The following is a 72,089-nucleotide window of genomic DNA, read 5'->3' as shown; positions in this document are numbered from 1 at the left end:
AGAGGATTTACCTGTTCTGAGCCAAATATAGTGATGTAGACATGCTATGGTTTCTTTCAGCATCAAAGGGATTGATTAATTTCAAGAAAGGTATCCAAATAGGTCAAAGAAGTAATTCTGTGGACTTTATTTTGCTGTGACTATCTTAAAAAAACAAACATTATATCTTTGGTTCCTACTAATGTCAAACAGAGTCTAAATTTTTCTCATGAAACCTGAAAATAGATTAGCCAATTTTTTTCGTTTTTTTGAGTACCAAAGTAACTTTGGAAGTTCCAAAAACATGCAAAACAATTTAATTGGAAAAAAAAAATTAAAGTACATTTTCCTTATAGTTAGGACTAGTGACCAAGTTCTCCAGTATTCTAACACTGTCTTTGCTTGCAAATCACATGTTCAGGAGGAACTGTATATAAACTGAAGGAAACTTGCTTACATTTCCAAAAATATAACTGCTAATTTAAAGAACATGACAGAAGTTCACCCTCAGGCAGTTCCACCCTTTATTGTTTTCCGTAGTGTACAGTGAGGTTTACATAGTGGAATTAGGGAAAATGTTATGTCAAGTTGCCTCTTTATGTCGCAGTTAGCTGCTTCAGGTATTTAGGGTTTGATTTGATTTAATTCAGACACTCAGATTTAGGTGTCTGTAAGTGATACAGGTGCTTGAGCTCCCATAATAGTCACAATGTACACACGCAGTCCATATCTTCCTCTCTGTCAAGACTAAAGAGCTACTCACCTAATTTTAAGGCAAACCATGTGTCTGTTCCGTCACATGAATACGAGTACCTTTTGCAATCCCCCATCTGTCTGAGGCATTGTCAAGAACGGTTTGGATATAAGGGACCTGTAGTATTTTGGAAAGGCAGCTAGATGCTTGGCAGGATACTTCAGAGCATTCTGACTATCTGTAGATGTTCATGTGCAGTTGAACAAACTAAGTCTGTACCTTTGATCTAGTAAAGTTACCAGAAAATTTAAAAAAAGATGAAGAAAACAAACCAACAAAAAATAACCCCTCAACTAGTTCAAAGAATACATACTTCTAGAATAAATTGTTGCTACTTTTTAAGATATAAAATTCTTCATGCCTGAAGGCAGAAAACAAAACTTCTTTTTTTCCCATAGAAACTTATCTAAATAAGAGGAATGACTGCATTCTCATTTTTGTTCACACACATATTCCCACCCACACAGACTCACTTTTTTACTTCTATATAACAAGAGGAATCTTGCATTTCACCTTCTCATGTATAATGAATCAGTTACAGAAAATATGGTTATTTTTCTTACCTGCAAAGATATCTCTATAACCTAATATTAAAACTAAAAGCTGGACATACAAACAGGAGACTGCTTTTTTTGTACACTGTTCCCTGTACAGCTTCCAAAGCAGAAAACAATAGAATATGTTTTAGTCTATTATTTTTCCCCCAATTCAACATTATTTTAGAAGATAAGTGCACCGCATTGTTAATCCTTTAATCCAACAACTAAAAACGAAGAAGTTCTTGAGTGTAGCTATTAAGAAAAATGGGATTTAAGGATTACTAATATCTATAAAAACATATACATATATATTCATGTACATAGTGTCTTCAATTGCATATAAACAATCTAATATTCTAAGTTTATAAGCTAATTCACTTTCCAAGTAACAGGATAGTGATCAGCCTATAAAACTCTGGAAAAATCACAATAATGAAGTGAAACAAAAAGTCCTCACAATTTTTTCTGTAACACATGAGACCAGAATCAAAATTTTATTTTTATAGTCAAAAATTATGTAAAAATATATTTATAATCACTATGTCTGCTTTATCACATCTTGCAGATTTGTGGATCAAGATACTTGTATATATAGCATTTTCAGATAAATGAAATATCCATACTTTCAGAACAGAGAATGATACATATTGAAAATAAATGTGTTCTTGTCTCTAAGACAGCTCCACCAACATGATCATTCCTAAATAAGCTCAATGAACAATGAGATGTAAGATACTTTTTCCTTTAAATAAAACAAGTAAATTCCTTAGTGAGTAAAAATGATACATCATTGCACAACAGTTTAAACTGATTATGGATACTGCTCTGTGGGAAAAAATTCCTCCTTTAAATTTAGAAAGATGACAAAAACTCATGAAACAAAGAAACTGTATCAACAAGGAAGGATTTATTCAGTGCTCTGGGTCTTATCTCACACCGAACTCCTGGGAAGAAAAGACCTCTTGAGTTTAAATTTCATGCATTTTGTAGTTCTACAAAATCCCACCCCTTTTCAGATCAGTTTAATATATTCATTTTTGCCTAAAAAGGTTTATTTTCTCTGAAAAGGGGCTTTCCCCTCCTTCTGATTGGCTGAGAGGCATCCTCTGTCAAAATGGTGGATCTTCCTTTGCTCTTAACCCAAAGAAAAAACCCCTGTGTTCAAAATTGGCCAAACAGCCCAAAAAGATTTCAATTTTTAGGAACTTTATATTTGCCTTATCCTGGCCACAAAAGAGCCCTGGCATCTGGTCCAGTTGGGAACTGGATATCTCACAACTTCATGATGCACCTATAATTTTGTTTGTAATAAAAACCGTATTTCTATTTCTCATAGGCATTTCTTAATGACAAAAAAAAAAAGCAGAAATAAAATAATAGTTATTACATATTATATTATTGTACAGACTTTCGTTGTTGTTGTTAGTGATATTTATGTTGAATTGCATTTGTTAAGATTAGAAGCTCTTTTTTTACATATAAAGAAATACATAAAGATTTAGACTATCAGAATTTTCTTACCTTTTAACACATGCAAAATGGAGTTCTGGTAGAATTTATATCCTCCTATCTGATGCAGCAGAAACAGCAGTCCACCAGCACTCAGTTTTGGAAGCCTGCAATCAATAAATCCCTTTTCCAGGTAATCTAAAAGTTTCCTTGGTATACAAACTTAGCTATTCAGTCTAAATTGTTGAGTTCAAGTATTTGGGAGAAAAGCTGCAACAAAATGTCAGTGTTAACTGGAGTTCAAGAAGAAAATACCTAAGTCACAGAAAGATGTGTTTTAACAAACATGATGATAGCATGCTTAACACTACACTGACAAGGTACAAAAGCATTTCTTCTGGAAGTGCCAAGTTAATTACAGCTGCAGCATACACCCACACTGACAAACTACAGTAATGGCATTTCTACCAACCTTTTTGAACAGTAGGTTTAAAGCACTTACACACAGAGTAGGAGACATGGATTCTCATCTGCTTGTAACTGAAAGGAATAGAAGCTGTAGTTCCCATCTCCCAAATGAGTGCACTAGTCACTGAACTAACAGTAGGAATGAATAGAAGGAGAAATGTTCAGTGTCCAGTTCACCAGCTGAAGTGGGGTCATTATGAAAGAGAAAAAAGGTACCAGACACTGCAAGGCTGATGACTAGACTTTTTCTCAAGCAATGCAAATACCGCCCACTCTATATTGCTGATGAGGAGACAGTGGTGGCAAAAAAAAAGTAATTTACTGGGCACTACAGAATGCACCAAAATCAGAACATAGGTTTATAGACACATGTTTGAGTAAACTTTTGGAATTACAGTCAATAAAGGAAAAAAAATCAAATACAGTGTATTTGCAGTCTAAATGTCTGCTAAACATCTGAAATGATGAACAGGTATCAAATTTTTTTGTACTGTTGGGTGTTTTTTATTTTGCTTTATTTGAATACATTAATTGTCATTAAGAAGTACATGATACTTTTAATATTTTAATTGAAATACATTTGGAAACTAGCTCTTAAACCCCAAAATTATAAACTATGAGTCACATTCTCAATTGATTATAGAATCATAGAATCACAGCATCAACCGGGTTGGAAAGGACCTCCGAGAGCATCAAGTCCAACCCTTGATCCCCTACCACCGTGGTTACTAGACCGTGGCACTAAGTACCACATCCGGTCTCATCTTAAAAACCTCCAGGGATGGAGAATCCACCACTTCCCTGGGGAGCCCATTCCAATGCCTGATTACCCTCTTTCTAAAGAATTTTTTCCTAATATCCCCTGGCAGAGCTTAAGACCATGCCCTCTTGTCTTACTGATAGTTGCCTGGAAGAACAGACCAAGCCCCACCTGGCTACAACCTCCTTTCACGTAGTTGTGGAGAGTGATGAGGTCTCCCCTGAGCCTCCTCTTCTCCAGGCTGAACAACTCCAGTTCCCTCAGCCTCTCCTCATAGGACTTGTGCTCCAGTCCCTTCACCAGCCTTGTTGCTCTTCTCTGGACCTGCTCCAGCACCTCAATATCCTTCCTGAACTGAGGGGCCCAGAACTGGACACCAGCACTCCAGTGTTGGCCCTTCACCAGTGGACACAGCACTCCAGGTGTGGCCTCACCAGTGCTGAGTACAGGGAAGAATCACTTCCCTGGTCCTGCTGGCCACACTGTTCCTGATCCAGGCCAGGATGCCATTGGCCTTCTTGGCCACCTGGGCACACTGCTGGCTCGTGTTCAGCTTCTGGTCAATCCAAACTCTCAGGTCCCTCTCTGCCTGGCTGCTCTCCAGTCACTCTGTCCCCAGCCTACAGCTCTGCAGGGAGTTGTTGTGGCCAAAGTGGAGAACCCGGCACTTGACCCTGTTGAACCTCATCCCGTTGGAATCGGCCCAACTCTCCAGTCTGTCCAGGTCCCTCTGCAGAGCCCTCCTGCCTTCCAGCTGATCGACACTCCCCCCAACTTGATGTCATCTTCAAATTTGCAAATGGTACACTCAATCTCCTCATCTAAATCATTGATAAAGATATTAAACAACACTGATCCCTGGGGGACACCACTAGGGACCAGTCGCCAACTGGATGCAGCACCTTTCACCATCACTCTCTGGGCCCGGCCCTCCAACCAGTTTTTAACTCAGCACAGTGTCCCTGTCCTGAGTTTCATCCTTATGATTCTGTTTTATGCTTAAAAAATCTGGTAATTTTCCAGGCTGACATTTCTAGGTTTGTTTTTTTTTAAGATATCTGACCTATTCAAACCCATTTTATGAATGAGAGCAATTTAATCTTGTAGGAGCCTTCCTTCTGGTAATTTAAAACCATTAGTTAAAACATTTCTAGATTAGAAAAGACAGATATAGATAAACATTGAAGAAAATATGTTCATTACCACTTCCAGTCCATTTTACTTCCTGGAAAACAGGGCTTTTCACAAGTTAATGTATTAAATTGTTATGCTAATTATTTTGGAAAAAATAGATTATGTTCAAGCAATACAAGATAGATTATTTTATGTCAGTCAGAGCCTATTCTACTATTCTACTATAGTTAACCTTCCCTATGTATTTGTCAAGATACCTCCTTAGAGCACTGTTCTTTATTTATTAGTAACTGGTAACTATATTTATATTCATTTACTGTAATGTAGATTAACAACTTTTTTTTCTGATCTGAACTAATTTCCAAATTATATTTTTCTGAAAGTTACAGAAATAACATAAAAATTAAAACTATCTCCACTGCAAACAAAGTTGGCAAGTACCATTTCTGAAAGACACCAGGGAACTTGAATGTTTCTTTAAAGAAAAAGCAAATGGGTAGTTGAGATAACAGGTTTTTATAAAAAGACCCCAGATTTTCCTTTTTTCAGATGACCCAAAACACCTTTCTTGAAATACTTTAAGGACAATACCAGCCTCAAGTGACATGTTCTATGGTAAGAGCTGATGCTAATAACAAGTAGAATCTGTAGACAAGTTTACATCTCTTCACAGTTTATTTTGTACTCACGACTTAGTAAAAAATCACTGTGGAATACAAGTCGGAGCTGCAAAGAATGGAAGGTAGGTTGTTTTAACGCAGTATCCCTTTAGGTTTCAAGTGAACTTCAGGAAAATATTTATTTTCTGTTGTTTGCTTACTCTAAAAAGACTGTCAATTTTATTACTTACAGAGAAAACAAATACTTATGGAGTTATACCGCTCTGCAATTTCTAATTCAGACTAAGCTTTCTGTATCGTACTATTTCTTAAATACTTGTTTGCTATGAAGTCTGTACTTGTCATTGACATGTCTTTTTCATTGAACTTGTTTTAATCCTTGCCTTTGTGAAGATTCATCTAGGGTTTTATTACTTCATTTTCATTTCTTTTAACATTGACTGAACTACTACAGAAAGAAAATGAGTCATATTCGCATAAGACAAAACTGTCTTAATTATACGGCTCCTTTGACTAGTCAACCTATTTCAATGGAGAGCAACGCTTTTCCATTTAGGAGACATATGCACCTGACTCCTCCTATGATGCTTAGTATAAAACACTTGTGGCTGGTCAGCCTTGACAGGATGACACTAACATCACTTTGGCCTTGATAATGAAATGACACAATAAGATTGCAGACTGACTGTCAGCCTTTGTCCCCGTATATCTTCACCTGCAATGTGGAAACCTTAAATGGAAACAGAGCTCATGAAAGAGTTTGAAATATATTTTTTTTTTCAAAAACAATTTTATTGATGACCACAGTTGTCTCAGGTCAATTGGACTGGTTTTGGCTGGGATAGAGTTAATTTTCTTCACCATGGCTAGTATGTGGCATTGTTTTGGGTTTGTGCAGATAACAGGATTGATAATATAGGGATTTTTCATTACCGTATGGTATCACGTTCAGTGTATAAAGATGCAGGAAGAAGGTGGAAGGGGGGATGTTCAGTGTAACTGCATTTGTCTTCTCAAGTCACTGTTAGATGCGGTGGAGCTCTGTTTTCCTGGAAATGGCTGAACACCTGTCTGCCTATAGGAAGCAGTGAATCAATTCCTTGTTTTGCTTTGCTTGTGTGTGCAGACTTTGCTTTACCTATTAGACTGTCTTTACCTCAACTTATGAGTTTTCTTCATTTTTACCCTTCTGATTCTCTACCCCATCCCAGTGGGGGTGGAATGAGCAAGCACCTGTGTGGGGCTGAATTGCCAGCTGGGGTTAAACTGCAACATCAATATTTACTTGTAGAATTCGTTGACTTCAATGGTATTGGAGTGATTACCCCAGCATTTTTATTCTTCTTTTTCACTAATCACAATCCTAGTCCATTTTTTTTCACCACAATAGTGTCAAAAAAACCCTAGCAAATTCATGTGGAATTATGCAGATAGAATAATAGCAATGCATTTTGAAAAAAAAGTCTAATGTTTATTAGATATAATAAAAAATTTTTACAAATCATCTCTTTTGCTTTTTCATATTCAGGCAAGAAAATCCATGATTTAATTAAGCTGAAGGACTCCAAATATTTTTTTTTTTCTTTTTAAAGTGTTCTTAGAAGATCCAGCAGTTTTTGTAACAAAGGATGATTCAAAATAAGCTTTCTTAAGCATCTTTGGTAACCAGAAAAATAACAGAGGAATAACAAAGTGCAGGTTAGAAAACCTCAGCATATTCTATGATTCTATGATTTAAACCTGTGACAGAAGACAGAGAAAAGGGAATTTGTGTGTTAGAATCATAGAAATATAAAGTCATAGAACTTTATGGTTGGTTTTCCTGCCAGAAATGAACAAGAATAACAAGGAAAGTAGTGTGGAATTTAAAGCTTTTAGATGTACAACCTTGAAAAATGTGTATTTCATGTGCATGCACTCTGTTAGAAGACATAAACACAAAGGACAGGAAAAAGTGTGACACCTTGCAATTACCTGCAGTCACTTTTGAACATGTGAAGTTTTAATTACAGTATAAGAACAGTATTTTAATTTTATATGCTAGAAACATATACACATATATGACTGGTCAACAACTGCACCAGAAAATCTTGTAAAACTACTGAATTGCAGAAATATTAGGAAACAACTAGGAAATTCTATGAAAGAAGTACATGCTTATAAGACTATAACTCATTAAGACAGCCTAATTCTAATGAAATGAAAATTAGAACCATTTGATATGTATCTAAATCCAGGTCTTATAAATAAAAAGTGCATTAATCAGCATGTAATTGAAATTAGCTTACTTAGGGAGACGGTGGTCCTTCATCCTTGAGAGGTGTCCTGCCCAGCGCAGCTGTGTTCTGAGCAACATGGTCTCAAAACTTGTGACTGCTGCTTGTTCTAGAACAGATGTATTGGTCACATAATCTGACCAGTGGATGTTTAGAATTGTACGGAGACAGAGTTGATGGAAGTGTTCTAAGAGTCACAGGTGGTGGCGGTAGATGACCCATGATTCGGACCCATATAAAAGAGTAGACAGCACTATGGCTCTGTAAACACTGATCTTTGTACTTCTCTTCAGGGTTTATTTCATCAGACTCTTTATGGAGTTTTCCAAAAGCACTATAATCCTTTGCTAACCTGTTGTCTATCTCTCTGTCAATCTTACCATCCGAGGAGATGAGGCTACCTAGGTAATTGAACTGCTGGACTGATTTGAGCTCTGATTGGCCAATGGTGATACGGGGATGATGGAAGACTTCCTGAGGTGCAGGTTGATAGAAGACTTCTGTCTTCTTTAAGCTGACGTCCAGCCCAAAAAGCTCAGCAGCCTCTGCAAAGAGGGATGTTAAACGGTGCAGAGTTGCTTCTCTGTGGGCAACGAGAGCGGTGTCATCAGCATAGAGCAGCTCCCGGACAAGATGATTTGAGGTCTTAGTATGAGCCTTCGGTCACCTTAGGTTGAAAAGGTTTCCATCAGTACGGTATCGAATGTAGATACCATCTTCTTCATCAAGGTTTACCATGGCCCTTTGGAGTATCATGCTGAAAAAGATTGTGAATAGGGTTGGAGCAACAATACAGCCTTGTTTAACATATTAACCACTATAGTATTACCTATTGTGCCTAATGAGGCTTGAGACAAAGCTTAGTGAAGTCAATAGCAAATTTTCTATTAAGTAAGCACAATGATGTAGAGTATAAACTAGAATTGAAGCGAATATTTATTTTAATTTTAAATAAACATTTAGTATTCAACTGACTTCTAATAATAGCAATAAGTCAAACAATTATTAATGTCATTATTTGGGAAAATGGAATATTTTTGTGTATGTGATTAGTGGTTTTGAGCTGTATTCTTTCCAGAGTAGGAACATTAAATCTTACTTTTACATCTAAGCATAATTTTTTTAGAAATAACATGTAAACTCTAATACCTTTAAAAGACAAACAAAATTTCCTCTGCAAAAAGTCGAGCTGCTTGAATTGATTTCTTTCTACGCATCTTTGTGAAAACTGGAAAAAAATGAAACAACATTAGTATGAATAACAAGAGAAAAGACTTAAGATAGTCTTTACTCCTTAAATAATTGACTGCAATGCTTCTATCCATAAATGAAAGAAATATCCATGTTTTGGAGCAAGATCCAAATGGAGCTTTTTGTTTTGTTTTGTTTTGTTTCTTTGCTTATTTGTTTGTTTTGCCAATTAACTACTTCTTATTTCCTGTTCAAACTAATTAATATGCTTAATATTATAAGTAATCCTGAAACCTAGTGGAGTAAAATATATTTAATGAAGATTTGATATTTCCATATGTGCTGTATGTCTCAAAATGGACAAAATCACAACTAAAATAAAAATTAAAATAGGAAATATTCTAGTAAGGGAAGATTAATAGAGGTGTAATGAGCTTCTCCTCTATAGATAAGACCAAATTTGTATTTATACAGATGGCAATATTTTTTAATTTTAGATATGAGATTACAGTGGCTTAAGTAACTATTTTACAAACCAAAGTTTGAGTCTTGCTTTGTTACTTTAATATTAACTTGGGAAATATCAGTCATAATTTAATGTGATATTTAAAAATACCCTCATATAAGAAGTATGAAGAAATATAAGAAATAAGAAAATTCTGAAGCTCTATCACTATTTTTGTATAGCTAGTGTCAGGGAGGTGAAGTAGGTTACATAAAGACCAGTAAGAGTAAGCACATTATTTAGATCTTTCTCTCATGAACATATATTGATGAGTTTTCACTATATACATATCTACATGTCATTTGGATGTAGTGAGCTCTCGTAAAGTCTATAAATATAATTTCTACAGTACCAGTCAATCCTAACAAACTATAATTAATCACCTAATTACAAATAATAGTTAATATTACTTCTTTTCTATGGTTGTATGGTTGGAAGAAAATCTGGTGTGATATCTCAAAATGTGCATATGTGAATTTGGATGGCTGATTTACCATCTGCACTGAAATGAGAGTAAAAGATGTTCAGAATGTTTAAAAAAACTTATGCCATCTAAACATGAGGAGAAAACAACATTGAATATTTTTCATCCCTTTATAACTGTGAAAGCATCATGGACTTTGTTTTGTACAGAATAATTTTGTATATATTTCCATAGAGATAAGCTGATACATTTGTCATTTTCTACTCCGTATATTATACTGTGTATAATATTTTGATTATGTTTTGTAAGTGTGAAAACTTTTTGTAGTAAATCTGGGTATAAAATACTGAGAATGTTTAGACATTATTTTGAAATAGGTTTATGTAAAACAATATTTGGTGGTGACAACTTGTGATCTTAAATATTAACATATGTGCTTTGAAATGATAATTTAATAACTATTCCCTATTTGAAAATTGTTTAGTAACAGTGTTTAAATGGAGATGTGAAGGAAGAGTGCTGATCTTCTTTAAGTTTTTTTCTCACAGTGGTGTTTGTTTACTCCACTATGCCTTTTCGTTTCTCAAATTATCTCAGGAGATATTACAAATGAGGGGCATAGAAGAACTCCACATTAACATCCTCTGTAAAATACTCACCTGGATCAGATTCTTCAAAGCTTAAGAATACTGCATAAAATAAATTGTACTTTTCTGTTTTTTAGTTGTTCAAATTCTATAAATGCATTTCATTACATGAAAATTCTATTGCCAGAGTTCTTGATGATTTCTTTCTGTAACATCTATAAACATTCGATTGCTATCCTCATTGACCTGCCTGTCTGCCTTCATTACAGGTGACAGTGGTATGCATGGAACTCTTTTCTGACCATGGTTTCATTATTATGTATCTTCCTAAATTTCTGCTTATTTTAGCAAACACTTGAGAATTATAGACTCATAGAATGATCTGGGCTGGAAGGGACCTTTAAAGATTATCCAGTCCAGGCCCCCTGCCATGAGCAGGCACATGTTCAATTAGATTATGTTGTTCAAAGCACGTTCCCATACTTTCAGCTTCCTTGGGAAACCCATTCCCAAATGATTCCCAAATTTGGCTGCTCTCCAGCCTCTCATTCCCTAGTCTATACACACAACCAGAGATGCCCGATCCCAGGTGCAGAATCCACCACTTGTCCTTGTTAAACTTCATACGGCTGGTGATTTTCCATCTCTCTAATTTGTAGAGGTCTCTCTGAAGGGCCTCTCTGCACTCAAGGGAGTCAACAGCTCTTTCCAATTTAGTGTCATCATCAAATTTACTTAGTATTCCTTCAAGTCCTGCATTCAAGTCATTAGTGAAGCTGTTGAAGAGAACTGGGTTGAGGATGGAGCCCTGTGGAACCTCACTAAGTACTGGATGCCAACCTGATGTTACCTGTGAGCCAGTTGCTCACCCATCATGTAACATGGTTATTCAGCTGTGTGCTAGACATTTTGTCCAGAAGGATACTGTGAGAGACAGTGTCAAAAGTTTCGCTGAAGTCCAAAAATATTACATCTACTGGCTTCCCTTGATCAGCTAAGTGCGTTATCCTGTGGAGGTCTAAATAGCAAAGCTAACACGATTCCAGTATGGGATATAACTAGAATATTTTATTGAATGCGAGAACACAATTTAAGGGCCTCATGGGCTGGACACGTTAATGAGGGGGACAAGCTATGTTAATTAGGGAGTGATGAACTGGTCCCAGCTGTTCTAGCTAGGACAACTGTACGTGATTTCTTTAATGTTCTTAAGTAGAGATAACACAAAAAAATAGATACATGTAGTTTGTTTCTTAGTGGAGTGAAAGTACATGAATAAATTGCACAATATTATAAAGCATGACACAGAAAAAGAAGGAGTTCATTTTTCATTACTTTTGTTTTAATTCTTTTCTCCTCTGAAGAGGAGAAACTAAAGCTGAAATGGAAGACATTAAGGGTTTTGTTTGTTTGTTTGTTTGTTTTGTCTTAACTATTTAAACAGAAGCATCTTCTTACAATGTTTGAACAAAAGTTGTGACTTGCAAATATGCTATATTTGTTTTTCTTTTACCTATAAGGGTTTTATCTCAAAAAATAAGAGCTCAGTAAAAGGCAGAATTTTACATTATGCGTTGTTTACACTCAATTTTAAATATGAAATTGATTAATCTTTTTTTTTTTAACCAACACATGAGGAAAAAAACCAAGATCAACTATTAAATGCAGAACAAATTAAGCTGACATTATTGAAAATAATTGAAAAAATCGTTGGGGGCAGAAGGGAGCAAAGGAAATTGTACAGAGAAGGTGAACAGCATTTAACTATGAGAATATTGCAGCTACAAATGAGCCAAACTGTACTCAGTGTGTAGTTTCTTGACAGATGAAAATCCATTTTTGGCCTATTGTTCAACTACTTTCAGAATCACTGTATCAGCTAGATACTGAAATAGGAAAAAAAAAAAAAGTAGTAAAATCCATCTGTTCATCTCTATCTTCCCTAACTTCTAGAAACAGAAAATGTTCCTCCGTTGTGCCTCCCACCCTCAGTAGCAGTCATTATGTATAGGAGAGCTAAGATAGCACTGTAAACTGAAAAACTGGGATGAATACTGTATAAATGAACTCTTGTTCTTTAACACTGTCAAACCCTCTAAATCTTCATTCTCCCTATTCAGCAGTTTTTTTAGTAGTTGTAAATTTGGGGCCTTTTTGCAGCTAAAATGGTATCAGACTACTTGCTTGCCCTTTTCTTTCTTTCAGTTATCTATTTACTCAGATAGCTCTCAAATAGCTGTTCTACCATGGCTCTGTCTCCAGCTGATGAAGCACATACATTCTTGGAAGTAGACAGCTCTGCTTTGAATGTAGATGGATTACCTGAGTATCAAAGCTGGTAAAGAAACATTGTAATGCCAGTTATGAATGCATTGGCACGTTCTGTCAGAGGTTTACTTAAGCTCAAAATTTAAAGGTGTCCAAATTCTAAGTACTACTATATTACTCCTAGGATTAGGTGTAACTCCTAGGATAGGATTTTCCCTATTTATTAGGAAAAATAAATAATTTTTTTCTTGTTACCCACAACATGCTGCAGAGGAAAGCAGAAGTGATAACATTTTCTCTAACTCCTGAGTACTGCTACACTGTTTTATATTGTGAATTTTCCTGACTATGGGTTTTACATTTAATGTTTTTTATTGTGAGTACTTCAGTGTAATTTTCATTTGGTTTAACCATCATTTGAACGTGAGGGAGCATTCAGAGTTTATGCTTGTTATATCCACCACATCCAGTTATAAGATCTAAAAAGACCCCTTTTACCTTGGTGAAGCTAATTAAGTAATAAATTAATTAATAATTATTATAATTTATATTAAAATTTGTTAGGATATCTTATTTTCAATCTGGAGGTTTTTCTCATCATTATTTCACAAAAAACATAGTCTCTATAGAGTCTTCTGTGTTGGCATTTGGTGTCTGGAAAGTAAATAATTTTTTCTTAACACTAAGAACTCAATGTGTTGAAACATCTTTTTTTAAGCATATGCATATTTTGCCCTCAGGATTAAGGTAAATATTCCTTTTTCTTCAAATGAAATTCCAAAGGGAAATTAAACTAAATGAACCATATTTGACTTGTGAAACAAAACAGATTGCGTGGCATAAGGACCTTTGCTTCACTTATTTTTTTGTGTTTCAAATGAAATAGTGCTTCATTTTATATTGGTCACAAGAATACCATCCAACATCAGCATTAAACAAGTGAGCCTGAAGAATAACAATTTTATTATTATTATATAATCAAGGGAAAAAACATAACAAGCATCAATACACAAAGTTTATATTAGGATTTGTTCTCAGGGTTACTCTGCTTTTGTTTAACCTCTTACATTAGCTGGATTCACTCAAGTGTATTATGGGCTTATGTTTATTTCATTGTTGTCTCTTATTCTATAGGAGTATAATTTTATGGATGTTGATATGAACATTGTTTTGAGTATTATTTGATTTATATGCCCTGATTTCTTAGCCCTTAAAATGAAATTATTGCAAATAAAAGAAGTCATCACACACAGGAAATACCTTGAGGCTGAAATCATACATTTGTCAATGGCTCATTTCTGTTTCAGGCTAGAAGTAGAGTGGTACCTTGTTCTTCAGATTTGTTTCCTCAGAGTCTATTTTTTTCAGAGTTAGTGAGACAAATAATAATATCAGATTATGATTAAATGAATTAGTATCCATGTAGTAACTGAGTGAAAGACTTAGCACGGGACAATCAGTTTTTAATGTAATTCTTTTTTGTTGATACATGGAATTAAAAAAAAAACCAAACATGTATGATTCATGAAGTACAGTCACCAAGCAAAATTCACCTTAGTGTCTTGTGTCAATGTATTGGTGTCACAGGCAGAATGGGAGCTTCAGACAAAGTTTATTGGAGAAGCCCTCCTGTTGAGTCATGAGCTGCAGAAAGGACCCCCTTACTTCCTATACTCCTTCTCAGAGATGAGACTAGGTGCAGCTGGATCCAATCATGGCCCCAGACATAGCCAATGATTTATGTCTAAAGGACTGTATAGGTATAATTAAAACTTTATACAACTTTGTCTTGCAGGATCAAAAAGAGTAACCCAAATATTTTTATATAAATAAATAATTTGTTTTAATTGATTATGATAATTAAACTAAAAGATCTTAATCAGAATTATTTATTACACAGTATGGATAGTTATAACTACTAGCATAGTGCACTATTTGTTAAGTAATATTGAAGCAATTATATTAAAGCTAGCAAAACTCCCAGCTATTAGGTAGAGATTGATGTTACTCACCCATACCAACACACCCACATCCCAAGAAGGGTTATGCAAGAAGAACCTACCATTAAAATGTGGGAATGGGCTTTTGTGGTACAAAGTAATTTACTATAAGTCATATGTCATATGTCAGGCCTGATGTATCCACTCGTCATCTTTAGAAAAATTATCAGTATTGTTACTCATTGGTTTCTGTATCGGGTACTTTATCAAGTCTGTCACATTGTCACTGGTGCCAGTTTCTGTGAGGAAGACATTGTTCTTCTTCATGGTATTCAACTTCAGGGTTGATAAGTCAGGCTGTTTTCAACATTCTTCAACAGTAAAAGCAACGTGACACCCCCTTCTCAATTCACCACTTATAGCTTTGCAAACAGGGTATTTTTCTAGTTGTATTATCCCTACTTCAGACAGAGTAGCCTGCTACAGCTGGGTGCAGGTGCCCAGGTGTTGGCAGTGGGGAACCACAGGGCCTCTGTGAGGAGCAGCCAGGGCTGCACCATGCTGGACACAGCCAGTATCAGCCAATTTCAATGGACCTACCACAGCGCGTGACTGAACTCCTCAGCCACACTTGTGGCATTTAGGGGAAATCAGGATAAATGCTGCCCAAGCAATGCAGACCAACTGAGAAGTAGCCCTGTGAAGACTAAGGTCAGAGAAGAGCAGTAGGAGGAGGTGCTTCAGGAGCTGTAGAAGGACTGTCCTGCAGTCTGTGGAGAACCGCTGTGGAGCAGGTGGACACGCCCTGAAGGAAATTTTAGTCCATGACAAGCCCATCAGTAGCAGGCTCTCATTTTCTCCTCCTGTTCTGTTAAGGAGGGGGGTGGGAGAGCAGCTGGGTGAGTGTCTGACAGCTCACCACAGTCAATTTTCTTTTAATGTCAAACCCCAGAAATATTGCAAAACAGTGGTGTAGCACAAGCAATATATTATTCCCTGCTGATATCCCTAATTAAAATGATATAGTATGCATACAGTACCGAAGCCCGATAATAATAGAAATTGTCAAAACACACAATTATTTGGTGTGGATTTCATCAACAATTCTGGTTCTACTTCATCTAAACTCAATTTATGGAGTTCAGGGCTGTTATTATATCTTTTAATGAAAATCTTTCAAGACTTAAACCTTAATTTTGTGTTCTGTGTTTAAACTGGATACAGGTCTCTGCTTTTCTTTAGTTTCTCATACATTTCCTCAGTTGCATGTCTTTATACCTCTACTGTTCCTGTCTTTTTAACACCTCCTACCTCTCCATATTCTGTGCTACTCACCATTCTCTTCTTCTCAGACACAGTAGATATGTAATAAGGTAACATTCCATGCAATTCAGTAATGCAGAAATAAAACATGAGAATGTGTATACAGAACGTTATTTTCCCCTTTTCTTAACTGTCAGCACTACATTTTTTAATCATCTGTCATCTCCATACAAGACCTAGTCTCACCCACATGAATCTAACCTCTGATGACATGTTTGACAACAGAAATCTTCTAGTTACCATGACAGAATTAATACCTATATTTCATCCAATCCTTCCATTGCCACACAATTCATGTTAGTCTTTCTACTATTCATAAGTGACAAATCAATTGTAATTCAATGTAACTGTAGTTTAAATCAATTTAACTTTAGTTACTTTATCTGCTGCATCTCTTAGCCATAGAAGACAAAAAAAATATAAATCTTGCACCTTCTCATCTCACCTAGCTAGGTTATGAAAATCAAGAGAAATTTTACATTTCTGATGCTTATAATACAAAAGGAGTACAAAATTTTTCATGTCTGCAATATTCAGGGATTTCTTAAGCATGAATCATTCAGAACACTGGTTCACTAAGTCCTGAATGCAAAAGTTCAACTTCTTTCCTCTTAAATATTTCCTTCCAGGGAGCCCACTCAGGTGGAGTTGGTGGGTGACATTACACCTCTGTCAACAGCTTTACTGCATTGCTAATAAAATGTCCTTTATATCTTTAACCACACAGAGATTACAAGTAATATGCAATTTGTTTGAGATAAAGGCTCCATGAAAATCTGAAACCTTTTTTTAGGATTTTTATGAGTTTTCTGTGTTTCTCATTTCAAGTACACACTTTCACCCTATTAGCCACAGTACTGTTATAATAGTGCTCAGTGAAGCATGAGCCAGACAGCATCTATTAATTGCATCATTTGGTCTCTGTCCTATTGAACATGACCATAATAAAACAAAAGAAAAACAAGGAAGAAAGCCTCCATCAGGCAGAAAAGAAAAAAAAATTATTACTTTAATGCCTTTTCCCACTCTGTATTTTATTTGAAATAAAATCATAACTAACATTACATAAATTAATGTAGTACTTCAAGAATGCTGATAGTTTCAAAAAAAGTCATAATGTTTGTTAACTTCAAAAAAAGCTTCTTTTGCTGAGATGATACCATGAGTGGCTCAAGAGTTGTTTGTTTGCTCAGTATATTATGATTATATTTTCCTAACTTGAATGGAGACATTAAATATTCAGAATTCACTAAACATAAAGGCATAAAAAAGGCAATATAAAAATATGAAAACATAGTTATTTGAGTGCAAAAAATTATTTGCTATAACTGGTTTTATCGTAAGACAAAATCATGACAATGAACAAAATGACAGCCACTCAAATGAAACATAAAATACAAATTTATTTTAAGAAAATATGTGGAAAAACCTAGTGTAATCAGGCTTCAAAATCAATATTACATTACTTTAAAAGATTTCTGCTTATATTGGTTGTCAGTTATGTTGTGCCGTATAATAGCTACAGGTTCCTGTTTTACATGGCTACAGAAAAGCTACGGCATGCACAATATATTTCCTCTCATGTCTTGTTTGATTTATGTACTTGTTGTTCCAGAATGTGGAAAACTGTGCTCAAATGAAGAGAAATAGATGAACAACAATAAAATCCTACCACAAACCACTCTATAGCTGAGCGAAATTTTATGGTTATAGTTAATTGTAAACACATGAGTAATATCAGCCTAGGTTGTTCAGCCTGTAAGCAAACATTGGATTTTTCCTGAAGTCCAAAATATTGCAAAACTTAAGTGACTTCTCAAAGTGTCAAAATAAATGAGAAAGATATTACCAAAAGTGGTGATATTCAGTATCTTCATGCACATAGAAGGACATATAAAAGGCAAGTTGAAAGGATCTAGACATTCAGTGATTTTAAATAACCTGTGGGAACTCCAGAAATAGATCTAAGAGTTATTTTGGCAGTGTAGGCATTATTTCAGCAGTTTGGACATTAAAACAGATGAAAACAGTTATCAAAACAATTTCTTAAACTACGTGTTAACTACTTGAAAGCAGTTAGATTATAAGAACTTAAAAAAAATAAAGCTGAAAATGTATTACCATCTAATTTGAAGATGCATCCTAACATAGAATATTATGTGTAATTATCTCAGGATATACTAGGAAGACAGAAAGTACAAATAAAAGCACAGAGTAGTATTACAGTTATTCCATATATGGAAGCCTAAGGCTATTAAAATTCTTACTTAGAGATGAAAATTTGCATACATTCTAACACAGTAATATAAAAATATATATTGCTGAACTCCTCCTCACCTACATTTACTTATTTATCATAATTTAAGTGAAAAAAAAGTAAAAGGAAAAAAGATCTGAGCAAGAGGAGACCGTTGGATAGGAATTTTATAAAATTAATACTATTTTTAACCTCACAGAAAAAAAAAAACTCCCTACTAATAATAAAATTATAATACTGAGGGTTACAAGCCTTAGCTGAAATATAAAAAAACCCTGTTGGATGTATAACAAGCATTCTTTATGTAGATCCATTAGGAGAAAAAAAAAAAACAGTTCAATACTGAAGTCATCCTCTTCCTCCTAAAGACTGGGAAATTTTCCTTATGGGCAAATGGTAAAGGTATTTCAACATCATTCTGTAATCTGTGGAAAGTATTTTAGGCTTTTGTCTTCTGTTTAAATCAGAAGAAATTGTCCTGTAGACATCAAGGAAGATTAAATATATTAAGATTTCCTGTACATTTTGACAATAGTTTGTTAATAGTGATTGTCAAAGACAAGTTACAGAATGACATGAACAAACCTGAAAAATGTCTTATCTTCTATATTTGTCTGGAGAGCCTCTTATTCAGTCTTAATATCAATATTATGTTGCATGAATTTATAAGTGTTTTTATAAATAATTAATTTACTACCAAACCATATGACCTGTACATACTCCGATGATGACAAGACAGAAAAATACATACCTGACCAAACTTACTCAGTTTTATCAAAATATATTTGAACAAGCATATATTAGAAATTAATCAGTACTACAAAACAGTTCAATAGCTTTGATGGTTTTTATCCAGAAAAATATTTTGGACATATTTTTCCGCATGTACTTCCCCTCACTCTCCCCTTAGTAATTCTCTGCCCTCTGAGAGGAAAATCCTGCATGCAAGTAGTGATGCTGTGTGAACCAGGAGAAGGGGAAAGTAATGTACTGTATCTCTGAGAAAATGAAGTGAGGAAGAGGTACAGTGATGAATCAGAGCGTCTCAAATGCACTGTGGCAGGAAGTGACAGAGGCTTGCAAGCCATTGCTGCATCAGCTGTTGTGAAGACCTGGGAAGTTCCCAGTTTTCCAGAAATATCAGGACTGATGATTCAAAACATTACTAAAGGAGTAAGAGAGATTCCTATATTCTCTTACAGCCCCTCTAGTTTACCATATCACATCCTCTAAACACTCCTTCGTTTGCATGAGGAGTTTACTTTTAGTATCTATACCTTCACAGATTAAAATGTAAACCCCTATATCTATTAATGACTTACTCTAAATATTCATTAAGTTTCACCATGATAAAAGTGTGAAAAAAAACCAATGATTTTGTAATCAAAAGCAAAAAAAAAAAAAAAAAGACATGCAATAGAGCCCTTTCAAAGTATATTATCTGTCATTGTCCTCAAATAGTGTCCTTTTGTGATATATAGAAGAAGATGAAGCATACATGGAAAGCATGCTGTAGCAACCTCAGTACTGATTACTATGACATATTTGATAAAGTAACAGGCAATAGCTAGCCATAGCATGTTTTGGTAAAAATCCAGAGGGTTTTTTTGTTTGATTTGTTTTAAATGCAGTTATAGAATACCAGGTATGCCTCTTAGTTTCCAAGAACAGTGTACAGGTCTGGGTTGTGTTTTGGTTGCAGACTGTTTTTTCTTCTATTACTTTTGTAAAGAGTTCTGCTAACTGTTTGAGGTCTGCACTATTACTCTGCTATCCCTTGGAACTGTCCTGATCTTCGTTCATCCTTTTAAGAAGTTGTGCTTGTTTAAAAGTAAACCAGCGGGAGAAATGAACCCACCTCAAGAGAGATCACAAGTCTGAGAAAACTGTTTTTAACCCACAAAGACAGATGTGTAACCCAGATGTGGAACAAGAACAGAATGGTGTTCGTTAGCCTCTGTACTGCCCAGCTGGTAGCCTGAGGTGTCAGGTGTGCCCTGGGCAGCTGCTGCAAACAATCCATTTATTAACAGTCCATCAGAAATTACATAGAGGGTGTAGAATACACAGTTTTGGTTATATCTATGTAGTGATAAACTAGGACAGCAGTGGAAGCACTTTTTGGCCCACGTGAAATATTGTTATGTAAATCAAACGTTTGTGCTAGGCCTGTTTATCTCATTATAATAATAAATCACAAATGGTTTCCAAAAAAAAGTGCCCTACATTGAAACTTTTTTCTTTAAGCATAACTTTAAAGATCAAAACGTAAGATGAAACACTAATCCACTTTTGTTGGCTTGTATCATTTGTGTATTATGACAAGTGAATTATTGCAGGCTTGGCAGGAATATATTATGGGCTATATTGTGGCTCTGAGTGGCTATGGAGATCTGGAGGAAGAAGCAGATTGTAGGTTTTAAGTCTGTGAACCTTGTTAGGGCATGCTGCTCGTGGCTTAGGATGTCTTCTATGGGGAAGTGCAGAAACCTCAACATTAGAACTTGGTTATGATAAAGGGATATACATGGATCTTGAGAAACTTCTCCTGGGACTTGAATTTTATCAAAGTTACTAAGAGACAAGGTGTTCATTAAAATACTGAGCTAATTTCATCAGATTCATCAACACAGAACAATTTTAGTTCTGGTTTGGAAAAATAAATGTATTTGGGGATACACAAAAGGAAAAGCAATTCTCCCAGTCTAAGTGTCTACATATCCACTAGATTCTTTATGGAAGCTGAGACCTCTAACTGGGAGGTCTGAAGTAGCTTCATCACAGTGAAATAGTACATAGGGCAACTGAGATGGAAAAAAATCCTTAATGTTGTTGCATACATTTCATTTTCTGCCATGTTGCATATGATCAGTAAGAAAAGAAATCCCATTAGTTTGTGAAGCCAGTACTTCACTTTCATTCAAACCCCTTATTAAAACATTACTGTGATGAGGCTCATAGGAAGCTAATCACTAGGCAGGTGGCAAACCTGAATAACTGTGATTACTGATGCTACCTTGCTTAATATACCCATAATTTATTCAATGAATTCTGCAGTTTGTCTCACTAATCTAGTCTGGTTGATCTCTCAGAAGCTTTTGGGGACTGTGATTAACATTTTCTGGAAGCTCAATCAAAAAGACAAAAGATTTATCTTCAAAAGAATTCATAATTTTCAAATTTTTCTCCTTTCTGATTTTTAATTAGCCCTAGAATAAATTTACTAACTTACTTTTCTCTCTTTGTATTCAGAAAATCAGAAAGAAAGAGTGATGCTATAATTTCCTGTTTATGTTATATATTGCCCTACTTGACATCTCCCATCACTATTTCGTGAAATTTGTTGAGCCAATGTGGCATAATGTATTTTTAAAAAAAGTATTTTGGAATACTGAAAGTTATAATGAGAAATGCCTTTTTCCTCAAATAATGATTAAGGCATCCTGCATGATATAAAATAGTTTATTTGCCTGTATTGTGCTGAATCTGTAAGAAGAAACAAAAAACTCTAGAAAAACAGAAATAAACAACAATACTTTTAGCATAAAAGTGACGTGAAATTTTAGCATTTATACAAATCAGACACTTATCTAGAGAACTGAACATAAAAATTGTTTAAGTATTTTTGTGGTTCAAATCAAAATATTAAAAATATTACAATATTAGAATTCAAATTTTGGCTCTAGTTACTGGAAGGCTTATACACAGGCATACATGAATACAGCTTGGATTCAGAACTGTACCCACTTTCCAGACTGTGATAGATATTACAGACAATAAATTACAGGTATCAAAAACCATACAAGTATCAAAAATATGGGGAAATTCTTTCATATATTAAAATTCTCAATGGCATTTTTTTTCCTGCAGTGACTAAAAAATAGTGCTGAAAATTGTAAATTGTACAGAAAATGTACAATATTGCATGATTTTCTACACATCAGGGACATCAATTAAGATAAAATAAACTGAGAGTTTTCCTTTTTTTCTTTCTCTTTTTGTTTTTATTCAGAAATTGAATAATGGATTAGTTTCCAGTTCCTAAAAAAGTATGTAAAAAAGTAGTAAAAAAGTAATTTTACCCTCACTGTTCTCGAAAAAAATAAGTTATATATGTCTCCTCCACTTCGGAGTTTTGACTCTCAGTTTAATGCTTATTTTGTTTATGGAATGACACCACTCTTTTGCACTTCAGCTTTGAACAACTGACGTTATTTCTTAGTATAATCTAATCAGAGGGAAAAAAACCCTTCTCTTCAATGAGTTTAGAACATTACTAAGTGGTAAAAAAAAAGGGTGCTACAATAATGAGAGAAAATTAATAAGAATGGATTAATGGTAATGAGATATGAGAAAGACATAAGTAAAAGTGAAAAAAAAAAAAGAAAAATCTAATTTAACTGCTACAAGAAAAAGAAAGAAAAAAGAGAGAAATTCCTTGCACTAGGCCCGATTTGGGTTTAAAATAGATATAATATTAAAGACCAAAACCAGTGGAGAGCAGTTACCTTCATTTTAACTTTATTCTGTTAATCAGAGTGACATAAGTAGAGACAGTATGGTGTAAAGACTTGTAAATAAAAGAAATATAAGGACCAAGTAAGAAGAGATTCCAAGCACCATTTAAAGTAGACATGCAAGCTGTAATAAAATGAAGAAGTAGGAATACATTTAGGAATAAGCAGTTCAGAAGCAACCTACGACAGCTCCTATCTGTATATATATAAATTACAAAATAGACCACTGAGGAAAATAATCTAAAAAGACTTTTTTTTATTTGGCAAATTGAGTTGTCAAAATTGAATACTTAAGGAACACTTGCTGTAAATCATGAAATTAATTTTATGAGAAAAAAATGATACAAAGACAAAATTAAAAATTCAACTGTTCGAGTTGAATATTTAATTTATTCTTAATGAAAAATCTTTTAGATGCAAAACCAGAAATGGCTATATCTAAAGACATATATCTAATTTTTGAACCATTTGAAGTTAACTATAAATAAAAGCTTACATGAACTATTTTTCTGTAAAAAATATAACCAGACTTCCAAGTCAGACTTTTGAAATTTTGAAATCTAAACTCTGAAACTAACATGAACCCATCAATAGTATGAAGTCCTACATAAAAGAATGTGAATGGCAGTATTCTAGAAAAATATTATGTAGGCATCCAAAACAGGACCCACACAGGATAATAAGTAGTTGTCTAGTCATTATACTCAGAAAAGGAAAGAAGCAAAAATCCTCTTCTACAATTAAGAATATTAATTCCAGAGTGGGAAGTCTAGTTAATGTGGTTTTCCCTCTCCTTTTTCTCCACATTTTTTCTTTCATAGCTAGAGGAGTGCTCAGAATAACAACTAAACTTTAGTTACCAAAAGGAAAAGAAAATGGTAATTCAAAATTATTTGAGAGGAATTCTGCTGTTTTCACATAAAAAGAATATTTTACATCTGTTCTACTTAAAAGACTTATCTTTATCAGGGACCTTAGCCGTTTGGGCTCAAATAATATTATTATGGCATACATTGCTGAGGGAAATATCATATACATGCTTTGTGCCATACACTCAAGAAAAAAACCCATAATTATTCTAACTCTAATTAAAGTAGGATTGTTAATTCACTAAGTATAGAAACACTGCATCAGAGGATAGACAGAGAATCTGTAAATTTCATAAGGCTTTTAAGTTTGAGTGTAACAGGGTTGGAGGGGCAAACTGTTGGTTTTCCTTTTTTTCAGTCAAAGTAAATCTAATGATTAAAGAACAACAATGAAGGACAATAAAACCAGATTTGTAAACTGCTTCAAAATGAAGGACAAAAAAAGATAAAAATAAGTGTTTGATTTTTAAAAATACAATCCTTTTGATTTCTAAGTATTCCCTGTCTAACAACATCAAAAAGGAGTAAACTCCCAGTAACAATGTTGTGTTATAACACTGACCAGGACCACTTTGACACATTAAGTCTTATTTGTTTTGATGAAAATGACATTTACCAGAAGCTAGAAAGTCTTTCATCTGATTTGGTTTCCTTTAATGAGTTTTTGAATGTAAACCCAAAGAGTATTTGAAATCCTCAATATTAACATTTTAAGTTACTACTTTACTAACAACAATTTTGGTCTCAACAGTGGCGAAGCTAAAAATATTTATCTAAGAAACTACTGCAAGAAGCAGGTAAAACTATACTGTAGCTAAGAGAGAAGTGTGGATAATACTGCAGTCTGCAGATCAGAGAAATACAAAAAGCAACAACATGAGACACTTCAGACTTTGGACCACACTTGATAAATTCATTCAGATGAGTGAGGATAATGTACTTATATATGTAGAGTTTTTGATATGGATGTTATATCAATTAGCAAGTTCAATTTTTGTTCTGGAAAAACGCGTTTTATCAGTAGATTTCTGCAAAATTTTCAAAGAGGCGTCAGATGCCATATGAGTAGATTCTTAATGAAAGGCTATGAAGGGTCTAAATAACTATTCTGGGGTGTTAATTAGAAAAAATATTGAACTTTTATGACACTTCTGTCAGTTTTTAATGCTTTGATTTTGGATCAGCATCTTTTTTCCCACTTTAAGCCAGTAACTTTCATATTTATATGATACAATTCTGAGAACATCAATGGCACTTGTCAATTAATTAAACGGTTTAATTGGTTTTGAGGTCACAGGTGAAAATTAATTTGGTCCCTACTATATAATTTCTTTTTTTCACAAAAAATTGTACTGTCAGAAACCTGTTCAAGGACAGATGTCATCTGTTACTCAAGAAATACATAAGAAAACTGTCAGATATATAGTAAGTCGTTCTATGAAGTTGCTGTGAGAAGTCACTCATAGTGTTTATGTCCTTTGCAAACTTTGTTGGTATGAATTTTCAGAAGTAGTTCATTCAATAATGAAAACATATATCTTTCTATATTCCTAAACAAAATAAGAGCTAAATGAAGATAGAGATTTTGGGATTGCTATTTAATAGGGTGTCAGGTAGGATTAAAAACCAACCAAATAAACAAAAAAACCCCACAACAAACCCTACAGAAATATGACAGTAAATATGACACGTAACAAACAATATAGAAAAATAATTAGTGGCATTATATTCAAACAATTCAACTGTGAATACTCTGAAAGAACTCTTATAAAAAAGGCAATGCAAAACATTTTACTGAAATAATTTTATATAGGTGACTTTACACTTAGAAGAAATTTTACGCTTAAAAATATTGGAAAAAATGTGCAGTGGGGAGACCATGAAATGTTCAGAAAGGTAAAAAATCAGATGTTTCCCCCAAATCAGACTTAGTCTTGCAGCAGGAGATAATATCAGTTTCAAAAATGGCTGAAAAAATCCCCGCACACATGCTTGTGCAACAGGTAACAAACAGCTCCTAGGAAAAGTTAATTTCACTCATCGACTTATTTCCCATACCAAGCTCTTTTTATTCTGTTGGGTTTGATTTGAGATTTTTTTTCAGTAGTTTAGACATTAACCATGGTTCAGCACTTGATGCTGTTAATTAGAAAAAATATAACTTGGCTAATTTTCTCAGGCAAGTGATTTTTCTGCAGACTTCAAACTCTTCAGCAAACTTCCTAATGCAGAGAAATCTTTCATGAAACAAAATAGGTCTATTATGGAATTGTATCAAATAGCTCCCTGCAGTTTCACTTGGTGTTGACATGAAAGCTTAAGCAACATTGCTAGATTGATTGAATTTTGCTTTGAAGTGAGAAGTTCATTTGAACCTGAAGCTCAAAGAAAAAGTCACAGACTACAAGACTAAGATGAACCAAAACTAGTGAGTAGGAATTATATAAAAGCTCTTCCGACCAAACTGCAATTTACATTGCTCTGTTTGTAACTTCTTTTCAATCCTATTCTCATTAATTTATTAGTTATTTTCAATTACTGGAAATCAATCTTAACTTTATAATTAATTTCTGTAATTCCTCAGATGTACTGAAAATATTTTAAAAGAAATTTTGTAGTGATACATCATAAGTAAGGAATTACCTGGAAGTTAGAAGCTATCTTATGCAATTATCTGTTGGATATTTTTAAAAGAAAATATATATATTGCTAGAGGAAAATACATCATGTCTGAGATGAGGCTGCCACAGCCTCATGTCCTCAGGTCCAAACAGGAAGACTGATGCAGGCACAAGCACACAGAGCACACATATGACACCACATGCCAGCCACACAGATAACAGGCAAATCCTCAGAGGACTCATATGAACACCAGCAGCACCAACAGCTTCATGCTGCTCCCCTCTCTGGCTTATTGATCCCATCAGGCAAACCCTACTGTGCTCTCAGCCTTAGAGGCACAGAGGTGTTCTGACACGCAGATTCACCTGGGAGTCCCAGGGAGACGGAGCTGAGAGTATCCTGGCAGAATATTATCTGGTCTCCACCTCCTGGTATTGTCCCTCTGAGCTCTGTGGGTGTGTGAATGAACATGTTAGGTTACATGATAGAAGCTCATACAAAGGTGACTCAATTAATCTTCTTTGCAGTAGAATAAGTATCTTACAAATTAATGTGAAAGGTCAAATTTAGAAGAGTGTATTAGACTCAGCATTAAATTTTCTTTGGATAAATTCACACTTATTTTAAAGAGCGTCTTTGGTCTGAGAGGTTCATCTAATGTAATGGAAAATTACTCATACGCTGACATAAAATTCTTCAGGTCAGTCCCGTGTTAAGTATCACTTGAAGAGACCAGGAAAAAAAAAAGAAAAAATTTAGCTGTAATATTATCTTGAATTGTTCTTAAAAAATTCTTTCTTTCTTCTTTGTCATGAGACTTTATTCTGATTAAATACTGCTTATTTGCCTATACATGTCTACTTATATATATATTTAGTTGCTTTTTTGATGAAATAAAGTTTAACAATGAAAATCCTTCTTTGAAAGTTATAGTCTATACAATGTTAAAATTTTTCACTAAACAGATGTGAGATTTTATTATTAATGATATTACAATAGAAATAAATTTAAAAAAAGAATGGATATATTTAATTACAGGAGTCTTATCTACAAATTAGTTATAGCAGGATTTCTGTTTTTACAACTCATTAAAATTCACTGAAGTAATTTTCTGGAGTTTTGATTAAGCTGTTTCTTAGGAATTACACACTTAGAAATTTCTTGTTTCTTATAACATATACAAAACAGTGAGAAACCATTACCATTGAAAGTTGTTATTATAATGCATTATCTCCTACTACATGTCACCTGCAGTTAAATAGATATCTATCACTTACTTCTTATACTTGAAATATATTTGCACCTGTTTATATTCTCCACATGAGTATTTAATTCTTTATGTCTGTGAATGTGTAAGATATTACAGCAATAGGTTATACCTTTAAAATTCACGGAGCTTGAAAGTTTCTAATATTTTGATTAAAGCATTTTCCTTGGAGAACGTACAAACTCAGAAATTAAACATTTTATTCAGAGTTTGTAAGAATCCTTAAAGTTTGAGATTACTCATATCACTGCATTTGGACATTTACATGAATGACATCTCTCAGATGAGTTATTTATATAATGGTTATGTCACAAACTTGCTCATTAATGATAAATTATTTTAATTCTGTTTTTGGAATCGTTGCAATGTTTGCAATGTTTGGCTTTTACTTCCAGGACATGAACACAAGTTTTTTTCATATGTCTGATTTTTAGTATTGATAATACATTATTGGCTCTAGAAAATGCCCACATAAATAAACTAAAGAACATACCTATTGGACATGTGAAAATGTAGTTATATTTTTGTGTATATATTCATGACAGATCTTGAATTTCCAAGCAAGTATAGAGTTTTCAAAGAAAAACAAAAACCAAAAAAAACCCCCAACAAAAAAACCAAACCAAACACCCCATAAACAAACAACAACCCCCCCAAAAAAACAAACAATCCTGCTCCCCCCAAAAAGGAAAAAAAAACCAAAACCACAGCCTTACCTATTTTGGATGTTGACTTCTTAGAAAGGAATTTTTTACATTTCTACACCTAACATCTTTAAGGAATTTATCTTAATATGTAATCCCTTCTCCGTTCCATGTCTTTTTTTGCTAGCATCTATACTTTCTGTCTTGGTTTTGGCTCTAAGAGAGTTAGTTTTATTCTTGGGAGCTGGTACAGTGCTGTGTTTTGGACTTAGTATGAGAATAGTGCTGACAACACAACATTTTGGCTATCGCTAAGTTGTGCTTACCCAAAGTCAAGGACTTTTCAATTTCCCATGCTCTGCCAATGAACAGGTGCACAAGAAAACAGGAGGGAGCACAGTCAGTATGGCTGACTCAAACTGACCAAATGGATATTGCATCCCACAGAACACTATGTCCAGTATCTAAGCTGGGGGGATGTTGGCTGGGAGCCACCACTCACTGCTCAGGGCTGGGTGTTGGTCAGTGGGTGGTAAGCAACTGCATTGCACATCGCTTGATGTTTTTGGCTTTTATTCCTCTCTCTCTCTTTCATTGTTATAATTATTATTATTTATTTATTATTATATTTAATTTTAATTTTATTAAAATTAATTCTATTAAGTAAATTAATTGATTTAAATAAATTAATTAATTTTATTAAATTAATTAAATTTTATTTAAATAATTTTATTTTCATTATTAAACTGTTCTTTTCTCAAACCAAAAGTTTTTACTTTTTTTGTGATTCTCCTCCCCATCCCACCAGAGGAGTGGGAGGTAGTGAGCGAGCAGTTGTGTGGTGGTTATCTGCCGGCTGGGCTTAAACCACAGCACCTACAAAGTCAAAGAACCAAGCTAAACATGAAATATTGTGGGCTGCACATTTATTTAGCTTTGACAGCAGGTTTTTCTGTTACATGTACCAAAAAAAAGTTTTATCTACTTGAAAACTCATTTGCTAAATCAAAGTGCTTTAAAGCTATTGCCTCTCTATGAGAACTTCATCTGATTTATGTCTTTAGACCAAAACTACAGCAATGCTACTGGCTGCCACAAGAGAGGAGCCCTGAAGAGAAGATACAAGGACTCTCTGAAACAACATCTCAGCCTTGGCCATATTGATCATCATCACAGGTCTACTCTGGCCTCCAGTTGGGAGGCCTGGAGACACACCATCTATAACACTGCTGCTTCTTTTGAGAACGCACGCAGGATCACCCTCAAGGAGAAAAGACAATGCAGAAAGAATCGTGTCTTGCCGATACCACCCAAGGAGTCTTTCTGCTGTGCCTTTTGCAACTGGACTTGTCTATCTCGTATTGGCCTTTTTAGCCACCAGTGTACTTGTAGCAAATGTGGGTAGAGCCCTTCCCAAATCTTCGTTCACGAAGCCTAGCCATGATGATGATGACAGCAATGCTATTATACCATGAAAAGCAACTTACAGTCTTGCAGGTATGGTAGTCAGACACATATAAACTACAGAAGTAGTACCTAGGAAGCCTAAAAATTCAAAGACATAAGATGATTTAACTATATCTATGCACCACCACTTTTGATGGGCTTCCGGTCACCTTGTTTTGTCATTTGCAATCAGACAATGGGCAAACAATGACAATATGTTATACTATGAGGTAGATAATAAATAAATAAATGAAAAGATTCTCACGTCCAATATGTTTCATCATCTACCAGTTTGTTTTAAAACACTAAAATTATATCAATTTCTCTATCTTAAAGAAAATTTCTCTCTTGGTACAGTTTTGGCTTTTGGTTTTGGAGATTTTCTTAGACCCTAAAACATACTGTAAACCTGATTGGAATAGATTACTGAATAGAGAAGGTAGTTGATTAATTTGGCTTTGGATTGACTTGTCTAAATAATATGAAACTACAACAAATTCAGTGTTACTAGGAAGAATTTATGTCATAAAAAAATATGCAGATTGCTCAATTTGCATTTTCTACAGCCGCTCTTACACAAATGCCTGACTCAAGTGCATCTTCAAAAACAGTCAAAATATTACACCATTTTGTGAAAATCAGACACATTTGGAGAAGCAGGTGCTCAATGAAAAGTCTCTCTCTTCATTAAAATAGCATTGCAACATAGTTAGCTAAGGTTGGCAGTAGTCACATAGGAGAACCCAGATTTCCATGTGGAAGCAACTCTGAAATAACTGTCTAAATTGGCATGTTCTGACAATCCAATTTAAAAACTTGGAGGTTGTAATCATGACATTAGACATAAGGAATGTTAGACTAAAGAGCAGATTTTAAAAGTCAAATCCAAAGTATTAAAGAATTTAATTATGCTAAGTGTTCAAAATCTAAAAAAAGAGAAAGAAAAAGATAATTTTTTAAATCTGTTTGACAGAATGTAAAGTCTGTGTGCGGAAGACATGTTGAACCAGAAGTATTGCATAGGAGCTCAGAAAAGGCCAGTAGGACTAGGGACATTACCTATCTCTCTGTACTTGGCCCTGGTGATGTTGCATCTTGAATCCTGTATTCAGTTTTCGGCCCCTTGCTACAGGAAAGTATGGAACATGTCCAGAACAGGGCAATGGAGCTGGTGAAGAGTCTGGAGCACAGGTCTTATGAGGAGCAGCTGAGGCAGCCAGGCTTGTTTAGCCTGGAAAGAGGAAGACTGAAGGGAAGCCTTATTCCTCTCTCCAACTACCTGGAAGGAGGCTGTAGCAAGATATTGATCAGTCTCTTCTCCAAGGTAACAAGTGACAGGACAAGAGGAAATGGCCTCAAGTCGCACCAGGGGAGGTTTTGATAGGACATTAAGAAAAAATTTCTTTACTAAAAATGTAGTCAAGCATTGACCAGGCTGTACAGGGAAGTGGTAGAGTCATTATCCTTGCAGGTACTTAAAAGGCATGTAGCTGTGGTGCTTAGGAACATGGTTTCTTGGTGGACTTGACAGTGTTGGGTTAGTAATTTGACTTGATGGTCTTAAAGGTGTTTTCCAACCTAAATGATTCTATGATTCTATGAAGAGGAAATGATACTCCATCTAATAAAAATAAATTTTGGTCCATCAAGAAATGCAAAAAAAATTTTTAATAAGAGTTTGATATAGTCCAGTCATGGTTATTTTATGTCAATGCCACAAACACGCAATGCATTGTCAGATGAAGTTATGCATTGTCTTCCTTAACTATAATAATGCTAGATTCCTTCTGAATAATACATGGGCTTGTGGTATCTAGAGATAAAATTAAAATTAATCAATAGTTGTGGTTTAACCCAGAAGGCACCTAAACACTACACAGATGTTTGCCCAGTCCCTTCCCCTCATGGGATGAGGGAGAGACTTGGACCAAAAGTAAAATTCATGGGTTGAGATAAAGACAGTTTAGTAGACCAGAAAGGGAAAGGAAAAATCATAGTAATAGTAATAGAATTAGAATATAAAAAGCTGATAGTTGTTGAGGAATACACTGTTTAGTGCAGGTATCTCAGTGTGTGAGCTGCAGGTTGAACTTCGGGTGTCAGGAGTCTGAGACAGGATGCCAGGAGCTGGCAACAACCCTTTGCGCAACAAAGGACACAGGGACCTGTGGCACCAGTCAAGTGACCAGACACTCAGAGACACATCAGGAGCTGATGACTCTATAAGAAGACCCCAGACTTTCGTGGATTTAGACTGTGAGGGTAAAAAAGCCCAGGGATTCCTTTGTTCAGTGTCGCTCCTCAGAGGCACCAGCTCTTATCTGTTATTCTGTTGTTGCATCATGATTAAATTATTTTAAGAATCCAGGCATCTGAGGCTCTACTATGAGGAATCTGGGGTCAAGCTGGTAAGGAAACCCCGTCTGACTGTGTGAGAGCAGTGTGTGTAGGGAGTTAAGTGGGGTATAAGGTTAAACCATAACAACCGTATTCCCCACTCTGGTTCATAGTACTTTATGGGACACCCTGAACACTCACAGGGTCCATGCTGTCAGGTACTCCCACCCCCCTGCATTGACTAGCGAATGATTTTTGAAAGGACAGGATTGTTACTGAAAGCCAGGTACCAAGTTACCTGGTGATATGTACTCTCTTCCTGTTCTAAAGGGATGAGGAGAGGCAGCACCTTTCAGAAATTATAAGAGGAGGCTTCAAAGTTTCATATCAGAAGATCTTGTCCAGGTTGACAAACAGTGAATGACATCACTATGTCTGCAAAAGTGGAGGAAAGCTATTGTCAAGGGCAGCTGGCAAATTATAAGTAATTTTAGTCATTTGAGCAGATCCATTTATTATTTTGATCACCTACAAAATTAATTTTAGTATCAGGCTCTAGGACCTTGACCCACAGATGACTCTAGTGGAAGTGAAATAATCGTGTTAATTTATTTTTGTCTTAGCTCATGTCCTAAGTACACATTTTAAATTACAATCAGCTAGATGAGTTAGTTATGTAAAAGTTAATTGATTTTTTGCAATATTTAATCAAAATCCACCTAGAGCAAAAATGCAAGCTAATAACTAAGATCATGCCTTAAATTACAGCAAATCCAATATGTATCAGGTCAACATCTAAATATTCCCTGGAAACATTCTTCTTCTAATCTTCATATCTTCTTCTTTCTTCTTTTTCTTTTTTTTTTCTTCAAAATGAGGATAAATTACACTAAGAATAATTGCTGTGTGAAGAACATGTAATGCAAAATGCTTGAAGGTTTTCTAGACCCAGCAGTAAATTGCAAGTATTACAAATCGATTTTCCTTTTGCATCTCATATCCTAAAGTGAGATGCTACCTAAAGATGTCCATACAGGAAGACCTGTATATTCTTTCCTTCCCCAAATATCTAGTGAAACAAAAAGAATATGAAAAGACATCTGGTGAAAGAAATATAGTCACATATGTTTGATACTGACATCTTTTCAGGGAACTTTTGCAAAAAGATTTTCAGAAACTGATGTAGTCATAGTTATCAGCTATATTAATCTGCTAATTAGGAAATCTGTAGAGGTTTTTCTTCAAAGGAAGTTCGCATGGGTAAAATCTGTTAGAATACAATCTTTCTTAAAATAGATCAAGATCATTAATAACAACAGAAATATATCGACAAAAATTTTTCTTTGTACTAGGATAATCAGGAGTTCTAGGCTACTTCCTGTGAGGCTGGGTAACTCTTTTTGCCCCTGTGCCATAAACTGCATCCTGTGAATCCTCATACAATCTTTGTGATTAACATATAGGAGAATGAGACTGAATCCGTAAACTGCAAAGCTGATGCAGAACTACTAAGTGCTAGAAGTTTGAGGTGATGTGTAAATTAATACATCAGAACACCCAGCTATGTTACAGAACAGGACTCGACTTGAAGTGCTTTCTCCACACACAGGCATGAATCATTGTCCTGAAAGAAGTGGTTCAAAATGAAAGAAATGGTTCCAAAATCTGCAGTTGACTATAGAATCACAGTAATCGCTCTTTAACACTGAGTCTATATCCCAAAAGACTTCCTGTTTCTTATGGGTTTTAACAGCATACAACCACACACTAGCATATTAGATAAAACTGGAAAGCAGAAGTACAGAGCAGCTTTCTTCCTCTGTTCTTCACGTTACTGCAATATCCTGGCACTTCAGAACTGGTATGTTCAAAAGTGTTTTAGCTATAAAGGAAAATAAACTGTGAGTTTTCTGAAAAACTGTCAGTGGGATACATTTCAAACTTCTTTTTCTTATTATTTGAATTAAAATAGATTTGTCAACCACAAAATTTCATAAGAAATCAATTTTATCTCAAAAATTTTTGATTTAGGGAGGGGGAAGATAAGAAAATTACTGGTAGAAACACATAAACATTGTAAGGACGAGAAAGAAAACTTGCACAGCAAATACTTAAAAGATGGTCTGCTACAGGGACAATATAATAATAAAAGAGTACAAATATTTCTTCCATCTTTCTTTTTTTTTTGCTCACTGATTATAACCAAATCCTATTTTCCTTTCTAAATCCATGAATTTACATAAAAATACTTGTCTCTCTTTTTTCTTTTGGCTTCTTTCTCCAATTTCTTTGTAATAAGTATATAAATATGTGTTTGTATGTATGTATATAATCACATATAATTGCAAAATTATATATTGCAACAATTAAACCCTTATTTATCTAAAAAATTTAAAACCTTAATGGTAAGTTAAAAATCCCTAAAATAGTTTTATGGAATCATAAACCTTAACACTTACTTGTATGTTACTTATCCAAAAGTTATTATACAGTCTCTGCTGAAGAACCAGAATCATAAACCAGAAGAATAAAATTCTTCCTAATGTAAGTCTGTACCACAAAGTCTAACTCCCAATTTTGAGATCTCAAATGCTTTTGAGATCGCAATGTAATTATTCATCTAGAAGAGTGAGAAGAGCTTGGAGGCCATTCCTGTGAAAATGTGGTGCTTAGTGTTTCACATGAGATGAAATAGATGTTTATCTCTAAGTACTAACTGAAAAAACCCAATTAAATTTGACATTGCTTACATTAATCCATATGAGAGAACAATTATGATATTTATAAATCAGAATCTATAAGCAGAATTTATAAGTATTTATCTACTTTGCATTTAATAATTTATAGAACTGAAGAAATATTTATAGCATCTATAACATAGAGGTGTAACTACCTTGGTAGTTCATATGGCTGGCAAAGTCTTAGAATAACTGATATTGGAAAGGCAAGAAAGTACATTTCTAAATTGATACGCAGAATTGAGATTTCAAAGATAAAGACATATCTAAACTTAGACATGCATACATAAGGAATATGTGATGGCATTCCACACTAAGATAGTTATCTAAGATATTTGGAATGAATGATGTTTGGTGGAGTTTTTGCTGCTTATTCACTGAACTCAGACCACAGATTTTGTGTGTTATTTTCAGGTAGCTAAGGTAAGACGAGCTAAACTCCATCTCCATTAGAAGTTAAAGAATGGTTGAGGTTGGAAGGCACATGTAGAGGCCATTTGGTACAAGCCCCTGCTCAAGTAGAGTCACCTAGAACTGTTTGCCCAGGACATGTCCAGACAGCTTTTGAAGGATGGAGACTCCAAAACCTTCCCGGGCAACCTCTTCCAGTGCTTAGTCACACTCACAATAAAAAATTTTGTGACGTTCAGACAGAACCTCCTGCATTTGAGCTTGTCTTCATTGCCTCTTGTCCTGCCACTGAGCACCACTAAAAAAAGCTTGGCTCTGTCCCTTCAGGCACATATATATATACATTATGTGATCCCTACTTGAGGCTTCTCTTCTCAGGATGAACAATCTCAGTTCTCAAAGCCATTCCTCATAGGAATCTTTGTGGTCCTTATCTGGGTACTGCACAGTAGTTCCAAAGCTAAACTGTCAGAAAGAGTTTTAATTAAAAAATAATTTTCCTCCCCAAGCTCCATGGACTGGCTTTGGATTTCTTTTCAAGAAAAGTGTGCCTTGCTAGTCATAGCTTTTAGTCCTAGCCATCCCCTGGAAAACTCCAGATTCATACGATTTTGCTCAAGTTGAGAAAACCCTTGACTTTACAACTTGCAAGACTAATGAGCGTTCTGACAACCAGATTTCATTTTACCAGATTTTTTGTTTGATAACAAAAGGGAAAAAAAGAAAAAAAATTGCTTACAAACAAGAAAACCTCATTACATTTTGGTTTTAATTTTGGGCAAAGGAAGATTAGTATGTATCATTGGTATCCTTGCAGGATTTTCCTAAGCCATGTCTACACTGGAACACTGAGCTGGGTGTTAGGTTGGGAAACTCATGGTCAAATCTTAATGTGCCCCAAAAAAACCCCCAGGGCAACATATCACATCAAGTTCAGCACATAGATTTGACAATATTCATGTGAAAACTTGTTATTAGCCCACCTATGCACCTTCAACATTTTTGAGGTACCTGATTTGTGTAAAACTTTTGACCCACTTGGAAACATACTGTCAAAGATCCTACAACATCAGTACCAACACTGATTACAAGATTCAAACCTGAACTTTCCAAAGAATACTAGTTGGGAAAAGAATTACATGTAACCATTGTGAAGGTAGCAGGAAAAAGAGTTAATAGCAAGAGGCAGCATCACTACAGAATCTGTATGAAAACACAAAATAAGGTCAGTATTACATTTCAAAATGCTTATTTTGTTGCTCAGCAGAACTTACACCTAAACACTACAGAGCATATCACATAAATTAGACTATCACCTTGGATATGCATCACTGTATATCTGGTACATTTATTCACAAGACCGTTCAGACATTTTATGGTCATTATCAGTCATCAAGACAGCTCAAGCTCCCACACTAAAAGCCCTGCCTTCTCTCAAGGATGTCTATTGGTCATGCAGAAAAATTTAAAGCTAAAGAATTCTCTTTCTGGACCCAATTAAAAATACTCCGAAACCACAGGAAGCATTTCTGTTTAGACAATGCCAACGTGGAACAAAAGCAGAGTGTTCACAGAAAAATTCAGTTAAGAAGCAAACAACTGTCTCTGCTTTCGTCCTAAAAGGTACAAAGAGGGAAAAGAGAACAGTGGCCTACATAACTGTGCCCATAAGATGGAGGCCTTAATTACAAAACAGTTTTTATAATTACCTTTAAATAATAGTAAGTAAAACAACAAAAGCACAATTACAGGGAGATATAGTTCGAAATTACTAATAAAAATATAATAATGAAATAGATATTGTGTTTTAAAGGCCTGATCTGGTCTTTTATGCATATCTATACCCTTAGCAGGTGCTTCCCTTCCTACACAGCTGCTTAGGAGCTACAGCTTCAGTGAGCCTGCTGCTGTGGATGCTTTCAAATGCCTGCCTTTTGCAGGCATGCAGTGTCATACACTGGCTCTTTTCCTGGTGTCACTGAAAACCACAATTTTAGCCAGTGAAACAGACTGTGGGATAATTTTCCTGATGTTCAGAGAGGCAGGTTTATGAAAATGTCCTGAATATATACCAGGTCTCTTGATTTTCTGTTGAAGCAATAATTGTTTTACAAAATTCTTAGTATTAAGATTTTTATTCTTTACTTTAGTAGACTGTGAAGAACACAACCATCAACTCAAATCCATTATCATATGATTCATGACATAGAGAAAGTTCCTGACTAATGACCCTTGGTAAGCTGTCTCCAGTTGCCTTCCAGATATTTTTTGCAACCATCATCTCTTCTTTCTTAGAATTTTTGGTATTCTACAAGGTACTGAATATGTTGTAACTCTGCAATAGCTCCAATGGTGCACATATAACTCTTTAGGAGAATGAAGGGAGAGAGAGAAAGAAGGAGAGAGAGAGAGGAGGGAGAGGAAGAGAGAAACAAAACGGCAACGGACAAAGAAACAAATCAGATTTGGTCAGTGTCATTTGGAGGAAGGTCTGTAAGCACTTTAGTCTTTCCTTTGTGCATATGTCTTTGCAAAGAAGCAGAAGGGTAGTTTATTGAGGTCAAAATGGCTTGCTATCTCAATCCCTCCTCATGGGAAACAGAAGAGGACACTCACGTATTTTTACGATGACTGAATTTTTTTAGAGACATTACTGTGAACCAGCAGTTACTTAGACAGAAATTTGTATTCTCATAGGATGGAGACATGTGAGACCCTAAAAAATCATATCTGTTAGACTTGACGAGACTGCCATTCACAAATTGTTCATTCATTCCAACAGTATGAGTTGAAATTTTGTGCTGTGAGAGTTGCTGCCCAAGTACCGCAAGAAGAGCAAAAGTCCTAACATCATATTGCCTTCCCCTTGCATGAGAAGTATCCTAGATGTATTCCCTTAGTCTTTTTAAGTATTCCACAGCCTGCACAGTCTACCAAGTTAATCACAGCTTCCCTTCTACAATAAAACAGTAATAAGATGTATTTCACCTCAGTGTTGTGATACCACTTCAGTTTAAGACACAGATTTATCCAAGTGCTCTTGTTACCATAAATGTCACTTCTGTTGTCTGCTAGATACTCTTTGCATCAACATCTGTTCTAGTATCACACATTTCATTTGCAGTAGTATCATGTTTATTCCTTCTTCCTTTAGTGAATACTTCTATTTACTTGCATTTTGTATTTGTTTATTTGAGAGCTGTAAGTTGTTGTTCTTTTTCTTTTCACAGGAACGAAAGCTGTACAGAACCCCCTGAGTCAGCACAAAAGAGGTTTAACTAGGCTGCTGTTCTCTGAAATTTTCCATGGTATTCCATAGTTAATCACCTATATATTCATTAAAACACCTTCCTTCTGTTTTACAGAGAAATTAATTTCAAAACACAGTATTTTTATTTTTCCACTTTCTAGCAGATGGTCTTCTTGCACATCAACTTTCTTTTGATGGTCTGGTCCAGACAATAAGGTATAATTATGAGTGTAAAAGAAACTGAGATTCCCTAATGCAATTTTTGCAAGAACTGATGTGTGATCACTTGTACCAATTCTCAGTAATTTTCTTAAGTTCAGTATTTATATGAACCTCCCTAAAAGTTAAGTTTGTTGTAATAATTGCACTTACAGAGATTCTCCATTTTAATGTAGAATAAATTAATGTTCTCTTTAATTTGAAATATAACATGAAATTATTTATTTAATAAGTATCAGTAAACTTCAGACTTTGTAAGATAGATTCTTTGTCCTAGTGAAAGTTATTGGCTGCTATTTTAAGTGCATCAAAACATTGACATGTCATTTCTTACTAACATTGTTAATATGCAAAAAGAGGAAAATTATGGCTTAAAAAATTATTCTAGAAAAATGTTTGATTATGCAATAAAAAGATCGTCTTCCTACCCACAGAAGAGTGCAGTGTCACAGGGCAGGCAAGGGAAGCCAAATAACATAGTTGGAGAGACAAACACTGCCTGACCCAGGGGTCAGCTGACATTTATATGTGTGTCTGTCCTTCTGTGTCTAAGGCACTGGTAGAAGAGCCAAGATCCAGAAACAGCTGATGGATGGGCTGTATGTGGGATCCCAGTTCCCAGAGGGATCCAAAGTTTGTGTATTTGTGTCTCTTTGTGTGTTGGTGCATGTGTATGAGAGGGGCTGTACCAGCAACTGGACTGGGGATGCAGCGCAGGGGGACAGTGGGCATTCCAGCGACTGGGGAGACTGGGATGCAGGACCAGCTACTGGGCAGCCAAGTGTCTGAGCTAGAGGGATCCGTGTTGCACAGTGTATATATACACACAGATATTTTTCACTGACTTGTCTTTATCCCGACAAGTCACATGGGAGAGAAGGATGAGGGTGTTTGGGTTGTGTTCTTGTGAACTATCAGTGTGACTGTGAATGATGTGGCCAGATGTGTATTTTTGTATGTATGTGTTGCATAAGTCTATTTCTGAACATGCCCATTGGGAATTCATGCTCAGCCTTCTTCCTGGTTTGATATGGGCATGTGAAGTTGAAGCAGTCTTTTCTCCATTGGGCTTCTGCATTTGACAGATCCCTAATACAAAAATGTATATTTAAATAAAGATCTCAAATAATATTTCATTACAGTTTAAGTCTGAAGGATTCATTTGTATATCTGATTTATTTTATTTTTGGTGTTCTCAAAATGTTTTGGTTTTAATTCGAACCTTCTTGATTTGTTTTTCTTACACTTATATTGCAGGTTTAAATTTTATTTATCATAATTATTCGTTTGTTTTATAAATTCAGAGATGTTTATTTTGAAGGAACCAAAATGGAGCTGCCAGAACAATGTATACAGAATACATATCAGAAAACTATTCCAGAAGAAAATGTACAGCCTTCTGTGCTGTAATATTTCACCAACTGCAAAAAGAAATTACTCAATATCTCTCAAAAAAATGCTGTTAAATTTTCACTTTTCCATTGGATGGTTTTTTGTCTTGTTTCCTCCACAAAAAAAAAAAAAAAGAAAAATGTCAGTGTTTAAGAATATCCTATGCAATGTTTTTTGAACACTTTTATTCACAAGACTTTTCTAAATGTAATCATGTTTACTCTGCTAAATAAAAAGGCTGGGGAAGCACATTTGAGTGATGAACTCCTTCCTTGTGATTTGCTTCCTGTTTACTCTCTGCCTCTGTCTCACGCTGTTCCAAGAATCATTTGTCCAAGATAATGGCCAAATGTACTTTAGAGGTTGTTTCACTGTAGGGTCAGTTCTGAGAGGTATTATGAATGAGGCTGTACCAAATGATTCTTTGCCTGTCCCAGGCACCTCAGCATCTTCGAACAATCTTTTATATAATTAAGCTGCACTCCAGTCTTGCAGAAGATAGCCTCAGTTTTGTAGCATGAAAATAACCACTCTTGTGTGCTGCATAACAATCCTCTCTCTATCCTAGATGTTTTGAAATGAGAGAATAAAAAGCCCTACTCATGAAATGTTATATATGTTTTAGGTTTAAAGAGGTATTATGTGGTTGACAGCAAGGATTAAAGGCCAAGTGTGGGCATAGTGAGTCTGCTCTAATGGTGTTTCAGCTGATTTCAGCATAGATGGACTCCTCTACTTTTTTGGGGGACTCATGGACAATTTCCTGGAATAAATGCATTTAACAATACCGATGTAACTGTCCATGTTTACAAGACTTCAACAAGATTTATCTTCCATGATGTCATGCTGGTACAGAGAGATATGGGACAGAGAAAACCTGACACTTTTTGCATGGGAAGTCTTGCTTTACAGCAGTCCACTGTGCAAGATTAATCTTACTGGTCTGCAACAATAGTGAGCAGAGTCTACCTTCACTGAGCAAACGCCCTCATGAAAGCAGCAAAAAGGATGCTACAGGTACAGCTTCAGCATTTATTTTAAAGAATCTTTGTCCAAAGTTTGTTAAATAAGGTTTTGCTATGAATATATTACTTTCCCCATAAAGTTAATGAATATATCTTACATACTTAGATGTGCAGCCAAATGTATTTTCCCTGATGCTTAGATGCTATGGCAGTTCCTGCAGCTATGCGGTCTGCCTAGAATTACCTCATACTCTTTTAACACTAATGAACCTTACAGAGTTCTTCCCAGGTTAGTTTCCTTTATGACTGCTTTTTTTTTTTTCCGATTATCTCATATTTGGATCCAACCAAAAAACTACTAAGTGCAATAGTTTAATTCTGCTGATTTAAGAGGAATCTTAAAAGCAGTTCACACAGTTATTCAGTCAGGTGTTGATGCAGTTATCTTTACTTAGGATGTTCCCTTTAGTCTGAGCCCTTCCTTCCTTTCTACTGGTCTTCTCCACTCCTCTGTCTGGACCAAAATTTGTAATCACACTATTAAGAGAAGCTACTCTTTGCCGTAATTGTAGGTATTTTCCACTAGATTTGATTTGATTTTTTTTTTAATGGATGTCAAATACACCTTACATGTATTTTAACATTTTGAATTCTGTCTTCTGTGTCCCTACCATAATGCAGTTTTGGACTTAAGAATCAACCCATGCCAAGGTTAACCCAGAACATAGACATTGTGAAGAAAATAAACTGTACCTCAGCCAAAGCCAGTACAGGTAGATTCTGATTAGTAAGGACTGTTAATGTGGGAGGCTTAAATAACTAATGGATATGAGACTTAAGGCAGTTTTGCCTCCTTAGTATTTCCCTGCAGGGTAGGTTTGATGATCTTTGTTATAATTCCTGGTTATGTTAATTGCCTGAAGCATGTAGCGGTTACCATGCTCTGTTTAGGGAAGCTGGGCACGAATATCTGTCCTGGATTGTCCTTCTCAACCTGTATCTAGAGCTACTGATACAGTTTGATATAATCCATAGTTATTTACATGCCTACCTAAGAATATTTAATGAGAATTGTGCAGATAATATATTTCCTTCATTTTATGGTTGAAGAAAATGCCATTAGTGAAAGTTTTGGAACAGTCTCAAACATATTTTCTTGAAATAAGACAAAAATTATCTCAGAGAATATTTTGGGTTCTGCAAAATGTTTCATTCAATCTGAAATGTAAGAATTAATTTATCTAGAGATTGTAAGCAGATTTTTTTCAAATATTTTAGAAACTGGGAAGCTCAGGATGCAAAGCTTTAAACAGTTTATTCGATGAAATCAACATTTCAGTATTTCCTCTTTATATATTTCTCCATTTTTACTACTGCATTTGATCCAAACATGTATAGTTTCAGTTACCCTAAACTTTGTTTGGAGGAAAATATGCTGTTATTTGTAAGTTCTACCAATAGAGACTATCCTATCAATAAACTCAAAATAAGATCAAGAGTCAGATATATTCATATAATCTTAAGAAAAAATAGCATATCTTTGCTTTATAAACATCTTAAAAGAATGGCAGATATCTGACAGTAGATATCAATTCAATGGACTAAATTGATTTAAATTCAATATTAAATTATCATTATTATTTCTTATGTAAAAAACAAGTATTGAGGTTATCAGGACTAAGGATAAGGAGAGCTTAAAAAATCTTTTAAAAACTTATTTAAGCAAGAACGATTTCTATTGAATTTTCAGAAATCAATAGATAAGCTACATAATATTTTCCCAATCTCTCTGAAGTTGCTTTTTTAATCTCATTCCGTGAATATCTGTCAAAATGCATGTGAAATATTTTAGACTGTAGTTATACAAATGCAATTATGATTGACTCATTAAACATAAAACTGTAATTAGTCTCATCTTACCCTCTAATTTCACCTTTATATGGAATTTGTGCATAGTTCAGCAAAGCTGACTATTAAACAGAAGTGTAGAGTAACTGGAGAGGTTTTGGTGTGTAAATTCACCAAGATAATTTCAGAAGGTTATGAAGACTCATATTCAATGTAAGTCACATAGGAAATAACATATATAAACTCTGGTGTGTGTGGTCCTTTCAAACAGACATAAATTACAGACTTTCATTATCTCTTCTAGGTCTTGGCTAGTTCAAAATGGGATTTCTTTCCTTAGTTGTTAGAGGTGTTGCCAGATGAACAAGTGTTTGCTCAGCTGGTAGGGAAAATACAATGCTTATTCTTAAAAATCACTAGCCAATGGAACCACACAATGCTTATTTTGTGGGATCACATTAAACATTAGCAAAAAGAGAAACGGGAGAGTAACCAGCCTAAGTATGCTGAGTCAGCTCCATGTTTGGGAAGCAACACCAGTTCATCAAGTTGTCGAGTATAACTTTGGGGTCTACGACAACCAGAGACCACCAGAGGGACCTCTGGGACAGAAGAAAGCATGTGGAAAGGGGAGGGAATATAAGATAATGATTTCAGGGAAATAACTATCATATGTACATTCATTCTGGGAAAATCAATGAATATGTATGTAAAGGAGGAGCCTTTTCTGTACTCAGCATGCAAGATACTTCAGGAAATATCCCCTTGTACATCTGGCACCTAATAAAGAATGCTGGCTTCTTAATGCTACATCGGTGTTAAAGAGCTTTTGATTGTTTTTCAGTGGCAGAGGGATCCAGAAAATTTGATGAGCAGTAACGCGGGAAGAATCTTCCCTTCCATTTTTTTTCTCTGGAAGTAAGACATATTTGTGCCTGCCATTTCTCTCCTGAAAAGTAAGATACATTGTAGTCAGGTAGGTAGAATGACTTGAGAGGTTTTCTAGTGATTCCCTGTAAAGCCATTCAAATCTCTTCCATCCTATATTCATATCTTCCTTGCCCAAATCCCTCTTTCATCTTTTGCTATCCATGTCGTCCATACTAATGAATTTCTTCTTAAAGTTTGGCATCATAAAATGTCAGAATGAGTCAGGTTGGAAGGGACCACCCTGCTCAAGCAGGGTCATCCTAGAGCACATGGCATGGATTTTGTCCAGACAGTTCTTGAATATTTCCAGTGAGAGAGAATCCACAACCTCTCTGGGCAATCTGTTCCAATGTTTGGTTGCCTGCACAGTAAAGAAATTCTTCCTAATATTCAGGTTGAACTTCATGTGCATCAGTTTTTGCCCATTGCCTCATGTCCTGTTGCTTGGCACCACCGATAAGAGCCTCCATCCTCTTGACATCCTCCTTTTGGATACTTAGACACATTAATGAGGTCCCCTCTCAGTCACATCTGCTTGAGGCCTGAACAGGTCCAGCTGGCTCAGCCTTTCCTCATGAGAGAGATGCTCCAGGCCCTCAATCATCTTCATAGCCCTCCACTGGACCGCTCCAGGAGCTCCATATTTCTCTTATATCGAGGAACCCAGAACTGGACACAGCACTCCAGATGTGGCCCTGCTAAGGTTGAGTAGAGGGGCAGGATCACCTCCCACAGTCTACTGGTAATGCTTTTCCCAACACACCCCAGGATACCACTGGCCTTCTTGGCCACAGGGGCATGTTGCTGGCTCATTAACTGCTTGTTCTCCCCCATGTCCTTCTCTGCAGACCTTCCTTTCAGTAGGTTGGCCACAGCCTGTACTGGTGCATGGGGTTGATCCTCCCCAGGTGCAGGGCCCTGCATTTGCCTTTGTTGAATTTCAGGCGGTTCTTCTCTGACCACCTCTCCAGCCTGCCAAGGTCCTTCGGAAGGGCTACACAGCAGTCTGGGGTAATAGCCACTTCTCCTGGTTTTGTGTCATCAGTGAACTTGCTGAGGAGGCATTGACCCCTTCATCCAAGTCATTGATGGATAAGTTAAACAATACTTTGACCCAGTGTGAAACCTTGGGAGACATTACTAGTGCCACTGATTACAACCTTCTGGGTTCTGCCATACACCCAGTTCTCAATCGGTCTCACTTTCGACTCAGGAAGTCCACATTTCCTGAGATTGCATATGAGGATTTTGTAAGAGACAGTGTCAAAAGCCTTGCTGAAGTAAAGGTAGACACTGTCTACTGCTCTCCCCTTATCCCTCCAGGTAGTTGTTTCATCGTAGAAGGCAATCAGGTTGGTCAAGCATGATTTAGTGAATCCATACTGACTACTCCAGATCACCCTCTTGATATCCTTGTGTATAGAGATGGCCTCCAGAATGAGGTACTCCATCACCTTCCCAGGGATTGAGGTGAAGCTGACTGGTTTGTAGTTCCCCTTGGTCCTTCTTCTTGCCCTTTTTTTGAAGATTGGTGTGATATTTTCTTTCTTTCAGTCCTCAAGCACCTCTCCTGATCACCACAACCTATCAAAGATGATCATGATCAGCCTTGCTATGGTGACCACCAGCTCTGTCAGCACTTATGGATGCAACATTTCTGTCCTACCACCCACTGTTCTTTTTTTCTCCCTACTGATGAATGGACATTTTCTGCATTTTTCTCAGATTCACATGTTAGAATTTCCGTAAGTCATTAATTCCTCTGTTTATATATATATATATATATATATATATATATACACACAGACATATATATGTATATATGTCTATTTACACAAGACATACATATGTATATGTACATATTTGTTGATTACAATACATTTGTTGATCTCATTACATTGAAACACCCCTTTGACAGTTTTCAAAATAAATCTTTTATAATTTAGCATTTTCTGGAAAACAAAAAAAACCCCACCAAACCTTTATTCTCTTGAAAAGGTTGCACACTTTCAAAATTACTATAGAGTTGATTTTCTGTAGAGATTTTTTGTGTGTTTTTTACACTGTTTGTCTGACATCCATTATTTCCCTTCTGAAAAACTGGAAGTAATTTGATCATAGTACAAGAGGTAATTCTGAAAATTGTTGACGGGTGACATATAGTGATATAGAATGATTTTAGATGAGAGGAGAGAGTCAGAAATCTTAGGCTTATAAATAAAAATGTTACATATAGAAAGCAAATCCATAGGGTATATATTGATGAAAAATTAAAGAGCAGAATGCATCTGGGAGGATAATTTGAGGAGACAAAAAAAAGAATGATTCAACATAATGGAAAATAATAGAAAGGGAATGACCAAAAAAATTTTCTGAGTTGGCAAATTGGGGAAAAATTTCAGGGAAGTCATAGAGAAAATAAGATAAAATAGACACATTAGAAGAAAAATAAAATTAGATCAATTTGTAAAGAACTTAATCACTTGTGATGTTGTCTGTCCCTGGTGCACCGCTTCTACTCATCCTTATTTTGAGCTCTCATCAGCCAGCTTGATGCATCCTACTGTTTTTCTGCTCTTATGTTAGAAACGCTGCCCAATAATTCAATAACATAAAATTAACTGCTCTGTCCTTTTCATACTGTGATAAGGGTGGACAAAATACTTACTTGCTTGAGTAGTTCTGAACATTTTCCAATTCATAAAAGGTTTAAAACTTACTGGGATTAACTGCGTGATCAATGTTAGTGAAAAGTTAATTACAAGTCAGAAATCATGACCAAATTTTATGCAGTGGAAACTATGGAAAATAAACAGGCACCAAATATTTGTATAGATGTTAATGACCTGTTTTTTTAATATAGTTTTATCATAACTCAATAACTTGAAATAAAAAATCTGGAAATGTCTAATAAGGGGTGTGTTGGTTTTGGCTGGGGTGGAGTTATTTCTTCACTGTAGCTGGTATAAGGCTGTGTTTTGGATTTGTGTTGAAAACAACATTGATAATATAGAGATGATTTGTTATTGTTGAGAGTCAAGTTCTTTCCTGCTTCTCATACCATTATAGATAATGTCTTTCACTGACTTCTGTGGACTGTTTTCCATCCTGACACATTTGTTGCAAATCTTATACAATGTCGTTAATTAAGGAAAAAGGGAAAGGAGATTTGACTGTTTCTGTTTTTCTCTTCTCATTAAAGTGCTTCTTTGTCTGTTGTGAATTATTCCACCTTCTCTTTTAGTAAAGGCTAACAGCTCTACAAAAGCATATATATGCTTTCCTGATGTCTTAATCATGATTGAAAAATCAATATTTTACATTTGAAATTTTTTTTTAATAGGAGAGGTGTATTTCTTAGTCTTATATATAAAACATATCTAACATATATTTTTAATTCAAAACTGATTATTCAGGGTTTTTTCTGTCTTACATAACCTTTATTTTTGTTTTTATTTTATCATTTCCAAATGCAGATTGGAAAGAAAGCAAAAGAATAATGGGAAAAGAAAAACATAAAGAAAGTGGATAATAATGAAAAAAGTGCACAAGCTAAGGAAAATTAAGAGAAGGGTAAATCTGTAACAGGTTATAATCAATGAAAGAAAAAAAAAAAGAAACATGAGAAAAAAGCAATGTATTCTTAGGTTTACACTCTGAGTCCGAGAAGAAAAAAGAGAGCAAATACATTGAGTTAACCGAACAGTTCTAGAACAGTTCTTTGTAAACTGCTGGTTAATGAAAATCAGAATCAGTTTTCTAACTATAGTGCTTAAAAGGAAAGGTGGAAAGCATAATGGCCTCTGCTCATGAGTTATATGGATTGCCAGAATTTTTTTTCCTAATTTGTCACATGCCAATGTGGGAGGTAATTTTTTTTGTAATTCGAAGAGCACTACGTTTATGTGGCATTTTCTGCAGTTAATGACACAGTTTTATAACTTATGCTGTAGTCAATTACAGAAGACTGAAAATCTCAAGATTTTCAGGCAGTACCAGATTTTAGGTAACATGACTTTAATGGAAGTAGATTCAAAACACCTAAGACACTTTTGGTGAAAAGAGAAAATTATCTGTCTATTCTGAAATATTCCAAGGCACCTCTGTTTTCCTTATCTCACTTTGCTTCTGACAGAAGCAGACAGACAGATAGACAGCTAAGTAGCATCTCATGATGCTGATCAGTGACAGGGTTCTCATTCATTTTGGATTCGTAGAGCTTTATGAGGCTTTGTGGTGCCAGTATTGAGACAGGAGTAGTGTTTTTCCAAAAGAGCAGATGCAGACTCTCTATGACCCCTACTAAAGTGATCTAAGAAGAGAAAGCACTTGCAGTTTTCTTAAACAGCTGCTAGGAAATTTCTGACTGTGGTGAGCTGGCCCCAGCTGGCAGGTAACCCCTGACCCAACTGCTTGCTCACTTTGCCCCAGCAGGATGGTGGAGAGAATTGGAAGAACAAAACTCAGAAAGGGTAATGAGTGAGATGAATGTTTAATAGACAAAGGGGAACAGAACCAACACCTTAACAAATAAAAAAATCCCAAGTCATGCTAACACAGTTGTCACCACCTCCCACAAGCAGACCGATATGCAGTCAGGCCCTGAACAATAGCTGTGCTGAAAAAACTCTCTCCTCCCTGCAGTTTTGTTGCTGAGCTTGATGCCATATGGTGTAGAATATCCCTTTGGTCAGTTGGGATCAGCTGTCCCAGCTGCATCCCCTTCCAGTCTTTTCTCACCCCAAGCATACTCTCTGGTGGGAAAGAGAAAAGGCCTTGATGCTGCATAACCATTGCTCAGTGATAGCTAAAACATTTTGTTATCAACACTGTTATGGTGAAAAATCTAAAACACAGTCCCATATGAGTTGCTATGAAGAAAATGAAATCCAGAGCAATCCAGTGCAGTCATAAAATCCATAACCACAAAATAAAATGCAAGAGGCCAAAGGTCAATAGTTGCACCTCTAACAAGAAGTTCACAATCATCTAATTTGAAGCTGATCTAGTCAATAAACTTACTCTAAAAATGAATTTTCTGTTTGTCAAGTACACTCTTCTAAGCTATGTAACTCCATGTGTGAAACCAATTACATTCTGACAACTTGTTCAGTAGAGAATATCTCACAAAGAAGTGTAACTTAAGAAGTTACATGTATTAAAAATCATAAGCCATTGTCATGAAAATAACTCAGTAAAATGAATTTTCATCTTTACTAAAAGGGAAAAGGGATTTTTTCAAGTATTTAAGCAAATTTTTGTTATAAATAAAAGCAAACGTTTACCCAAAAAATAAGGCTTAAATTATATTTTTACATCTTATGCCTTACAAATCAATCACACAAAAAAACCCTTACATAGGAAAGGGCACTATATTTAAAGGAATTTTTCTCTAAAAATAGCTGAACAGCCCCTGTTGTTAATAAGGGGAAAATAAAAATGTACCTATTCTGGCTGCTAATGGAAAAAGAACATCCCCAAATTGGAAATATATCCTTACCCACTGATTCCTTTGTCATAAATTACTGATGTTTATTTGGGTCACATCTTTAATACATGAGGTCAGTGCTGTATATCTTTCTAATATACAGGTAGTTTTCTCACAGATATCTTGACATAAACAGTGAAGTAGAACTAATCTAAAAAAAAAAAAAAAAAAGAAAAACCAACAGAAACATCACGCAGTGTAATTTGAAATTGGATTCTTTAACACTATGTCCCATGCAATGGCTATAGAATCATAGCTTCACTAAGGTTGGAGAAGGCCTCTAAGATTATCAAGTCCAATCATTAACCTAGTACCACCATGTTCACCACTTAACTGTGTCCTTAAGTGTTACATCCACAGGGGTTTTTCAACACTTACAGGGAGGACAGTGATTCCACTACTTTCCTGGGCAAATTGTTCCAATGGATGACCACCGTTACAGTGAAGAAATTTTTCTTAATATCCAATCTAAACCTCCCACGGGAAAATTTGAGGCCATCTCCTTTTGTCCTATCACTTGTTACCTGGGAGAAGAGACCAACCTCCACCTCACTATAACTTCCTTTGAGGTAGTTGTAGAGAGTGATAAACACCCTCCCCCAGCCCAACCTCCTTTTCTCCAGGCTAAACAACCTCATAAGACTTGTGCTCGAGGCCATTTATCAGCTTCATTGCCCTTCCCTGGACATGCTCCAGCACCTTAACATCTTTCCTTTAGTGAGGGGCTTAAAACTGAAAACAGGATTCAAGATGTGACCTCACCAGGGCCAAGAATAGAGGAACAGTATCTTCCTCAGTCCTGCTGGCCTTTTTTGAGCTCCTATGCTGTGCTTCTATTTCAGCATCCCTTCCACCAGAGAGGCTTTACATTCTGTCGAGCTTGTGTGCTTCAGCAGATAATGAACAGCCCTGCTTTCCCAGAAGTCTCTCTATGAACTAACGAAGGAAGCAAAAATCTTTTGGGTCCTTACATGGCTTTTACCTCATAGGCCTGACACACAAGAAGGACCCCAGTCCTGAAGCCACAAGCTCAACTAGTAATATTACTTTTAAAAATATGTTCAAGGCTCCAAAAGTTCATCTCCAAAACTTTTGCAGAACCTTTGATTCTTTAATACTTTGAGATTGCATAAAGAGACAATGCTCCACAGGTTTTCTCAGGAGATACTTTTAATTTTAGATGAAACGTAGGAGGAAGGAAGGAATTTTGGCAAAAGTTTAAAAGGAGTAACATACAACGAAACAAAGCATTCCACAAAGCATTGACTTAGCACATGCTAACCCACACAACTTAGCAAAAAGCTAATCCATCTCTTTTAAGCTATCTAAAATATTCAATAAGAAAAGAGATTAAAAGAGTAAAGACAGAAAAAAATTAAGAGAAGACAGAGAAAGAAAGGTAGAAGAGTGAGTCAGAAGAGAGGAAAATAAGAGATAAATAGATTATTAAATAGCTACCACCAACAACTCCTGTGAGGTGGCAGGTCCCAAGAAGAAAAAAACAGATAGAGTCTGCATGTGCCGCTTTTATGTGGTTTGGCCCTCTGTGGCCACCCTCCCAGGTGGAACTTCTGGCTCACTGGCCACTCTGTGGCTCCAGGCAGGAGTGAGGGGTGGTGTAGCCAGTCAGAGGCTGAGTTAAGGGTTCCAAGGGGTGTAGTGTGGGTGGGGTCCCTGGCAGTCATTTTGATTGACAGCTGCTGCTGCAGATCCTGCCATGTGGGATATGGCCTAGCCCTTACACACATACAAGGTTGAGTTGGTTCTGACCCAATAATTAAATAATCAAGTGCCTTTTACACACAGGAAAAACACATTATGATTATTTTGAAATAAATATAGAGAACTTTCTCAAGACTGTTATAAATGTTATATCACTAATGGTTAAAAAGATTGTCCTAATTTCCTGTCAAATATATGCATGCTTTATTTAATAGAATCAGAGAATATTGGATTGGAGGGAAAGTTTAGAGGTCATCCAGTCCTACTCCCCTGCTGTGGACAGTAAGTGTCTTTCATTTGTTCTGGTTGCTCCAAGCCCCATCCATCCCGACTTGAACACTTCCCTTAGTGGGTCATCCATGACTTTTCTGCACAATCTGTTCCAGTGACTCACCACTTTTATAGTGTGGTTTTTTCCTTATGTCCTATCTAAATTGACTCCCTTCCATTTTAAAAGCATTACCCCTTGTCCTGTCACTACAGTCCCTGGTAAAAAGTGTTCTTCTGTCTTTTTTACATATTGAAGCCAGACCCTACTCTTCTCCAGGCTGAGCAACCCCAGGTCTCAGTCTTTCTTCAGAGAAGTGTTCCCACCCTCTGCTCATTTCCGAACCAGATGTAATGTGTCTGTGGCTTTCCTGTGCTGAGGGCCCCAGAGCTGCACACAGGAGTCCAGATGAGGACTCACAAGAGCAGAGTAAAGGCAGAGAATCACCCCCTTAGGGCCTGTTGGCCACGCTTCTCTTTATACAGCACAGGATACAACTGGCCTTCTGGGTTGAGAGTGTACATTGCTGGCTGCAGTTTTGCATCCAATAGCGACACCAAGTCCTTTACCACAGTGCTGCTCTCAATCCATTCATCCTCCAGTCCAAGTACACTGATACTTGGGATTGCCCTGACCCATGTACAGGACCTTGCACTGGGCCTTGTTGAACTTCATGAAGTTTGCGTACAACCATTCCTCAAGACTGTAAAGGCCCCTTTGAATGGCATCTCTTCCCTGAAGCACATCAAATGCATCACTCAGCTTGTTGCCATCAGCAAACTTGTTGAGAGTGCACTCAATCCCACTGGACGTGCCTATCTCATATTGGCCTTTTTAGCCACCAGCACGCTTGTAACAAATGTGGGTAGAGCCCTCCCCAAATCTTCGTTCGTGAAGCCTAGCCATGATGATGATCATTCAAATACATAATTGATCTCTGAAGAATTTGATGAGAATTCTTGTTTTTCTAGGTAAAAATAGATAAAGTTTGCTTAGAAATGTAGATAGAGGTTTTAGAAATTCTTTGGACAATCTCTGTACCTCCTTGTTTTCTTACAAAATTCTATTTGTCTCTGGTCTATGCTTTATGTAGACAATGATCTCTGTGGGATATCAGTGTGCTATACACTATATGTCACAGATATTAACCATAAAAATATCAGGAAAAGCTTATTTTCTTTATGATTCAAAAGACAAAACCTTCTGTGTCCACACAGTAAATTAGTTTTTTCCTTTTTGAGGGTCTTCACAAGTTCCTGAAGGTTTCCTCCCTACATGGAACAGGAACAGTTAATACTCTATACTCAAACAAAATACAGCTCCTGTCCCCAGTTTAGAAAGTTGCCAAAATAAATATGTATTTTTAAATTAAGCTTCTCTTTGGTGTTTCCTGTACAGGTGCTACAGGAATTATGATGAAAGTCTTTTGTACTGGTGGTATAGGCACTCTTGAGAGTAGTTAGAGTGGAAAAAATAGGATATATAAAATACTATTTCCTATCCTTATGAAGACAATCGAGGAAAAACCAACAAACCAAACAACAAGAGCAAAACCACAAAAAATCCAACCAACCAACAACAGTAATAAAATAAACAAACAAAGCATCAACAAACAACAACAAAAACAACAACAAATTAATTCATGTTTAGAATGTCGACTTTGTTTGGAAATTAAGGGGGATTTTAAGTGCAATATTTGTAAAGTAAGCTTCCATAGGGTCAATATACTGAAATAAAAGCCAGTCTTACCTGGGATAGCAGCTTTGGCAAAGAATTTCCTTTAAATCTTCAGAAGAATAGGACAATAATGAGACATATAGCGATAGTTGTCAATTCCAACACTTTCAGTCAAATACCATACATTTTTTCACAGAAAAACCAGTCATTCTAGCACACCATACTAATAGCTACACTGATACATTCTTTGATCTTTAAGTTAATTTTAAAAGAGCTTAACACACAGCTATTTCCTCATGCTAAGAAGCTGTCTTTCACTATTTTTCTTTTCAGGAGGAATAAATTGCATGGTTTACACATGGGGAAATTTAGCAGCAGTTAGTGCTGCTGTATATTATGTATTTTTTATAGCATGAATCCAGAGATAATAATTTAACAAGATAATGCAATAGAAAAGCAGTACTTGATCTCACTGTGAATATTTGAAATAGGATTTGTAATTACCATTTCCCTTGGGAGATTAAAATACTAAAGATGTGCTAGTCACACAGACCATTCTTATGACACTACTATGTATAAAAATCTCAGTGTTTATTTTATTTCCCAGTATATTTTATATAAGCTATCTAGAGGTGATGGGCAGATGCTGATGGCATCTGGCCCAAAACAGACACTGAGATAGTGCTATCAGGATGCTCAGTCTATCTGTCCTGATGTTCTCTTGATAGCTAGGGAAAGCACACTGGATCATCCTGGTGCTGGAAGATGATTTGATAAATATTGTATGGTCAGAGCCACAAGTTTGGGTAATTAGATTATGGTGATCAGTTGTAAGACAGGACCAGTTTGCAGGAATCCCCAAGCAGCCCCAGTCACCTGATTTGCATTGTGTTGATTTTGGCTGGGGTAAAGTTAATTTTTTTTGCAGTGGCTGGTATGGGGCTATGTTTTGGATTTGTGCTGAACACAGTGATGATAATATGAAGATGTTTTTGTTATTGCTGAGCAGTGCTTAAACAGAAACAAGGCTTTTTCTGCTTTTCATACTGCCAAACTGGTAAGGAGACTGTGGGTGCATAGAAAGTTAGGAGAAGACACAACCAGAGTAAGTGACTCAAACTGACAAAGGGATATTCCAGACCATGAGAAATCATGCTCAATATATAAAGTGGGGGGAAGAAGGAAGATGAAGGGGATGTTTGGAGTGATGGCTTTTGTCTTCCCAAGTAACCATTGCATGTGACAGGGCCCTGCTGCTTTGCTTGTGTGTGTAGCTTTTACATTCCCTATTAAATTTTCTGTATCTCAACCCACAGTATTCTAGCTTTTACCCTTCTGATCCTCTCCCTGATCCCACTGGTGTGGGACTGAGCAGCTGTGTGGTACTTGATTGCTGGCTGGGGTTAAACCATGACAATACCTTACCACCCCTTTTCCTACTTCTTGACCTTATCTTCTGTTGCTGAATATCGCCTTTGTCTGCCCTTGTCTATTCACAAATAAACAGCCTATGGATTCCAGCATTGCTTTCTCCGTATCCAAATTTGGTTTTATTAGGTCTGGTACCTAGACTATTCCTTCCTTATGCAGTATCCCTGATGGGGTTACTGAGGCACTGCCTGCCTTGCTGCTCACTGCTCTCCTGAAGGTTCACAGTGCTCCCATTCAGCTGCCCGTGATATCTGGCCATCTCTCAAACCTTTCCCTTAACCACATACTCAGTACCTCAGAGTGCTATCTGTAGATTTTGAAAGCTTCTCATTCTTTCATTTATAACTGCCAGCAATTTTTCATCTCATGTCTAGGAGCTTCTCATATCCTGCTTAGTTAGCTTAATCTCAGGTGAGTGCTGAGTCAGTGCCCCAGACAATTGCCTGTAAGCCTAGCATAAATATTCACATTCAGGCACCAAGGGAAAAAGAACCTCGAACAAATGTTGTATTGCAGAACTGTATCTTAAAAGATATTAGCTTGAATTAAATAAATTAATTCATTAATCTTTAAATAAAATCTAACAGCAAATATTTACAACACAAATTAACTAGTAAGCAATTAATTCTTCAGGAGAGATAGTTCACAGTATTATATTTTATTATTGATAGGAAAAATAATTTATTCAGATTTAATAATTTTATCAATTATAACATTTGGATTTCTTTTAATAAGCAGAGGAACTAGTTTTTGTCTCATTTAGGTTCTACTCAGTCTTTTGATTTCCATTTTTCAAGCTAAAATTGAGAACCTTTTTTTGGATTTAGAATAGACTGAGCATCAATCAAATGCAGACTGTTCCAAAGGCATAGAGCTTTCATTAGAAAGTAAGATTCGTACTGGATTCAATTAAGAAAATATAAATACTTAGCTATTTCTAAAATTTCAAACTAAAATATTGTAGGGACAATATAGAAATTAAGGAAAAAAACCCAAAAACATACTTTTACATGTTTACAGTTGAAAAAACCATCACTCTTTTTATATAGTTTGATTCTTTTGTAGAACATTATACATAGTAATATGAGATATATGTATTCTTTTTCAGTAAAACAAAAAATGGTGACAATGAAGAATCTTATTTAGTCTGTGAGACTGGCACTGACACTGTAAAGGTCTTAGAGAAAATGTTTTACCAACATTGGAATGCCAATCTAATTCATTAATGCTAATAAATTAGTGCTGGACTGTAAGTCCCACAATAGTAAGTGAAACAGTCAAACCATCAAAATATAATACATCATTTAAATAAATTTCATTTTGGATTACAAGTAGTAGAATTAATACTGGGGTTACATTATATTTTGACCTCCAGGTGATTTGAGGCTTATTCTGCATTTTTATGCATTCCATCTGTAGCTGAACATTAAAGTGATTTTGTGTACAACCAACTTCATGTCAGGGAGGTTTTTGTCTGTTCAAAATTACAAATCATCATGTAACATTGCTTATTAATTAAAATTACATACCTACATTTATTTACATATTTCATGTTCCCATTTTCCTTCCCTTTGCCTCATGTTTTATAATGTTAAATTATTTTTCTATAATTTCTCAATGCAAAGTTTCCCAAGGGTTTTTTTCTTTGCTTTTTGGGGGGTTGGATTATTTTTCCCTACTTTTAGTAAAGAGCAAATCATAGTACCTGAGAAATTTGGAAGTGTGGAAATTAAATTTTATGGCAAATGGGTAATCTATTTAAGAAGATAAAAAGCTTACCAAACACTGAATGGTCTATGAATTTACATTCAATTAGCTGTAGAACTATTACTTTTTTTTTCACAAATGTAAGGCCAACGCAGTAAAAGAAACAGTGCTGTAGATGGATAATTAAAGTGCTAGGTGAGATATTCCTGTAACTATATTTAGTTACCTCACTAATGTTACAGAAAATGAATTAAATTAAAAGGATTAAAGTTTGAAAAAACCATCTTCTAAAAAGTCTGAATTCAATCATTTTAGCTCAGGCAATATCTCCTTGGCAATCATCACAAACTTACTATACATATCTGAAATTCACTTTCTCGGTTATTTCAGGAACATAAACTTCACAAAGGATTATATAATTTCCTAATTAATTTCTGAATTTTTTAGTTTAAAATATTATAAGTACAAACATACTTTTACACTCTAATATGCATAAATAGTAAAAGGCAAGTATTCATAATCAGCAAACAAGACTTTGTATGGAAAAATCACCTAATGTAATGACAATATAAAATATTGTTTTGTAATGTAAGCTTGCTACCAGTGCCAATGTTCACAATTAAGTTGTAAGAAAACAAATCTCATCACTTTTTTTTTTAGGTACTTGTATTCTCTGTGTTGAACATGAACCACAACTGTGACTTGAGTGGACACAAACAGTTTACTTTACTACATGGACATTTTGATTTTTCTCCATTTTGGTGGAAGAAGACCATTCAGCATTAAAGAGATACAGTTTCTTAAGATCAAAGCCTTAAGAAAAGAAAAAAGTCTAAAATCTGTTTTAGTTCTCTATTCTGTACTGTTTTGTTTGATTTATTTTGTTTGGTTTTTACCTAAAATAGAAAATAGAATACTCATGTGCTATTGTCTTGCTTCCTGTACTAATATTTGAATGACAATTATGTGTTAAAAGTGCTAATGGTTCTTTATTTCAGTAATATCCAGTAATAAGTATATATTATGAAGTATTTTGTAACTTATGGCTTTCCTCATAAAAAGGAGTAGAAATTTGTCTGTAGTCTAAACTCAAGCTTCAAGCCTTTGATTTTTATGTCATTCAGGATAGCGATATTAATAACATCCTATTCCAACATATCTTCTAACTAATCAAGACTGTCTATTCCACTCTAATCATTCTAATGCACAGTAAGACAAAGAAGGTTCCTTGAATCTTTCACAATAAAATCTGTTTATTAACATTCAACCTTCTTTTTTGTTCTTTTTTGAATCTGCTTCATATATTTTAACATATATCTCCAAGAACTGGGATAAGGGGCTGTAGCTTACTGCATGATACTTTGACTGATTGTATGAACTATTGCAATTTGTGGTGGCATGCTCTAAAAGATGAGGCTCAAACATTGTATGGAAAGACATTAACTCATCTCTATATATAGCATAAAGTGGGTTTCTGTTCACAGAAAGCATAGTACAGCTGCCTAGATAAAATAGCAAACTTGCTGGGTGAAGTGGTTTTGTGAATCATCATTCAGTAACACTGCCAAAGACAGGATACTGATGCCAATGAACCAGTAATCTGTGCAAGTGAGGTAAATTGTCAGAACTACTAATTTACATCCTGGGTTGAATCGAAGACATCATAAATAGTTTGTATTGTTGGTTTCAATTGCATTGCCTCCTGTAAAGTATTGTTAATAGCTATTTTTGATCAATTAATTGCTAATCTTATGGATAATTTATCCTAACTGATAATTTAAAATTTTGTTTTCAGGCAAATGATTTATTTAATTTTCTGATAAAGCCTACTTCAGTGAAATAGAAAAAAATCAAAACCAGAATCCATAACTTATAATTTTACACTATATTTAAAACAAAATATTGCTAGTAGATCAGTTTACATTAGTTAGTGCTGTAAAAAAATATATTTTGGAATAGGCTGGCACTGTAAGCACCATTACACTGGGGACCAACTGTCTGGAAAGCACTTTGGTAGAAAAGGACCAAGGAATCCTGGTGGACCATGGGGTAGCAATGAGTTGTTGCAGCAAAGGTGGCCAACAATATTCTGGACTGTGCTAGTAAAAGCATCATCAGTAGGTTGAGGAAGATCATCTTTCTCTTCTACCCAGCACTGGTGAGGCCACATGTGGACTCCTGAGTTCAGGTCTGAGATCTCCAGTAAGAGGGAGACCAGGTCTGAGTCACTGGATGAGTAAAAGTTTTATTTTACTATTGGGTGGGAAACAACTTTTGCATGGAGGGGCAAGGGCAGGCCTGCAGCCTCGGAGCCCACATGGCAGGCTCATGGAGCAGCTGTCAATCAAAAGGGCCACCTGGTAGTGCACCCACACCATGCCTCCTAGATCCCCTAACTCAGCCTCTAATTTGCTACATCATCCCTCGGTCCCGCCTGGGGGGCACTGAGTGCTCAGTACCGGATGTCCCACGTGGAAGGGGTAGACACAGACGGCCAAAGGACATAAATATAGGAGCACGTGGTCTCCACTTCCTCTCCCCTTTCCAGAGCCTGCTATCACCATGAGAAGACTCCTGACAGTAGCTATTTCTTCTCTTATTCCTGATTCAGAACATTCATAGAAAATTTCTCTATCTTATTTCCCTCCAAGCCACCTTGTTATTTCTGAAGCTTAAGGGATAACTCTTAGAGTTGCTTCTGCACACAGCAGTCTAAGACAGACTGACAGGCAATAGTTATACTGAACTTCAAAATGTGTGTTTATATGGTTTAAATTGAACCATCAAAGGACAAAAAAAACCCTACAACCAATGAACAAAAAAACCAAAAAACCAAACAAAAGAAAAAAACCCAAACCTTTGATAATGTAAAAGTTCTATAAAGTAATCATGAACCTGACAACTACAACTTTTCCAGACAACCAATTTTCAGAAGCTTTATGACTATTTCCTTCAATCTTTAATGGTCTACAGCCATATGAGCCTCCTGGGAGAAGGTCTGGTCTCTCCAGTACAAGGGTGACCTGTATATAGAATAGTGAGTCCAGAAAAGTGTCAGGAAGATTATTTAGGTCTTGGAGCATCTATTATGTGAGATGAGGCTGAGAGAACTGGGATTATTCAGCCCAAAAAAGAGAAGGTTTAAACACATGAGAATTAGGTTTGATGAAACTGGTAATTCTAGCAAGCCAACTTCATTAGGTTATTTCTAATGTCTTTAAAAAGCTTCTAGTTGCTATAAAGTACTATCTCAATTATATGTTTCATAGAGAAAAGTATTTTTATCAAATTTATTTAGTTTTCCTTTTTGTTTATTTGTAGTTATACTATGTTGTTCTTGCCTATTTAAAAATACTAGTTCTCCCGTGAGAATAACTATCAAGGTAATTTTGAAAACTAATACTGTTTAACATTTAAAGTGTGAAGTAGTGTAATTTAAAAGCAAGGGAAACAATTGGAAAACAAAACAAAAATACAATTATGGTGTACTAAATAATAGCCAATCAATAAGAATTAATGAAAATAATATGCAATATGAATAATAATACACATGGATATATATTAACAGAAAATTCTCGAGAAAACATTAGAATTTGTAACTTTATTTTAAAATACAGGTACATGTAAAATATTGAAATTCTGAACAAGTTCTTCATCAGCAACATCATACTCCAGAGAAGAATGCAAAATTGAAGAAAGGCCATAGTGACATAATTTAGCATATTAAAAGTGGGGCATTAATATAACCTTTTGACATAAGATAATATTGATGAAGAGCATTTAGAGAAAGTCTTATCAATTATTTAAATATTATACTATGCAGCTGTCATAGAAAATATTTCCATCAATAAGACAAATGAAAAAAATATCCATCTAGACTTTCCATGCAAGCTTGCCAATGTAGCTTGTGATTTATCAGGATAGAGGAGGGGTTTCACTTGTACCTTTTTTTAGGTTTTTTTGTTGGGTTGCTTTTGGGGTTTTTTTGTTTTTCTTTTTTGTTTTGTTTTCCATGAGAAATATTTGTGTTTTCTTTCCTTTGGGGATGGACGGGACACAGGTTAGAAGAATTGTCTTTTCCTCAGTTGGTTTTTGTTTAAGAACTGGAAATCTTTGCTGAAATTAAAGAATTTCTCTTGAGATTTAAAGTTCATTCCAAAATAAAATTTATGGTAAAATCAGGGGATTCTTAACCCACGTGGATTGAAGACACTGTTTAATTTAAATGAAACCAGTGGTATAACAACGAATGTCAGTGCTGTTGGATTTCCATCTCCCCGCTCACCAATCTGAGACAGCCTTCTTGATTCGAAGTGATACAGGTAGAAGTCGATCAGGTTTAAAAAGAGCCCCAAACTATATATAATACTTTATCTTTATATATAGTCAGATTACAGATTTTTCCAAAATTCTTAGTCAATGGAATGCCATGTCTTTAAAAGAACTGGCTGTGCAAAAATATGCATTGCTGTATAAGGTGCACTGGGATATCTGAGATATGACCATCTGGTTGACAGATACAAAAGTTGTGGACCTACACTACTCTAGAGAGGAACACAGAAGTACTGCTCCATGGGCAAACTATTATTGCTCTATGGGCAACAATAATTTACATAGACAAATGGTCACTCACATGCAGCATAGTACAGTTTCTTAGGGCATGTAGTCCATTTTAGTCAATGTGTTTTTGTGTCCAGGTATCTGTACATGGTTGCCAAAGATGACATAGGATTCACAGGAGGTCAATACTCCCCTATATTGTTAGCTGGAGTCCAGAGAAAGCTATTTTACAGTAGGAATGACAGTAGATGCCTGTTTATAAGTAATTAAATCCTGTCCCTGCAAGAAGATATCTAAATTTCAACATACCTGTGTTGAACTGAATTCCCATTTCACACAAACAAATAAAAGCTAAACCTGTACTCTGCATCTAAGTAAGGACTGAACAAAGACAGAAGTAGAGATATTATACTTTCAATCTTGCTTCACTACTGTTCAAGTTCTTGAGTGTAAGGAGGCATAATATATATTTCATGTGATATATGTTTATAAAACAGTTAACACCAAGTGATAGTTTATATGTCACATTTGCATGTATTATGACCTTGATATTTTCCCTCATATCTTCAAAGCATGACTGAAGATTCTGGGGGTTTTTTGGTGCTGAATTCTTTCAGAGATACAAAAAATTGTGTTCTTTTCTGTAGGATGATAATTAAGACATATAATCTGTTTGTATATACTATTGTACTGAGTATGACAATGAAAAGGTTAAAACAGTTTTCTGGTCTGAAAATGCAAACCCAAGAATTAAATCCTCTGGTGACCATCAAACATCCTTACATGGAAGACAAAGTAACTATTCTGAACATGAAACTAAATTAAGTAACCAGATTAAGAAAGAATTAATTCAATTGGTGCAATAATTACATGGTCCATTTATGTAATGAACTAAACCATTGGCCATCAAAAGATAAAATCCCCTGCCATTTGGCAGTCATATGCCAGCTCTTTCATTTTATTACAATTTTGTTCATTTTTTTAATTCCCTAACCTGAAAACAGCATAAATAGCAGAAACATAAAAATCTATTTATTGATATAATTTATATAATTTGTTCTATTTTTTTATATTTTATATTTTAACATGAAATTATATTTTCTAAAAATCACCAACTCCAGTTAAACACAATATAATTAGAGAAAGGATACTTTTGTTTTAATGTGAAGTTGTCTGACATGTTTCCTGCAGGGTTATTGTAGTATCCATTTCTAAGGAAGTATTCTTTTCTTACCTTTTTGTGAAATATCTATGTTTTATTATACATATTCACAGGCAGTTAAACCGATACCATAGCAGGGGAGGAGGTGATTAGGGCTCAGATTTTTAGATAGCTTGCTGTCTAAAACAGTAAGCAAGCTTATAGTACAAATATATCAGGCATTTATAGAAATCTCACTTGTGTTTATCTGTGTCTTTACATGCTCACTTAGCTTGGAAAAATAGGCCTTACATGTCTAGGCCAGCGTAATATAAGCAGTTTACAGCAGAGATGAGAGTCAAATCCAATTTCGTTAAATGTTAGATTAAGTTCCTTAACCACTAGAAAATCCTTTGCTTTTGACCTAAAAACCTATTTAATGCAACACTTTGGCTTAAGAAAAACAGTAGAAAACCAACATTTGAAGCATTCTGTGCCAATTCATTTGACTGTTTATTGTCATCAGCCGGGAATCTGAAAGAGTATTTTTTAAATATTTTTTTTATTTTTTTGTAAACTTGAAAACATTTTAAGTAGAGTATGAGCACAATCTTTGTCCATGCTTTGTAAAGATAAAGTCAGGTTTTTCATTTAACACTATATTTTGTAGACACTACTAGAGATATGTGACCAGATTATTTTTCTCCTCATCCCCCATGAATCAGCACTCCCGTGCTTTGCCTTTTAACATTCCTTGTACTTTCTTTGCCAGCAGGCATTCAATGCTGCAAATTGAAGCACACTGGCAAACTATTTCACTTGCATGTTCAGGCCCTTTCCTCTGCATGGAGCAGAGAATGAGCTGCTGGTCCAGCTGAGAGTATCGATGTCTATGTAAGTGAAAGAAATTACTGCATCGAACACACATCAATTCTGTATTTGTGAGTATAGATTCCTGAGAGCAATTAACTACTCTAATTTAATTCTGGATATGTTGATCTATAAGAAAATACAGACAAAGTCAGTCAATGCCGTACCATTCAGCTGCTCTCTGGGATAATAAAAGCATATTCTAGTTTTGTATCTATCTTACATTGTTATTCTCACATAGAATTTGGGAAAAGAGAACACATAAAAATATGATATTCAAATGGGAAGAGATAAAAAGAGAGCATTATGTTTCACAGTGTAGATTCCTTAGTGGATGAGACTAGTTAGGGAAGGCTCTGATGCATTCTAAATGTCTTGTATGTTTCCCCATGGTTTCATTTTTGATCAAGCAACAAAAAAAAAAAAAAAATGACAGAGAAGTAAAGGAATTCTCCAATTAGTGGCATACATAAGCAAGGCTTTGGGGAGGCCTTCTAGTACTAAGAGGTATGCATGGAACTTCTTCCCTCATTATCCCAAGTAACTATTCCAAAATAACTAGTACAAATAAATTTGTTTAAATTTTTCTTAAATTTTTGTGCAGACAGATGAAATCATAGATTCTTTTACGAAGAAGTAGTGGTTTTTGACAGATTTCATGGAATACTCTGACTGCAACAAGGTAACTTCTTGTATCGTAAATGTATCAAATATGAATGCTAGGCTACCAAGGATGATTATGCTCTAAAGAGTTCTGTCTAACATACCTTGAATTTCCATCACATCACAACAAACATTCTGTCACTTTTTTACACATTTATCTGAATTACTTTTCTTCAACATTTAGTTCTTAGTTTTAATGTTATGTCAAAAGACAAGGAAATTCAAGATAGATATTTTTTTCATTGAATTAGTTTAATAGCAAAAAGGTGTTGCAGATATTTGAAATTTGTAAAAGGTAAACAACCTGTGTAAAATAGTATGTAGTAAACTATTTTCCTTTGTGTATGATATGTTAGGTATGTTATATATTCAAGATGTCTTTTCAGTGTATTTTCAGTATTACAAACTTAGAAGCAATCTCAAAACTGCACGACTGTGAAAAAGTTGACAGTCTATAACACAAACACATTAAACTACAGGCCTGCCACAAATTGGTGTAGATTCTGACACTGACATTGACAAGTTTTGTATATTGACAACTCAAGATGAAAGACTGAAACAGACACAAATAATCCTTGGCACCAGACTATTTGATAGTCCTAACTATCTTGACTGGAAAAGGAATGTCTAAGATCTTATACATGTTTGGATATTTTACTATAGTTTGTCAAAACATTATGTCTTGTTAAATAATTGGAATCTATTTTCTTGGGGAAAATATTATCATTGCCAACATAGCATAACTTGAAAAATATTGAAAACCTCTTATACAAGATACATACTTAATAAAAGTCTCACTTGTTTTTCCTTAACAAATGTGAAGAGAAGTTAGACTACTGATTAATTTTGGATGGCTTCATCAGGGGAAACAACATACAAAATGGGTAGATATAAAGACTGTAATCTAATGCCAAGGGCTTATATGTAGGTGCCACAAATCCTGTGGTTTTTACCAGCTTGCCCAGGATTTCCAACAGAGAAGAAGTCACTCCATCTCTGGGTAGTTATATGCATATCTTTAAGAGAAATTTCTGAACTTTACAATTAAAGTCTTCAGAAACCCTAACTTGAGTATCTACCATATGATGGTCAAATAGTACTTACTATTGCAATTCAGATAAGAATACATAAAAACCATCCATCTACATGAACCTAAGTGTCACTAGGAGGATAATTAGAACAGGCTCATTAAAACATTGGTGTTTTGTAAATTTGTTTTTTTCATTTCTCTAATGATTGAGATGGAAAATAATATTTTCATTTTTTTTAGATAAAAATAACAACCAAAAACAGAATAATTTTTAAAAAAAAAATCCATTTTCACTAATCTCATCATGTTTCTTTGTTCTTTCTTTGTCTGATAAAGACTCATAGTCCTGATATAGTAAAATTTAAAACCTATGTGCTAAGGTATACAGAGAGCTTGCTTAGTGCTGATTTCTTTTTGATCTGCATTTGCTTGACTATACAAGGATTAAATTCCCCTTTTCTTCCACAAAAAAATTTGAACCCTACTTTCAAATATCTCTATACTTGTCTAAGTTTTATTTGGCTCCCCGCCAAGTCCCCAGACCCAGCACAAAAAAACCTTCGGCAAAGAAGAAAGAGAAATAAAACTATGAAAAAATCCAGACTAACCAAACTATATTAAAATAAATGTATTTACATATATTACAGTTATATACAGTTGAAATACTATATACAATCCAAAAGGGAAAGGGAAAGGAAGGGGAAGGGAGAAAATAAAAACAAAAACCAAAAAACCAAACCAGATATACACAATCAAAAAACCTCGGGATCTAGCAAACTAAAGAATTAGCAAAAGAATATCTTACTACTTTCCTTGGGACAGCAGAAATTGCGTTGGACACCCGCAGGCACCCTCTGCCTCCCAAGGTCCACAAGACCTTGCCAGGCCTCACTCCCCCACACAGCAGAACCAACAGCAGGGAATCTGTGCCTTCAGAACCACCAGAAGGGAAGAGAGGAAGAGGCTTCTCTCTTCGTCTATTTATATGTTTGGATTATGTAAAGGAATAGGATGGAATACTCCCTTTCTTCCTTCCTTCCAGGAAGGAACCCCTGTCCTGTTGAGAAGAGGAATGAGAGACCATCTGTGTAGGCATCTATCAGCTGACCAAAGTCAACCCACCACACTTATTTGTGAGTAGGAATATAATTTTTGTGGTAATGCTGTGGTGTGTGGTGGGCTAAAACAACACATACAAAGCACAGGTGAAAGCACTTGGTAAGAAACTTTCCAAACTGAAATTACCAGTCCGTGTTTGCTCGCAGTGAGACGATTTCTAGAATTTTCTTGTAAAAAATATCCTCTAACACAATAGGAACCTCAATCAATGAAGGTTTAGCTTTATGTTAATTTTTGATATTCAAAAGCCAAGTACTATTTCTCAGTCTCAAAAATCTCTACAACATGTTCTTTCCTTTAAGACATTGAGACATATATTTACACTGAAATAGTTAACTATTACAGATATGAGGATAAAAGACAGTTTCTTGATAACAAGAATAATGAGGAAGAACAATAACGTACTTCCAGACATGCATTTTTGTGTCTTTTCACCTAAAGAAAAAAAATAATAAATCAATCCATCAACTCAGTTAAAATGTAACACCTCCAATACCTAAATATTTATAGAAATGTTTAATAAGTGGAAAGAAATTAGAAACCAAACGAGAAAGCTGTAGTTTAAAAAAAAAAGATCAAAATGGGTAAATTTTTTGACATCTCTACCAGTGTTTCAATCATTGTGTGAAGATATGGTAAGTTCCTGTTTAAAAGCCTAAAAACACCTCATATAACATAGATCCAAACCTCCATAATTTCCACAAACCCTAACGATTTTTGCGGTCCTAGCTACCTTAAAATTATATCATATTTCTTCTTTTAACATACCTTGAAAAGATACACTTGTATTTTTATTGGTAACTAAGCTTTGTCATGTAGAAGTGTACCAATTTTACGGTATGTGAGAACTACTAATACAGAAATGATTACTTAAATTACAGAATTCAAAGTGCATATTCAGTTTGAACTACTTAGTTTCTTAAATGAAGAAACTGAACAAATGAAATAGTGGTATCTCTTGCAGTTCAGTTAAGAGAAATAAATTTTATTGTGTTTATCTAAAGATAGTAAAATATTTGGACACCTATCCTATTGAAAATGTTTTATGACTAGTAAGATTGTTAGGAGATAGCAGAACATGAAGTTTTTCATGACATAGTTCTTCCTCTAATTACATGAGAATTGTCACAATTGACTGATCCTTAGTTATTGACTTATTTGATAAGGAAGAGTAAGTAATAATGCTGGGCAAACTCATTTACATAGTCAAAACTTCATTGTTTAAACTATTTAAATTATATTAACTAGAATCCATTTACTATTGCAGTTTCAAGAGTCCTTAGCTGCCATCTGTTGTAAGATGTTTCAACCTCACTGCAGAAAATCTACTCAACCCCCAAATAATACATATATATATATATATTATGTTTATAGATACATAGATTAGATATATGTGTGTGTGTGTGTGTGTATGCGTGTCTGCTTGGGTCTCTATGAGACATGCTCAACTTTGCTCCTCGTTGAATATATAAACAGGAAAGCAGCAGCCAGTTCCCTCAGCCTGGGACAGAAAATCCGGGTCCCTGAGTGCACTGGGATGGACTCCAGCAGATGTGCAGGAAGAATTCTCTCCAAACACCTCTTAGCAGCTTCCTCTTAAGAATTCAAGACAAGGCACATCCTTTTCATTCTTTTTTCTTTTTTTTTTGGCTGGTTTGAACCCAGCAACAAAAGGAAATTTACCCACGGCAGAGTCCATAACTCCCTGATCCCCATTCTGTGTATTATCCACTTGACTATTTCTAATTTCCACACAAGAATAAGTACTTGATTTTCAAAAGGAATTTAAAGTAGGATACATATTTTTCTTAATTGAGTAGAGACTGTAGTTTTCTAACACAATGACAGATGACAAATCAGTGTCTGTGTACTCCTACCATAATTTGCAAATGCAAAAGTAAAGAAAAAATCAGAACCTATTATAAATTAGTCATTATTTTTTGAATTTTGTTTCTAGTTGCTGGTTCAAGTTGCAAATGGATAAATTTGAAACAATTTATAAAAGGGCAGTTATACAAAAAAAGTATTGCGTGATGAATTAGACTCTTCTTCTACACCATCCAGCTGATTGCAAAACAAGGATGCAATTTCATGCCTTTATAAATAGCATTTCAAAAAAGGTGTAATTTGAATTTCACACTTGTCAGCAATGATTATGATCTAGCTTAGCCTTTTCTTGTGTGAAAATGTTTTGCCACTGGATTCCTAAGTTTATTAAAGATTCTGTCCTTCTGACGTTAACTTCACTTTTGACAGCCACTTCTGATTAACTCTGGACTATCAAAGAGTGTTAGACATAACCCCATCAGTTTACCAGAATGGTTATTTTCAGTTTGTGTTCTCTCTGTCAAAGCAGGAATAATACTTAGATTTTCTTTGATAAGGAGGAAATCTTAAATCCTTACTCATGACACTGTTTGACTAACACCACTCAATGCAGTTGGACTACTTGTCGTCCTAAATTTTCTCAGCCCAAATTAAGGGATTAGAACACTAATGATTAGAACACTAAGCACTGACTACTGTTTCACTTGCAGCGTTACATGCATTGTCCATGTGTTTAAGCAACTGTTATATTCCATGTAAACCCAGTCAATACAATAAATATTGCCTTAAGAGACTGAGAAGAAACTAGTTACCTCAACTGAAATATAAATACAAAAAGGAAGATGTGCCCTATATTCTGCTTTCATAAAAGCATCATTTCATTTGATCACTTCAAAATAACAGTAATCAAATCAACCAATTGTTTTCATGTTATTTGTTACTTTTTTAAATTATTGGGTCATCTACAGACCCTGTCAATGATATTCTTTCAGGAGTTTTAAAATTAAAAGGAAAAAAAGTCTCAAGAGGTCAAAACTAATTAGATTAAAATTATAATTAATTCAATTGCAATGTTCTGTTTTTCAGATGCATTTTCAGACTTCATAGTTTTAAGTTTATCAAATGTTTGCCCTTTGGTTTTTGCATTATGCTATTCTCTTAATTGAAATGTATCACAATATGGAGTAGAATGTGTGACAGTAATCTAAATATATTAAATCAACATTACTCAAGTTAGCAACCAGATATGTTGCTTTAAAAGGAAATAGTAAATTACTTCAAGCAGTCACAAGTATTGAGGCCATGTTGCTGAGAACACAGCTGCGTTGGGCAGGGCACGTCTCAAGGATGAAGGACCACCGCCTCCCTAAGATCTTGCTTTATGGTGAACTTGCCACCGGCTGCCGCAAGAGAGGAACCCCGAAGAAAAGATCCAAGGACTCCCTAAAACAACATCTCAGCCTTGGCCATATTGATCAACATAACTTGTCTACTCTGGTGTCCAATCGGGAGGTCTGGAGACACACCATCTATACGCTGCTGATGCCTTTGAGAAAGCACGCAGGATCACTCTTGAGGAGAAAAGACAACGCAGAAAGAATCGTGCCTTGCAGAATATACCATCTAAGGAGTCTTTCTGCTGTGCCTTTTGCAACCGGACGTGTCTATCTTGTATTGGCCTTTTTAGCCACCAATGCGCCTGCAACAAATGTGGGTAGAGCCCTCCCCAAATCTTCGCTCGCGAAGCCTGGCCATGATGATGAAATTACTTCAGTAGACCCACTTTTGTTAGTCTCATTTTGATTGTTATTAATTGCACTAACATCTCTGTCCCTCTATTTTTGGTATTTTAATCGAGTTTTATATCAGGTCTATATTTTTTCACGCATCTGCATATTGGTCAACTCTCTGATTTTTTTTTCCCCCTAACACACATATCCACTTTTTTGTTATTACTTTCATTGATTATGTTACTATATATGTCTAACAATGCAGCAATGTTAGATATTCCAGCTGTTATTTTTAAGAAATCTTCCCAACAAAGGCTATCTACAGCAGCTTTCCCCCTGCGCTTCCCTGCTGCCTCTCAAACATTTTTTCCAAGCATTAAGTCTTAATTCTTACTGCTGCAAACTATTTCCTTGTTTGTATTTGGTATATTTACTGATGTTTTTTCTCTTTCTTGAATTATTAAGCTCTGTACATTGAAGAGTTCTGGGGGTCAAGGTGAGAAAAACAGAAAAACTGAGGTCTTGTCAATATATAAGGATAGAAATGAAATCTCCCTAACTAGAAATACATTTTGGTCACTTACGTAATATTTGTTGTAATATGCCACCACAATATTTTATATTAAATAAAAAGTATATTCTTCTCAAATCCAGATTCATCTAATATTTAAAATGCTAGTTTCAACATAACTAGTCAGCTATGCCCAGAGGCTTGTAGAATGCAGACTCCATACTTTGACAAGGAACTGAAAAAATACAGTTGATCTTAAAAAGTCTTGCCTTTTCTTCTCTAAAAGAAAGCTATTTAAGAATCTACAAGTAAAAAAAGCGAATTAAATTAGTCATCCCACTTAAATGTCAAATACTGTGAGAACTGGTCTCTTTTTTTGCTTCCTCATTTTTGACATCTCTTTAGATATTTAATGAGATGAGGAAGGCTTACTACCACAAGAAACAACTAAATTTATTTCTTTATTAATTTAGCTCTTGGTGCTACGAGATCCTGAAGGACATTTCTCTCCCAGGACAATAGGACATTATGTTGACACTTGGCTTCTTCTCATATTTAACCCAGAGACCTGTGAGGAGTTTAAAAATAATTATTTTAGGTCATACACAGATACAAGGTGAAAAAACACATTTGTTATAGGTTTTGAAATCCAGTTAGCATATTTGGCCTTGGGAGAAAATATTATCCATTTGCATATGATAATTCCCCCAAAATTGCTTAATAGTGTTGTAACTTGTAAGATTTGATAATACCACTTGTATTATCAAAGATTTTTCCCCCCAAAGCCACTACCCTCTTCCCCTTTCTTTAGAGCAAACATTCAAGGCACTTTTTTGTTAATGGCAACTAGATGTCAATGTCAGCTTTAAAGTTCATGTAATTTTTAAAGCAGTCAATGTATGGTTCTCAAGTCTAAAGTTCATGTAATTTTTTAAGTAGACACAATTTGCTTCTTTATTTTTTGCTAATGATTTTTCCACAAATGGAGATCTTCAGGTCCACTTTTGCTTCTAGTGTTTGCAATGTTATATTAATAGATATATGTGAATATTGGTGCAAAGAACATTTAAAACCAGTATTTTTGAGTGGTAGATATAAATACATGATAGGTATCAAATACAGTATAATCATTATGGAATTTGATAATTTTCTCCTTTAAATTTGCAATTTCACAATCCTGTAATAAAAACAAAGTATTTTTCCCTCTTTTTAAAAATTATATAACTTGATAGGAAATCCCAGCTAACTTTTCCATTATTAAGCTGCATTCTAGTTTAACAATAATTTGCTCATACTGACAAATGCCTACTGGATGAGCCTCTATTTAGTTCTAAGAAATTTCCTGTCTTTATACAATTTCAGTTTAGATGGTTTTGACAATATAAAAATGTCCCAGACTACATAGTGTCTGTAGAAGACTGTAAGGATTGTTTATTTACTAAGTATTCATTAGAGGGATTGAACTGACTTTGTTTATCGAAGAGAGAAGTTTACAGAGGAACAGGAGAGAGCAAGACAATATGGGACTTTAGCATGTTCTGTTTAAAGAGAGATAGGAGGAAAAGTCACACAGCATAAAATCAGGAGAAAAATGTTCCAACTGGACTCAATTATTTTTAATTTTATATAAAATGCTTTTCTTGTGAGAGTGGAGTGGAAAATTATGCACAAACCAATTTGCAAATTCAGAAAAATAGTAAGTAATTTAAATTGGAAAAAATGATGCATTGCGTGATTGAATGTGAAAATAATGGAAAGTATGTAATGGATATTAAAAAAATGTATTTTTTCTTTTAACAGTTTCAAAATATTATCAACATAATGTTTATTAAAACATTTATATTAATTTCATACATTGGCTTAGCAAAAATAAAAAAGATTAAATAATGCCAAAACAGAAATAAATGTACATAAAACCAAATATATAATATATATAATAAACTTACACACATTTCTCACTCTGATTCAAATCTGAAATTTGAGTAGCAAAGTAATCCACTTGATAATTTGCTTTTAGAGCAATATATGTTTTCCGTTCTTTTCTTGTACAAAAATGATTATCATCTTCCTTAATGTGAATTTCCAAAATGAAATGCATTTCATATTTGCAAAAAAGGTCTGTTTATATGAGTATGATTTAATAGTATGCATTATGCAAAAAAATAGCATCCATTTAGAGAAGTTTGAATGAATGGTAGATAATACCCATCTGGCAAGGTAGGTCAGGCTGATGCTCACAATGAGAAGAGGAATTAATTCAGTGAACCAGTGAAAAGTTCCATCTTTCCTTGTCAAAGAACTCTCATGCTCAGCCATCTCAGTATCAGAAGCCAAGACATATCAGCAACTGTAATGATCAGAAACAAAATGATATATACCTGCATATACCTAACTATACTGTGATTAACTAATATAT

The sequence above is a fragment of the Manacus vitellinus genome, unplaced genomic scaffold, assembly GCF_001715985.3.
Source record: "Manacus vitellinus isolate BGI_N305 unplaced genomic scaffold, ASM171598v3 scaffold_2_pilon, whole genome shotgun sequence".
Taxonomy (NCBI): Eukaryota; Metazoa; Chordata; class Aves; order Passeriformes; family Pipridae; genus Manacus; species Manacus vitellinus.
Note: the sequence above shows the minus strand (reverse complement) of the source record.